Here is a 64,830-nt window from a genome sequence, read left to right on the forward strand (position 1 = left end):
GTTCGTTTGGACACCGTTCATTTGCCCACCGTTCGTTTGGACACCGTTCATTTGTACACAGAAACATGCGCACTGTTTGTTTGAATATGTAACAGATGGAGAGAAATAAAAATCATTTTGGGAAAATATAATCAGTATTCTTATAACACTTTATACTGGTAAATCTATGTAAAATATGAAATCGTGAAAAGGAGATAATTTGAAGGTTATAATATCTGTCAAAATAAAATATATTCATACTTATATATCTCTGATACTGTTGTCATTAATTTTACATTGCTTTTAGCACTTTGTTTAGCCTTTCGCATATTTGGATGTCATGCATGGATACAGTGGGTTCCGCCCCCACCTAACCTAACCTGCGGGGGGGCTCCACTTCCGGAAGATATAACCTAACCCAAACCTATTTCTTATTTAAAACAAAAATTTGGTGTGGATTACGTCGTATAATTTAAATCAAATTTTGGTGTCAAAACGAACGGTGTCCAAACGAACGGTGGGCAAATGAACGGTGTCCAAACGAACGGTGTCCAAATGAACGGTGCGCATCTTTCTGTGTCCAAACGAACGGTGTCCAAATGAACAGTGTCCAATTGAGCGGTGTCCAAGTAAACGATGCGTATTTTCTTATATGTCCAAAAGCTACTGTATCCAAAATTACTGTGTCCAAATGTACTGTGTCCAATTGAACCGTGTGCAAAATCTCGTGTCCATTTGTAACGTGTCCATTTGCACCGTGTCCAATTATACTGTGTCCAAGTGCACCACTCCCTATAAATATAAATGTATTGTTATATTTGTGCGTAGGTAGTGGGATTGCCTTTATTATTTCATACTCAGGGTATATGATTAGCGGAATCTTTATAATCGTAAATATATTTGTATTATCGTAATAAGCGCTAATTGTTAAGAACTTTTTGATTGTTCTCCAATTTTCTGCGGATATTTGAAATGGGAAGTGTGTTCCCTGCGGTATTTTTGATGCTGTTTCCTTGAGGTTCTCTATGATGCTTTCTATGGGTAGTAATCTTATGTCGATTACTCCTTCTTTCGCGTTGGTCAGATGCACGATAATGTCCGTAAGATCGTTTGTTAGGTCTTTTATTATGGCATTTAATATTATAAAGTGTTCGTCGAGATCTTCTCGTTGTCCATAGCCGGCTTCTGCTTGTATCCAGGCTTGTCGCATCTTCTCTGTTATATTTAGAAATTGTTCTTCATTTTCTTGCAGAATTTTCTCAACATTATCCACATGTGCAATTGTTGCGTTTAATATTTTAATCTGATTTTTCATCGCGTGTTGCAGCGTTTGCTGATTTCTTTGCATGAGATTTAATTGCTCTTTTATAATTTTTTCGTCGTCTGCGTCTATTGTGCCGAAGAGTGTTTTGGCTATTGTTCCTAGACCGTCGATTAACCCTCGTTTTGTCTTCCTGGGTGCTTGGTACGCGATTTTCAGACGTTTCAGCAGTTTTTCTGCTTGTTCTCTGTCCTTTTCTGCTATCTGTAGTTGGTGGCAGATTTCTTTCATTTTTATTTGCGATGGTTTATCGTAGCATCTTGTCTGTGCCATATAGTTTTTCAATTGTTCATGTCGATGGTCCATTGCGGCGATGTCTAGTTTTATCACCATTTTCCATGTGGATTCGATTTGGCTTATCTTGCCCAATTTTTCGAAATAGATACCCGGTTCATATTTAAATTTTATTTCTCCTTGGGTATCGGGTTTGGTTTCCTTGCAGGTGCTCCATGCAATAAGACTCCTGTAATAGAAACCTTTGTATTATATTATAATATTTTCTTAGAATCATGCGGTGCACTTCCTTTTTTCTCTGGATGCATATGCAGCTACTTTTGTTTTACCTAGCCCTCTCCAGGACCTATGTGAACTGAGCACCCGACTTTAATAAAAAAAATTTTTCGTACATGCATTCGATTACGCTCGGTTTGTACCCGTTTGTACCACTTTTTATTTTATTTGTATCTCAAAAAGGTAAAAGTTACGAGGGGTTAAAAAATCATCAGCACCTCACTTTGAGATACAGTAATCTTCCAAATGCCATTTGATTAAGCATTGTTTGTACCCGTTTGTACCGCTTTTCATTTCGTTTGTACCCCTACGGGGGTGGAAATACGGGATATTAAAAAATCGTCGAAGGAGTAACTCTGCCATTTTTAAAGATATTCGAAATCTGTAAACGGGTGCTGTTTTGTAATCGTTTGTACCCGTTTGTACCGCTTTCCGTTTCGTTTGTACCCCTACGGGGGTGAAAGTACCGCATTTTCAAAATAAGGGTAAGAGCTAACTCTGCCATTTTTAAAGATATTCGAAATCTGTAAACGGGTTCTGTTCCGTAATCGTTTGTACCCGTTTGTACCGCTTTCCGTTTCGTTTGTACCCCTACGGGGGTGAAAGTACCCAATTTTCAAAATAAGAGTAAGAGCTAACTCTGCCATTTTTAAAGATATTCGAAATCTGTAAACGGGCGCTGTTTCGTAATCGTTTGTACCCGTTTGTACCGCTTTTCATTTCGTTTGTACCTCTACGGGGGTGAAAGTACCGAATTTTCAAAATGAGGGTAAGAGCTAACTCTTTCCACCCCTGTAGGGGTACAAACGAAATTAAAAGCGGTACAAACGGGTACAAACGATCACGAAACAGCACCCGTTTACAGATTTCGAATATCTTTAAAAATGGCAGAGTTAGCTCTTACCCTCCTGTTGATCCACATACAGAAGTATGTGGATCAACAGGAGGAATACAAAGGAGCTAAAGTGAGGCGGTTAAAGAGAAAAAGAAAGAGAATATTATAATTATTAAACCCAAGATTCAACAAGAAAGAAAAGGTAGATATCAAAAACATGGCGAATAACGAAGCTAAAAAAAGGAAAACAGGGGAAGTGGTTATGGGTTGTGAAACTGTAGAGAAAATGAAAAAGTTGAAAGTCACAGTACAGGACAAACTAGGAGAAAATTTCAAAGTTACGGAATCACCGCAGATGAAGTGAAAAATAAAAATTATCAATGTCAGCAAGAAGAAATAAAGTTGGATGATGATTTAATAACTATAATCCAGAAGTAGAATAAAATTGATGCAATAAATAATGGAGTCCAAATGCGAATAGCGAAGAAAATAGTTAAAGAAAAAAGAAATGATAATAATCAACTTAGAAGAAGAGAAAAAGAAGATGGTTCTATAATAATTGAAGTAGATAAAGAAACGCATGAATTGATGTTGAAAAAAGAGAAACTAAATATAGGATGGAGAAAATGTCCTATATTCAATCACATTAATGTTAAAAGATGTTTTAAATGCTAGGGACGCAAAAAATTGTACGCGAGATGAAACATGCCACAAATGTACGGGAAATCATAAAGTGATTGAATGTACGGCGACAAAGAAAAAATGTGTAAATTGTATGTTTAAAATTCGAACATACAATCTGAAGATAAGTGATGAACACGACCCCCTTAGCCCGGAATGTCCAACATTTAAAAGGGTGATACAGGAAGAGAAGAGGAAAACCGGCTGGGAGGATGCGAAATAGCAACTACAAAAGAAAGCGGAAATAATATTATATACAAACGCGCAAAGTTTGATGGCGCATAAAGATAAGATACAGCATCAGATTATGAAGAAAATAAATCCGGCATTCATAGCATTATCAAAGACAAGATTGACTGCTGAAATTGAAGACAGTGAAGTGAAAATACCAGGTTATAGTATAATTAGATGTGATGCTGAAAATAGAAATACAAGAGGGGTTGTTTTATATATAAGGAATGATGTTAAATATGAAATAGTATTAATAAAAAAATTAAAATCAAATTGTTGGTGTACTGCAATTGAGGCGAAAGAAAAATTGCATAGAGGAATAATAACGGTAATATATCATTCACCGAGTGCTTCGCATGGTGATTTCGTGAGATTTCTGGAGGATATAATAGAAGAGTTAATAATACGGAGAGAATGTATGGTAACAGGAGACCTCAATATATAATAGATATGATGTTAGATTCATTTTATACGAGGAAGTTACAAACAATGTTGAGCTTAGACATGAAACAATATGTAAATAAACCGACAAGAATTACGAAAGATAGTAAGACAATTCTAGATTTAATTTTCGCCAATAATAAAATAGAAGTGCAGGTAATGCAAGAACCTAAAATAATGGACCATGCGTGGCTAAAAATTGAACTAAATGCGAATAAAATTGATAATAAATATAGAGAACTTAGTGTTAGGAATTATAAAAAGTTTAATATAGATGAATTTATTAAATTAGTGGAAAATAAATTAGAGAAAAATCAAGATATGGATGTCAGTGTGAGAGCGAAGAAATTTGTTCATAGTATAGTAAATGTGTTGGACACTACGGCACCTAGAAAAAATTTTAGAATCTCGAGAATATGGAAAGGGAAAAAGTGATTTTTAAATGAAATACGACAAGCAGCGGCAAAAAAGGATGAGGCATATAGGAAGGCATTGTATGCTGACACGGAACAAAATTGGTTGCAATTTAAAGTTGAAAGAAATACAGTAGTTAAATTAATTAGGACAAAGAAGAAAGAATATTATGGAAATAAGATAGATCTTAATAAAGATAATCCTACATCTATGTGAAAAACACTAAAAAAAATAATTAGAGGCGAACCAGGAGGTAAGAAAGAAGTATAAAATATAGATTTTGAAATATTAGACAGCACTGAAGGATGTAATATAGCAGATAAATTTAATTTATATTATATGCAAAGTATTGATAGTATAGTAAAATCTAAAAAGATTTAAATAAAATTATATACAATATATATATATATATACAATCAAAATATTTCAGGATGGTATTTGGCGCACAAAGGAATATTGAAAACTTTTGTTTTTGTAATATTTTTATGTAATTTTGCAGTTTGAGACAAAGTTAATTTTTTGTAAAAAAATTTTTGATCATCGATAACGTCAAAGCTTCGTGGATGTGTGGGAATATGATACGATGAAAGTAATTTTTGTGAATGTCGAAGCGGAGCGTACGTAACGAAAAAAAAAGTAAAATGTTATTGCAAGAAGTTTCGCTATCAGAGACAAGCGATTTATATCCGCAGTATTCAAGATCCAGAGACAGCAATCTAGGTGATGCAGGCAAATTTACAATACGGACATCTCAAATCTCATATCATTTGTATTGTACATATCCTTTTGTTGTTGTGAAATGGAATATAATAAATTACGGACATTTTCTTAAATTATAAATTAATATTTATCTTAATAATGCAATTATCTAATTGCACGACATATAGTTTACGTAACAAAAAATATTAATGTGGAGAGATTCTGGATTATTATATTATATATTGCAGATAATAAAAAATTAATAAATTAATTTTTAATTCTTGTTGAAGAGGGAAAGTTATTTTTGACTGACTTTCTAAAATTTATGGTATTTAAAATATGGTTATTGTAATTATGTTAATTAATTTATGATCAATTATGAGTTTATTTATTAAAAATGTTTCCGTTTTCTTAAACTTAATTTCTCTCTCTTTCTTTCTTTTTATCTGTTTCTATCTCTGATATTAATAGCAGTGAAATTCGTGAAATCTTTGGAAGTAATAAATGATTTCAAATCTTTATAAAATCCTGTGGCGCGATAAATCGTAAAATTGCGTTGAAGATTTCACATAACAAGTGAGCACATTTGTTTACTTTAATGTTTCTTTTATGTGTTTCACGTTTCAAAGAATTTCAGAGTTTTCCCTAGCAAGACAAAAATTTTGATAAATTTTTCACGTTTTCCAGGCAGCACAAGGATGTCCTTAGGACGTCCAAAGGGCATCCAGGACATACATGTAGGATATCCTCAGGATATCCCATTGTAATCCTCAGATCTCCTCTGGATGTCCTGAGGAAGAATAAATGATAACCATATATTAACCTCTGGAGAATCCAGGGAGATCCTGTGGAACATCCTAAGAATTTTGATAGGATATGTTAGGGATATTTTTCGTATGTTTCTAGGAGCAAATTTTAAAATTTCAATATAAATTAAAATTATGTTTTGTTATTTACTGCCAATATTAAAAACCTAATATTAAAAATAGTTCACCGTTCTTTAATATTTGAGGCTTTCGTGCTATACATGAATATTTTAGGTTTGGCTCGCGGGTTTGAGTTGTGTAATATTTTCTAAACAATCCAATATCTGAACTCCCCCTATGTTGGGATTGCATCAGAAATTGAACTGATAGAAAATAATTACATTTGTAATTTCCTGTCAGTTGCTCTTTGCAAGCTTTATATAATTCTCATGACCAAATCTCAAATACGAGTTCGCGTGTCGCATAGCGGTAAACAAACGAACTAGCGGTTGAATACTATTGTTTGTAAAGTTTTTGGAATGTTGCGAATAGTAACATTTCTCATGAAATATTAAATAAATAATAATTTTGGATATATGAAAATGTGCGCATCAAATTCAATTATTAATATTAAACGAAATTAATGTTAACAATTAATTGCACATGTATATGTCCTCTGGAAATCCAAAAGACGTCCAATATAATAGACAGGGTAGATATATCCAGGGGTTATCCAGTGGACATTTATAGGATATTAATACTTATTATAATACTTAAGATTTCTAAATTATATTAAATAGCCGACACAACTAAAAATAATTATGTATGCATATTAAATTTTTATAAATATATTTATAATAATATATCTTAAAACATCCTACAAATGTCCTGAACGGTCCTGGACATATTCAGGATGATCCTGAGGATGTTTTGTGCTGTCTGGGTTATCTTGTATTTTATTGTTTGTGTTGCACTTTGATCTTATGATTTCTTTAAATTGCTTCTATCATATCCTTGCGCGTGTTTAAAAGTTAATTTACGTAATTTAAAATGTATAAATATTCAAATACTATTTATTTTTTATTAATTTAATTTTAAAATTATTGAATACATAATTAATATTCTTAATATTATTTCTCTTTCAGGTATGTATTCAGCGAGCACTTTTAGCCGGCTATTGTTCAAATTTGTGTGTGAGTAAATCGTGAATTCGGCATCTTTTATACCGGAATTATATATAGGTCATTCTATCTCTTTTCATTGAGATAATCTACGTGGTATTCTTATTGTTTGGATTCTTTCAAATTTTGTCTATATTCTGTTATCTCTACATTGTCTTACCCTACGTACTTTATCCTTTATTCGACACCGTTCGATAAGAAGCTAAAGAGCAAATACAATATAACAAAATCTCACACACACGCACACACTTTCGCTAAAGCTCAGTCGCCGCGATGTCTGAAAGAAAGAGCTGTACTGTCATATTTTCTATATAGAATAAAAGGATAGCAACTCCATTGATGATTTGTGTTTCTATCTCGGTAAAAGCAGAACGGAACGTAATCTTTTCGTTATGAGAACGGTTCGATCCACGCGAAGAGTTTGTTATTACATGATTTCATTTTGTTTCAACTTTACAATAAAGTTTTCATTCTCCGTAAGGCGTATCGTGCTCGCGACAATCAGTCGCATTTTCGTCATTGGTAGTTTTATTGTAACGAATGAGGAAGTTTAATGACGACGCTATTACATCAAGTGCCTTAATAACGTTTCGCAGATATTATTTCCATCGTATTTCACGCTAATTCCGCATCAAACTATCTACTGGCGAGTTGTACTGAGAGTACTGAAGTTACCTCGACGCGATTACCTCCCAGGAACAAGGAAAAATACTTTTAAACGGAATAGTTCTCTGGTTATATTCGTCGCGAGCTGCGAAGTATACATTTTCCATGAAGTTCTATCTTTTTATTCGATAGAACTTAACTTATTGCACAATTTTCATATTTTCTATCATTTTGCACCGTTGCAATTTCCTCAAGTTGTCGTAAATTTCTATTGTCCTAGTATCTGTAAAGAGAAAATATCTTTTTTTTTATATTTAGTTTTTTATATATGTACACATAACATTAGTATATTTTTCATTTAAAGAATATAGTCACAGAATACAATACATCAAAAATATTGATTAAATATATCTGCGATTGAATTCTTCTTCGTAGTCTAATTTATCTAAAACGTTTGTTTGAAAATCGATGATAACACCTGACTATAGCTAGACAGTTTTATTGTATTTATTAGCTAAACTATCCGTTTTTGTTAGCAATAAAATAGATTGATCATGTTTCGCGAAATTTCGAAAAACAAAAAATATCTTTTACCGATTCTATTCTATTATTATTCAAAATAGTTTTTTTTGCCGAAAATATAGATATTTTTCCGCATGTTAATATTTTAAGTTTTAAGTGGAACGAGAATTTTTCCAACGATGCAATTTGCGATCGTAACAAATACACAATAAAAACAAACATTGAACAATTTAATGCAATAGCTTTCTAAATGCACGATTTGCTAAATCGATATTTATGCTAATACAATTAACTGGGATTTGCTGACGACGGTCCAAAAACATATTATTCATTTATTTGCTCCGAGCAATGTAATTTTGTGTGTGTATATGTTTGATTTTCTTTAAATATATTATCGTATATTCATTATATATCACAATATATTATCGCGCGTTTTTATTTATGCACCGCAACATATGAAAACTCAGATTATCGTATTATCGGATGCACGTGCTATTCGTAGCCAAAGTGATTATATGTGTGCTCAGATTTAATTAAATAATTAAATATTCTTTATCAACATTTAACTGGAACATCTCTATTCGCAATAGCTATTGTTTAACTGTTTATGCCTAATAGAATGAAGGATTTCTCTCTCGCAGCATAATATTAAAGTAATTAAAAGTAAACAAAAACTTTAATGTACGTTTATGGATATAATAAATGTATGCAGCTAGAGGTAGGAAAATTACTAATCTAATTTATATATTGCAGGATAAAAAGAAGATTATATATAAATTTGTGAATATGCTCTTAAATTATTATTGCGTATACAAGATAACTTGTATAATAACTCACTCTACAGTAGTCCCTGTTGAATAATTTTCATAGATTTCATACGTTATGGAGAACTTTGTATGATTATATATTAACAATACTGAAACATGCTTCATCTATTTTAAGCGATGCATTAGCATCGAAATAAGGAATTGAAAAATTCTTCTACTTCCTCTGAAAAATAAATGTATATTTATAAATTATTCATAGGACATGCATTAACCTTACAGATTGCGTTTTACCAATATCATTTATACTTATCTGTAGTTACATATGATGCATGACGAATAACTATATGATGACACTCCTTTAATAAATGCATTCAAATATACTAGATTCTTATATGTGTATGCCTATATTACTGTTCGCAGTTATTCATATTGGTTTTTGACAAGTATTTAACGTTAAATTTTCTAGAGTGCAACGTTATATAGCGTAGCACTCTTCCATTTATAAAAAAGTATGCAAAATCTTCCTGATACTTTTGGATAGTTGAATCTATAGAATACACACACATATCTTATAATAAACATTATAGAATACACACATTTCTTATAAACATATGTATTGCGATGTTTTGTTCTGTTTTTACACGTAGCATAAATTACTTTTGTGGTGTTTTATTTTTTTCTAATATAAATGAGATATATCTGATCCAACTATCCACAAATATTCACTTTTTTATAAATGAAAGCGTAAGAACACTACATTCTGAAATTTTGCACACTTAATTAACCTATACCTGTCAAAAGCAAGTATGGATGCGAGCAGTAACATTACGAAACGCCGTTAGCGCAATCTTTCGTCAAAGACGCCAACCGTACAAGAATACATTGCTATTATTACATGTGTGTTGTGTACGTGTATATATACGTGTAGCATTATACCACTATATTCTATGCATGTGTTGTATACATATATAGCGGTAAAGGGGACGACGACGACGACGATGATGATAATGATGATGGTGACGTTTCTTACATGAAAATTTCCACATTTCGACTTTGCTTCGTAATATCTTTGCTTTATAGAACATGCAGAGCGAAAATGAAGACACTTTCCTTATATAAATCGAACCCAAGCTATCGATTATGCTTATCAAGAATTCGATCGGTTCAGTCGTTATTCAGATCTGGTAATCTAAGGTACTCTCAACTATCCGACTCGCGTATAGATATCCGGGGTGCCTCGCTGTTACTACACGCGGTCTTTGCTTTGCGTGATTTGGCGCGAAATACTACCGTGTCTCTTGATAAATGGAAGTAAACCTGGGAGTGCGTGTAAAAGAATTATTTATGTTATTGAAAACGAGGGAATTATGAAAAATTTTGAAATGATTAGTAAAGAGCATTTACAGGAAATTGTTATAGGTCTACCAAAAAAGAAAGGTACAGAAGAGGGAATAACTAGCGATATATTAAAGGCAGTATTTTGCGTAATAAAAGAGGGATTTGTTGATATAATAAATAATTCTTTGAAGGAAGGTTGCTGTTCAAAAGGTTGAAAAATGTCTATGATAATACCGATTCCAAAATAGAGAAAGCTAGAAAAGCAAGTGAATTTAGGCCTATAAATATGTTACCAATATTTGAAAAAGTATTAGAATTAGTAGTTAAAAAGCAAATTGAAACGTATTTGGAAGATAATTGTACTATAACGGAACATCAGTCGGAATTTAGAAAACAATATTCGTGTGAAATAGCGATTCAAACAGTCATTGATGAATGGAAATTGAGTTAGTGAGGCAAAAATGGTAGGGGTAATTCTCATGGATCTTAAGCGAGCTTTTGAAACTATAGATAGAGAAAGATTATTAAAAAAATTATATCAATATGGAATTCGAGGAATGGTTATAGAATGGTTAAGATCATATTTAAAGGATAGAACACAGCAGGTTCAATTTAATAATAAATAGTCTAAATTAATGATCACAGAATATGGAGTACCACAAGGATCTATATTAGGACCTTTGTTATTTATAGTATATATAAATGATATAGTAAAAATCTGTCCAGAAGGATGTAGTATAAAAATGTTTGCAGATGATGGTTAATATATATAACTGGAGAAAGCAGCGCGGAATTAGAGGGCAAAATGAATATGGCATTTATCATAATAGAAGAGTGGATGAATATGAATAAGTTAAAAATGAATGCAGGAAAAATGAAATTATGATTTTCAGAAGTATAAGGAAAGAACTGCGAGGTAATATTACATTGAAATGTTTGGATGGAACTGAGATTAAACGTGTGGAAATAATGAAATACGTAGGCATAATTATTGATGATAGGCTACGATTTAAAGACCACTATGATTATATGCTAAAGAAAATAGGGAAAAAACGAGTTTTTTGAATAGAATAGGTAATTATATATCAGCATACACTAGATGTATTATATATAAGACAATCATAGCGCCTCACTTGAGTATTGTGCGACGCTGTTAATTGATATGGGAAAAACACAGCTGAGTAAATTGCAAAAAGCACAAAATCGGGCTATGAGGATCATATTGCAATGTGATAGACCTATCAAAGTGGAGCGTATGCTGCAAGCGCTGCAGTTTATGTCCATAAAACAGAGGTTATATTATAATGTATGTATATTTATTTTTAAGATTTTAAGGAACATGTTACCGGAGCAATTAAGAAATAGATTAGAAATAATGGGAAATGAAAGCGAAAGACAAACACGACAAGCTGGGGATATTGCAATAAAATATCGCAGAACAAGAATTGCGCAAAAGAGTATGTTTTATGAAGGATTGAAAATGTATAACGCCTTGCGAGCTGAAATAAAACAGAATAAAAGAATTATGCCGTTTAAGCGAATGTTAAAGGAGTATATTGTAATTAATGTAAACTAGATTTGTATTACAAATAGTTGAGAAAGCTAATAAAAATCAATCTCTCTCTCTCTTTCTCTCCTCCCTCCCCTGCCCTTCCCTCCCCAGACAGCACAAAACATCCTCAGGATTATCCTGAATATGTCCAGGACGGTTCAGGACATTTGTAGGATGTTTTAAGATATTATTATAAATATATTTATAAAAATTTAATATGTATACATAATTATTTTTAGTTGTGTTGGCTATTTAATATAATTTAGAAATCTTAAGTATTATAATAAGTATTAATATCCTATAAATGTCCAGTGGATAACCCCTGGATGTCCGTAGGATATATCTGCCCTGTCTATTATATTGGATGTCTTTTGGATTTCCAGAGGATATATACATGTGCAATTAATTGTTAATATTAATTTCGTTTAATATTAATAATTGAATTTGATGCGCACATTTTCATGTATCCAAAATTATTATTTATTTAATATTTCATGAGAAATATTACTGTTCGCAACATTCCAAAAACTTTACAAACAATAGTATTCAACCGCTAGTTCGTTTGTTTACCGCTATGCGACATGCGCACTCGTATTTGAGATTTGGTCATGAGAATTATATAAAGCGTGCAAAGAGCAACTGATAGGAAATTACAAATGTAATTATTTTCTATCAGTTCAATTTCTGATGCAATCCCAACATAGGGAAATCAGATATTCCTAATTCAGCCAAACCTAAAATATTCATGTACAGCACGAAAGCCTCAAATATTAAAGAACGGTGAACTATTTTTAATATATTTTTAATATTGGCAGTAAATAACAAAACATAATTTTAATTAATATTTAAATTTTAAAATTTGCTCCTTGAAACATACGAAAAATATCCCTAACATATCCTATAAAAATCCTTAGGATGTTCCACAGGATCTCCCTGGATTCTCCAGAGGTTAATATACGGCTATCATTTATTCTTCCTCAGGACATCCAGAGGAGATCTGAGGATTACAATGGGGTATCCTGAGGATATCCTACATGAGTGGCCTTCACTTGGACACAGTACAATTGGACACGGTGCAAATGGACACGTTACAAATGGACACGAGATTGTGCACACGGTTCAATTGGACACAGTGCATTTGGACACAGTAATTTTGGATACAGTAGCTTTTGGACACATAAAAAAATACGTCGTTTACTGGGACACCGCTCAATTGGACACTGTTCATTTGGACACCGTTCGTTTGGACACAGAAAGATGCGCACCGTTCATTTGGACACCGTTCGTTTGGACACCGTTATTTGCCCACCGTTCGTTTGGACATCGTTCATTTGCCCACCGTTCGTTTGGACACCGTTCATTTGCCCACTGTTCGTTTGGACACCGTTCATTTGCCCACCGTTCGTTTGGACACCGTTCATTTGCCCACCGTTCGTTTGGACACCGTTCATTTGTACACAGAAACATGCGCACTGTTTGTTTGAATATGTAACAGATGGAGAGAAATAAAAATCATTTTGGGAAAATATAATCAGTATTCTTATAACACTTTATACTGGTAAATCTATGTAAAATATGAAATCGTGAAAAGGAGATACACTTGAAGGTTATAATATCTGTCAAAATAAAATATATTCATACTTATATATCTCTGATACTAATGTCATTAATTTTACATTGCTTTTAGCACTTTGTTTAGCCTTTCGCATATTTGGATGTCATGCATGGATACAGTGGGTTCCGCCCCCCCTGCGGGGGGGCTCCACTTCCGGGAGATATAACCTAACCCAAACCTATTTCTTATTTAAAACAAAAATTTGGTGTGGATTACGTCGTATAATTTAAATCAAATTTTGGTGTCCAAACGAACGGTGTCCAAACGAACGGTGGGCAAATGAACGGTGTCCAAACGAACGGTGGGCAAATGAACGGTGTCCAAACGAACAGTGGGCAAATGAACGGTGTCCAAACGAACGGTGGGCAAATGAACGGTGTCCAAACGAACGGTGGGCAAATAACGGTGTCCAAACGAACGGTGTCCAAATGAACGGTGCGCATCTTTCTGTGTCCAAACGAACGGTGTCCAAATAAACAGTGTCCAATTGAGCGGTGTCCAAGTAAACGATGCGTATTTTTTTATGTGTCCAAAAGCAACTGTATCCAAAATTACTGTGTCCAAATGCACTGTGTCCAATTGAACCGTGTGCAAAATCTCGTGTCCATTTGTAACGTGTCCATTTGCACCGTGTCCAATTATACTGTGTCCAAGTGCACCACTCCCATCCTACATATATGTCCTGGATGCCCTTTGGACGTCCTAAGGACATCCTTGTGCTGTCTGGGTCCCTCCTCCCTCACTCTCTCTCTCTCTCTCTCTCTCTCTCTCTCTCTCTCTCTCTCTCTGTGAGTATAGACATACATGTTTTATATCGCTCTGTATCTTAAATATTTTGACTGCCGATTTTTGCCCCTCGGGGCCTTTACTTTCTGGTGCAGGTCAGTCAAAGCTGTTTTTACTTGCTTTTTTCGCATTTTTCGTGTGCCCATTTGGACAGTACAGTCAATCTTGGCTATTCTTTCAGATTGGGTTTTGGATCTAAACTCTCGTTCGAGATACAAACGATGATCAGCGGTGAGTTGCGAGGCGCTGAGGCGGGCCGGCGGTATAGGCGTCAAAACAAACAGGCCGCAATGTCATGTCAGGACAAGGATGACAACAACGCATCGCTCTGTCGCACCTAAGCAAACTCTCATATAACGGCATTCTAGTTCAAATCTGTCAGGTATGTTAGAAAAGTCTACGGGCAATGTAATGAACGTCTCTCGGATAAATTGAGAAATTCTATTAGCATGCACAACAATGCGGTAGCCAAAATACTTTTGTTTAGCAAGGAGTCTGCTGAGAAAAAAAATAACAGATTGAATCTGTCTTCCGTGTATGTGAAAAGGCCTTTTTCGATCTTTCATCTGCTTGTCTCTTTATGCTCGAAAACAACGAGCCAATGTCTTCTCCATCCTTAGGCGATATTAAAGACGCTGTTGCTGGGACTTTCATTCTGCGTTTTCTGTGCTCGTTTTGGTGCGTGTGCGGAGCGGGGAATTGCGAGGGATGGCCCTTCTTGTGCCCCCCGCACCTTCGCATCCGTTGTTGGGGCTGGCGGGCCCAGAGTGCACGTCGCACGCAGTCCGTCCCTTGAGGTACCTAGGACAACCAATCTGTTAATCGTACCAATGGATGACAAATCGGAAAAACTATGCAATTGCAAGGACACTAGAGATGCGCTCGTAAGCGCTGTAAAACCTTCCGACTTCGACCTTAGAATCAAGAGGATCTCTTCGGCTCGTGGGAACAAGGTGCGCATCGAGGCTCATTCTGTCAACCTGACCAAAATGATGGACTCTTCTGAGCTGGCCAAGGCTGGATTCAGAGTGGAGCACGAAACCAAACTCAAGCCAAGGTTAATTATACACGGAGTTCCATGTATAATTAACTACTACAAAGGAAACGGAGATAGTGTCTTTAAACCTGACTAACTACGACAAGGCGGAGGTGAAGGTCGTCTACAAGTATCCTCCGAAAAAAGATCGCTCGATCACGAGTTACATAATTGAAGTCTCGCCAGATGTTCGCAACCTTTTGCAAAAAGAGAACCACATCTATATTAATTATTTTGCGTGCCGTTTCTCCGACCACGTCAGAGTGCAATGTTTCAAATATCTGGCTTTTGGTCACTGTGCAAAGAACTGCAATTCGTCTGCGCTCTGTGGTCATTGCGCCGGTGAGCACGAATTGAAGGACTGCACTTGAAGAAGGGAGGTTGCCAGCTGCGGTAACTGCAAAAGATGGCACACGAACGAAGAGTGTTCTCATTCAGCGTTGGATGGCGATAAGTGTCCTATTCTACAAGCTTTTAGACAGGATCAAACTCATCAACTATGGATAGCTCTGCCTTCGATCTCCTACACGTATGCCATGTCAACTACCAGTCTCTATTCGCCCACCTGGATGAATTTCGTTCTTTTTTCTTGGCCTCAAATTATCATATCATCTGCTTATCTAAAACATGGATAAAACCATTGATATCTGATCATCTTGTAGAGCTCCAGAGATTGGTACCCCTGAAAAGCTGGTGTTTTTCAGATACGACAGGACTGGAAGAGAAGGGGTGGCGTTGCATTCTACGTTGTATCAAATGCGCTACAGGTCAAAATCATACAACAGTCAGAAGGTGAATACTGCAGAAAGCCTGAATTTCTTATAGCTAAGATATCTTTTAACACCGGCTTCAAGTTGCTCTTGGCGGTCGTATACCGACCACTTCAGTGCGGCTACCTCGCTGACTTTTTCAACATCTTCATGGAACTGTCAGTTTCGTATAGACACTCTATTATCTTCTGTAATTGTAACGCTGACATGAGTTCCAGCACCTTCGATTCTGAACAGATCTTATCATTCATAGAATCCTGTAGCTTGTTTCTCGTGGCGTATGGACCGACTCATCATTTACTTAATTCTTCTTAGATTTATTTATCTTCTTGGATATATAATTGATGATGATGATAAGCTAGTTTTTGTTGGACAACATGATGTATGCTTTCTTTCTAACCATGATCTGATCAGCATAAAATACAATATTAGGATAGAGCGCCACCAGGGTCGAGCTATTAGAGTGAGGGATTTTCGCTCCTTTAGCGTGGATGACTTTCGTAACGATCTCTCAACGTATGATTGGAACTCACTTCTGTGCGCTTAAGATATTAATCATAAGATCTGCATATTAAATAACTTCCTCTTGAAATGCTACGATAAGCACGCTCCACTTAAGAATATCAAACTCAGGTATCTACCAGCGCCCTGGCTAACTGAGGACATTAGAGTTGCGATGAAAGAGAGAGACAAGGCGAGAAAGACGAAGAATTACTGCCAATTATTTAGCGTATAGGATTCTGAGAAACTGCGTACAGGTGGCTGTGCGCAATGCCAAGCGCGATTGTTATCACAATGCCTTTCACAACATAAAAGATCCCAACGACTTCTAGAAAAAACTGCGCGATCTTGACCTCATCAAGCCCAAATCTTCGAATTTAAAGCTCCTCTTCTCAATTGAAGAATTGAATGATTACTTCTTAGACAATGCGAGAGCAGAGGAAGTTCTACATAATATTCACGTAAGTGACCAATCCTATGACGACTCCAAGTTCTACTGACACAACATCGAAACTCAAATGGTAGCCAAAGCGCTGGCACGAAACAAATCAGGAGCTGTGAGGATAGACGGGCTGACCTCGAAACTGATTTCACTCGCCTTGCCGTGCATACTGCCTTTTGTCACGCACATATATAATTACTGCATCACCAACTGTGTGTATCCGGATACTTGGAAATCCGCTCTAATCTGTCCGTTACCAAAGGTTAAATGCCCCACCAATCTCCAACATTACAGACCGATATCAATTTTGTTTGCTTTCTAAGGCGCTCGAGCGCATTGCGGCGGAGCTGATCACCCATCACCTCGAGACTTTCAATCTGTTTGATCCATATCAGACCGCATACAGGAGAGCCTTTTCAACACAGACTGCATTAATAAGAATAATAGACGAAATATGGCATGCTGCTGATCGAAGAAAAGTAACCATTGCAGTGTTTTTCGATTTCACGGAAACTGACAATGTCAATTATCGCATGCTCATCTACAAATTGAGACAGCTCAACTTTTCCTGTGAAGCATTAAAATGGCTGTGTACCTACTTGGACGGAAGACGGCAGCCCGTGCGTGATCCTATCACTGGCGACAAATCTTCTATGAGGATGGTTACGAGGGGTGTGCCTTAGGGATCTGTCTTGGGACCTCTGCTATTTGTCCTTTACTTATCTGATTTTGGCAGGATATTGGAGCATTGCAACTATAATTCTTACGCTGACGATCTGCTAATTTATCTGCAAGCAGAACCTTGTGACCTGCAGAATAGAATATGCAAAGTGAATGAAGATATAGAAAACGTTGTGAGATGGGCAGACAGTAATCAGCTCATGTTGAACAAAACAACTTCTATGATTCTTGGTACATTAACTATATTGTATTTGAAGATCTACCGGAATAATAGTGGATAATACTATCGTTCAATATAAGGATTCTGTTGTATATCTATATCCCAGACATTATTGTGAGATAAGCAAGTAGCCAAGACTGCTTCCAAAGTCAACACCGCGTTATATCAATTAAAACTGTGCGGGCATCTTTTTACTCAATCTTTACGCTCACGTCTAGTCACTGCTCTGATGTTTCCGTTAATTGATTATTGTTGCACGGTCCTTACGGATATCACGGGCGAGCTCAATTTATAGCTTCAACGGGCATTCAACGCGCGCGTCAGATACGTCTGTAGGGCTAAATGGGATGAGCATATCACTCCATTTAGATTGGCTCAAGACGAACGCTAGACGAAAGTATTTTGTTGGCTGTCTAACTTTCAATATCTTGCAATCGAAACGACCATATGAGTTTTTCAACACATTCACGTTTCGTAATGTCGTATCTGAGCGAAATACGAGGGCTTCTAGTGACCTGCTCGCCTTACCTGTCGCGTGTCGCACGGAACTCTTCAGGCAATCGTTCAGATGTTTTGTTTCGAGGCTGTGGGATAAAATCCCGAGCAAGGTACGATCTTGTTCCACGCGCAACGAATTTGAGACCAAGTTTTTCGATTACATGCTTTGCGGCGGCAACTGAACTCAGTTTTTTTACATGTTTCTGTACTGTAATCTTACTGAGTGAGTCTCGATTGCGCACATTATCGATTGGACACGACAATATTTCCCAATCGGACACAGACCCAATCGGACACAGGTTCGATCGGACACAATACCGATCGGACACCGGCTTGATCGGACACAGACCCAATCGGACACAATTCCGATCGGACACATATGGTTGCAATCGGACACAGGCCCGATCGGACACAGGCTCAATTGGACACAGTCCTCATCGCGAAGCTAGATCCATCCTACAATCATTGTGTGGATGGGAAAACGTATGCGTGGACACAGTGGGTTCCGCCCCCCCCCTGCGGGAGGGCTCCACTATTAAAAAACTAGACACATAAGTTTGCGTTGAACCTCGCTTCGCGTGGAAAGTTGTAAACCTATATGGAATCTTACTACGCATTAAAAAGTATATGCGTGCAGGGAATATGTTCCGCCCCCCCCCCTACGGGGGGGCTCCACTTCGGGAAGATATAACCCAACCCAAACCTATATACTGGGTGGCCCATTTTAATCCATCCAGTCGAATATCTCAAAAACCAAGCCCGGAAGAGAAAAATGTTTCAAACAAAAGTTGTGTGGCTTCAAGCGGGCCATAAGATGGTGACAATGATTTGACCTTGGAAAATCATGTGAAGGTCATGTGACGGTCAACTTTAAAATCTTAAATGAAAACTCCCATTTTTTATTTAGTATTCTTGTAGCTGACATCGAGAACTTTCCAAAACACTATAATAAAGTATTTTTTCATTAAGTACTTTTTGAGTTATTTTATATTTTAATCTTACATATTCTGATATAAAAAATAAAATATTTCGTAAAATATTCAGTTTTCAATCATTTTACCGTAATACTTTTATGTACAGAATAATGAGACAAATCAATTAGTGCAAAAAAAAAACAAATAATTGTTTAAAAAAATACATCGTAAATAATTTTTTTTAAAACTATTTTTTTTATATACTAATTGATTTGCCTTATTATTCTGTACATAAAAGTATTGCGATAAGATTATCAAAAACTAACTATTTTATGAGATATTTAATTTTTTATATCAAAAGATGTCAGATTAAAATATAAAATAACTCAAAAAGTACTGAATAAAAAAATACTTTATTATAGTGTTTTGGAAAGCTCTCGAGGCAAGCTACAAGAATACTAAATAAAAAATGGGGCTTTCCGTTTAAGATTTTAAAGTTGACCTTCACATGACCTTCAAATGATTTTCCAAGGTCAAATAATTGTCACCATCTTATGGCCCCCTTGAAGCCACACAACTTTTGTTTGAAACATTTTTCTCTTCCGGGCTTGGTTTTTGAGATATTCGACTGGATGGATTTAAATGGGCCACCTAGTATTTCTGATATACTGTGTCCGATCGGGATGGTGTCCGATTGGGTCTGTGTCCGATCGAGCCTGTGTCCGATTGGGTCTGTGTCCGATCGGGCCTGTGTCTGATTGGAACCATATGTGTCCGATCGGAATTGTGTCCGATTGGATCTGTGTCCAATCGATCCTATGTCCGATCGGGCATGTGTCCGATTGCGTCTGTGTCCGATCGGAAAATATTGTCGTGTCCGATCGGTAATGTGCGCAATCGAGACAATCTCATCTTACTCATGCTTTGTTCGCATTATCACCTCATGTACACATGCTTGAACATATTCACTAACCCTCACATACTCTCATACCCACTCACACGCGCACGCACGCACGCATGCACGCACGCCCGCACGCACGCACGCGCGCGCGCGCGCGCGCGCGCACACACACACACACACACTTGTACATACTCGTTTACTCACCTATTGTGACACATTTTTTCATATTGTATATAGTGCTGTGCGCTTGAGATTCTATCCCGAAGCGCTTAATAAATATTCTCTCTCTCTCTCTCTCTCTCTCTCTCTCTCTCTCTCTCTCTGTTTCTCTCTTTCTCTCTACCAAGTGCATGCGAACGCCATCTGCAATATCTTCGCGCCATCCTTTTCCAACGTGTATGCAAGCGCTATCCTTGTCTTATGCTCATATGGACGCCTCGCGCTATCCTTCTCCTACGCATTGCGGACGCCTCACACTATCTCTCTCGCACCTACTCGCGGACGCGTGCATTCCCTCTTCCCCGCGGACTCCTCGCCTATCGGTTTCGCCGCAGACCTCTCGCCTATCGGTTTCGTCGTGGTACCCCTCTCACTCTCTGCGGACCCCACGCCTATTGGTTAGGACGGTCGGACCCCTCGCCTACCGATTAAGACGCGGTTCCCGCGTAACGTCATACCCCCGCTGGATTCCCCTGGCCCCTCAACCACCCATAGAAGATCTGGGTTAGAATTCTCATAGTTACACTACTGAATGTATATTTTATTATAGAACAAAGGTTTAATCAAGAGACACGGTAATGTCTCGCACTAAGTCACGTGAAGCAAAGACCGCGTGTAGTAACAGCGAGGCACCCCGGGTACCTATATGCGAGTCGGATAGTTGAGAGTACTTTAGATTACTGAATAATGGCTAAACCGATCGAATTCTTGATAAGCTTAATCGATAGCTTGAATTCGATTTATATAAGGAAAGTGTTTTTATTTTTGCTCTGCGTATTCTATAAAGCAGAGATATTACGAAGAAAAGTCGAAATGCGGAAATTTTCATGTAAGAAACATTACCATCATCATCATCATCATCGTCGTCGTCGTCCTCTTTACCGCTATATACCCAGCAAACATAGATACATAAGTGTAACATTACCATAATGAAACGGAATGTAACAAGTAATATAACGTATTTGTTACATGTAACATTCACGTTAGTTATAATTTCCCACTCATACAAAATTGCAGTTATATAACATGAATATAACATTGTTACGTCCTGCCGACTCCACGATTCCTTTTTCCGCGAAATTGCGGCAAGGATCGTCAATCGGCAATAAAAATAAGTCTTTTGATAAATGGAACATCTTGCACCACATAACGTTTTAAACTTTAAACATTTCATCATTTATCAGTAAATATATCTATGAGTAACCGCGAAAAAAACAAGAAGAAATTATGCCAATCAATAGATATTCTATATATAGAAAAACTTTCCAGCAAAAGAACAAATAAACAGCGAAACGACCTTACGAAATATCTAACAAAATAACCACATCATCATCGATAGAAATCATAGAAAAATAAGACCTTTGCTATTCACCTCAGAATGACATGCGCAAAGCCCGCTGGAAAAAGGATTCAACCCTTGATCTATCAACGAACTATAAAAAGGGGGCTTGCGAGACCCACACGTACAGTTCAGTTCAGTTCAGTTCACTTCACTTCATTTCAGTTTTCATCTAGTTTTCGTTAGTAAAAAACGTTCATCACAGTTTTTCAAAGTCACCCGGTTAACGAGTCAGTCCGTCAGTAAGCAAATCATTCAGCCAGTCAATCTCTAAGTCAATTAGTTAGTCAGTTCTCAGTGCAATTATTAAAAATCGCTTACATCACAAACTGTGATCAGTGTCTTATTCAACGCTATCTCTCTTGACCACAAACGACAATCGCCGAGTTAAGGTGCCCGTCCATCTTCTGCTTAAAAAGGGTAACTCGCTATTAACCAATTGTTCTTTAGGCGAATCCCAACTAGAAATTGTTACTATTGTTATTCGCTTTCTATAATGAAAAGAATCACCCTGCGTATCTCCATTAAGCGACTTCATTCGCAATCTAAGCGCATACATCGAGTTTATCGCAGGACGTTGACTCGCGCTTCCGCGAATTCAATTCTCATCGTTAGTTTAGAGAATATTAAGAATAAGAGATTAACAACATAATTTAAAGACCTCTTTGTGTATTTACTCATTCAATAACCCATTTCCACACTGACCTACTTTTACACTTTGTTTTTATATTCTTTTTAAAAGATAATCAAAAATATTGTATTTACCAGCCAGAGTTCTAATCTTAACGATAGAGCCTTTCCCAAATCAGTCTGGCTGATGTCTTTCGAATCATTGTAACACCCGCGGAGCGATAAGCTTAACCACACAAACACACGCACACTCACATGATTAATGTTATCACCTTTTACAAATATGTAACATGTATTCGAACTTTCACTTTTCCTAATGAATAAAATTATATTTTTACTCAAATAATTAACTATTTCTTGACCTCTCTCTCATTCTCAGCGAAAAGATTGCACAAGGTCCCTTCCTGCGTAAAAGAGATTAAATACCCTTACCGAAAAGGGACTACCGAACGAAGGTCTGAATAACCAGCGTAATAGCGACTCAGTCGTTTACCTGCTTTTCAAACTTGTCAGTTCGTTCGATTCTAAACGCCACGAGACGTTTAACTTTGGGATAATAAAAGATAGTTGTTGCGCCTTTCCGTCGACTCATCTTTCCGCGCTCTCTCTCTCTCTCTCTCTCTCTCTCTCTCTCTCTCTCTCTCTCTCTCTCTCTCTCTCTCTCTCTCTCTCTCTCTCCCTCTCCCTCTCCCTCTCCCTCTCTCCGTCTCTCTCTCTCTCTTTTACACCCATCGTATGTAGCAAACAGCTGATCGCACACACGCACTCTTTTTCTCTCTCTCTCTATCTTCCTTTTTTACATCCATCGCGTGTAGCAAACAGCTGATCGCACACACGCACTCTCTTTCTCTCTCTCTCTCTGTCTTTCTCTTTTACACCCGTCACGTGTAGCAAACAGCTGATCGCACACACGCACTCTCTCTCTCTCTCTCACTGATTCTTACCTTTTATGTAATAATTCGTTACCCTCATACGACTCAATAAGTAATATTTTCTAAATATAACACAACGAGTAACTAGCAAACTTTTTTTCACTCACAAATTGTATCACTTATCGAACTTTTACGAATTAATCCACGCACTTTATCGATAAATTGAATTTATTAACGATTATAACAATCTACGGCTAATCACAATCTACCGATTACTACCGATTAATTATTAAAATAACTCGAAGAAAGAAACGCATTATTCGATGCGGAGACTGCGCGACGACAACAAGCAAGTTATGTCGGTACTAGCGTTGCCAGCTGCCGGCTGCCGAACGACTGAATGTATCACATTACGCGTGATCGACGCGGACGCTATCATGTGTCCTGTGATCGGCTAAAGCCTCCGACATTGTAAATTCGATAGTTTCGAAAACATGAAACTATAAAATATGAAAATATAATGACGTATAATAACATCGTTTTTTTTAATAAATTCAGTTTATCGATGCGTGTGTTATAGCCCGAACAGGCTATACACGAATTATTAAATATACTTGTTGTGCCTCCGGAGAGGCACGGTAGTTGGGATCGTTTGCTGGAAGAAATTTGGGAATTCGGGCTCCGCCTGAGAACTTCACTTGTTGTTGTTTGTTTAAAATGATACCTTTTCAGTTAAATAAATATATTAATATCTATTTTATTTGTGACTTGATTACAATGTTCCCGCACTTTCGCTCGCGTCGCGTATCACGATAACGGATATCTTAACGTGCGCGTGTCTAGAGTCGAGTTTCGGTCTCGAGACTCGCCTCTCGCTTCTTCGTATATATTTCTGCCGACTGCGTGGCTATTTAATTTTATAATAATTATTGATACTCGTTTTGACACTCGCGATTGTTAGAGATATTGCTCGCGTAAAGGAATAAAGATTGCCCGCGTAATATTAATTAATGATCAAGACTGCCCGCGTAATATTAATGGTAAAGACTGCCCGCCGTTCGTTAGCGGTGGGCCTTTTTATTAACTCCCTTTGGCTACCTGGGAGGGGGTCGTTTAGCGACAAGGCTGTGTGTCGTGTCGCTTGATTTTGGCAATATCCGGATGCAAGCTAAGAAGTTCTAAGTAGGACTTCTTTGCTTGCACTTTCGCAATTTCTTTATTCCTTTTTATTTCGCTTTTAAGTAGGACTTCTACGTTGCATTTTCGCAATGTCCTTCTTCCGCTTGCCCTGATTTCCGCGTTTTCGCAATGAAATGATTGCACGGTCGCTCGGGCTTAGCGCGTGGCTCGCGTTGTCAGCGCTTTGTTCGGTCAACGCTCGTAACGTGATCTGTATTCGCGTTACACGTTGAGCAATCATATAAAATAATATGTATTTAGAATAGTATATTTAATAATTCGTGTATAGCCTGTTCGGGCTATAACATCCCTCCCCCGTAAGAAAAAGAAAAACGGAGATGTAAAAGTGACGTTTTTCGCAAAACAAAATTTCTTCTTATTCTAATATACAATATTTTTCCCGTATATAATATGAATATAATCGTTTCTTATTCTAAAATCGTGTGCTTAAACTACGTTTTAGTATGGGTCTTGGGAATCCGTATGATATACGTTGTTCGTTTTCTTCGTATATCCTGACTGACGGTCGTCTCGTATATTTCTTTTTATTTTTCATAATTATATAAATTATTAATATTATTATAATTATTGTGATTATTCCGCTTGTCGCCATAGGATATACGAATTGTTTCTGTGTGAAGAATTTGTCGTTATTGTCTTGCAAATTGTTGTTCATTTCTTTTAATTTATTTTTTAATTCTGAATGCTGTACGATATTCTGTTGTTTCGTGTCTAGTATGTCTGTATTGTCTCGTATAAATGTAATATTAATTTCCGGTAAATACGTTTCTATTTCGCTACCTTGTATGACTCCTTTTGGTTGGATCGTCATTTCTGTTGTTATTAATTTACATTTATTTTGAAGAGTAATTTGCCCTGTTCCTTTAATTACTTTTCTAATCTCGTTATACTTTTCGCATTGAATTATTATTGATTGTTCGCGTACAGTTGAATATAACCAAGTAAATGGCTATTGTAACGGTATCCATATCGTTTCTGTCGCAATTACATGTTTACTTTTGCAAGCCTCATTCTGGTTTTGTGGTTGCAAGTACATTTGTATTTCGCACGGCGCGTTTGAATTAATACGGTGTATTGGTTGTGTTTTCTCGGATATGTATCTGGAATTTATTTGGATACACTTTTTTAAATCGTCCTCCGTTATTATAATATACATTAATCCTTCTCTATTAACTACTATTATTTCGTGGTTTATTTCCGCGTGCGTAAATATATTTTTATGATCGTAAGTAGGTAATGGGGTTACTTTTATTATATCATATACTGGTTGTGAGATTAGTGGGAATCGCAATACAGTAAATATGATTGATCCTTCACGGTATGCCGTTATTTTAATATATTCTTCTATTGCTAACCATTCATCGTTCCGGATTTCGAAAGGAAAATATAAACCGTGAGGTAATTGGATCGCTGCTTCTTTTAGCTGTGTCATAATATCGCTAATAGGTGTTAGTACGGGGTGCATCGTGCCCTTGTACATACGTAAGATATTCTATTACATCTTCCGCGTCTCGAATTAAATCTGTTATCATCGCGATGATTACCGTAAAATGTTCGGTTATTTCTTCGCGAGTACTGTATTCTCGAACATAATGGTTTAATAGTTTACCGTTATGATCTATATTTTCTAGTTTATCTAGATGTATTATAGTACTATTTAAAATTTTTATTTGATTTTCCGCGACATGTTGAATGGTTTGCTGATTATTTTGTAGGAGATTTAATTGTTCATTTATTAACTCTCTATCATTCGCATCCATTGTACCGAACAATGTTTTTGCTATTGTGCCTATTCCGTCGACGAGACCTCTACGTCCGTTCGTCCGTGTCTTGTATAGCGTATTTATTAGAGTCATTAATTTTGTTAATTGTTTCGATTCGTTTTTTACGATTTTCTCTAAATTGTCGCAAGTACGTTTATGGTGGAATTCCGATTTTATTTGTTCGCACATCTCGTTGGTTTGTTGGATGTATTGGTTTATTTGCCATGCTTTGTCGTTTAGCGTTGTTATATCTAATTTAATAACTAATTTCCACGTTTTTGTAACTTGCTGTAATTGTCCGATTTTCTCGAAATATATGCCGGGGTTGTGTAGGAATTCTTGGATTTGGTAAGGTGAATCCGTTTCATGTTGCCCCGTGCGACTCTCGGCCTGTCGGCTGTTCCAGCTGACGAGTATCCTGCAATTTTATATTAAAATGTTTCATATAACCGTCTTATCGGCTCTCATTTTATGAGTTTCAGCTTTCTTCTTGCTAGCTTTTAGCGTCGGTTAGTTTTTTATTCAGTCGCGTTTTATTGAGTATCCGACTAACATGGTGCGTGAATTTAGTCGATCGTTCGCGTTATCTGCCTTCCTTGGAGGGCGAGGTTGACGATACTGGTGATGGTGCGGTGTTGGTTATTGTGCCTCAGACTGACATGAATATGGTGGACGATGGATTCGACGATGCCTTTTGGGTTCCTAGTTATGAACCTCCTGATGGGTTCATTTCATTGTTGCGTCGACTTTGGCTGGATGTGCCGGTACGCCTTCGAGGGCGCGTTTTTCGCAACCATCTTCGTCCTATTGAGCAAATGCGTCGCGCTTTGGAGCGGATGCGGTCGTTCCAGTAACGAATAAGTAAGTTCTTATTCTAATTTTCTATAAATTGTTTTAATTTATTTGTATGCATGCGAACCGTTTTTTTTCCTTTCTTAATTGTATAATTCACGTCTGAATTTTTCTCGATTATTACGTACGGTCCGGTCCATAGGGATTCAAGTTTCTTGGATCGTCCGCGTCGGAGCGTCTCGTCGTATACTAATACTTTGTCGCCGACTTTAAATTTGATATCTCTAGTACCTTTGTCATACTGTTTTTTAGCTTTAATTTTTTCTTCTTTAATATGCTCCTTTGCGAGCTGACTCGTTACCCTTAATCTTTCTTTCAATTCTTGCGCGTAATCGTCGTAATTGTATGTCGGTTTAGGCGGTCTCGTCAGTGACGTAGGTAGATCCGCTTGGTGCCCGTACACTAATTCGAAGGGTGTATACCCCGTAGCTGTATGTGGCGTCGTGTTATACGTAAACATTGCGAACGGTATCCATTCGTCCCAGTCTGTCTGGTCTTCGTTTATGTAGTGTCTTAAATATTCCGCTAATGTTCGGTGCGATCGTTCTAACGCGCCATTACTTTCCGGATGATAGACAGTTGTCTGTATTTTATTTATTTTTAGTAGTTTACATGTATTTTCAAATATTTCGCTGAGGAAATTTGTGCCTTGATCCGTTAAAATTTTTTCCGGTATTCCGTGTTCAAGTACAATTTTTGTAACAAATTCCTTGCTAACCGTGTTCGCTTCTTGGTTTGGAATCGGTATCGCTTTGCTGAATTTCGTTAAATTGTCTTAGAATGTTAAGAGATATTTATTTCCGTTTGTAACTGTTAACGGTCCTACAATATCTAACGCGCATTTTTCGAAAGGTTTAGTAGGCGTATCCGTGATTATTAACGGTACTTTATTTTTTCGCGATAATTTATTTTTCTGGTACAATTCGCATTTTGCGATGTATTTTTCTACATCTTTCGTTATTCCTGGCCAATTATAATTTAGGCGGATTCTTTTTATCGTGCGTTCAACTCTTTGATGTCCTCCTGTGGGTGCATCATGATATTCATATAATATCTGTTTCTTGTCTTCCTCTGTGTATATTTTTTCTTCGTCGGAGTTTGTTTCTTCGTCTATTGCGAGGATTTCTCGTTCTTCCTCTTCTGTTTTATGCGCTTCTCTTGTTACATTGCGGCTCAGTGCATCGGCGTTCGCGTTCGCTCGTCCGGTCTTATGAATGATTTCATAATCATATTCTTCGAGTTTTAATCTCCATCGGATTAATCTTGATCCGGGATCATTCACATTAAATAACCAGATTAATGGTTTGTGGTCGGTTACGATTTTAAATTTCGTACCGTATATGTATGGCCTAAAATGTTTTACAGCCCATACAATTGCTAGTAATTCCTTCTCTGTTGTATTGTAATTCTGCTCCGCTCGCGATAAAACTCTGCTGGCGTAAGCAATTGGTCGGTCATTACCTACTTTTCCTTGTGACAATACTGCTCCGATTGCATAGTCGGAAGCATCGGTGGTCACTATGAATTCTTGATTGAAATCTGGATACGTTAGCACTGGCGCAGTCATTAATTTTTCTTTTAATATTTCGAAAGCATTTTGCTGTTCCATTGTCCACTCGAATTTTTCCGTTTTCTTTGTTAATTTCGTTAGTGGCTTGGCTATTTTTGAAAAATCTTCTATGAATTTTCTGTAGTATCCGGCTAGTCCTATGAAAGATTGTATATCTTTTACTTTCTTCGGCGTCGGAAATTCTTTTATCGCGGTTAGCTTTGACGGGTCCGGAGATATTCCATTCTCCGAAATAATGTGACCTAGATAAATTACTTCTTTGCGCAAAAACTCGCATTTATCTGGTTGCAATTTTAGATTATTTTCTCGGAGTCTCTGTAGTACTTCCTTGAGTCTTCTATTGTGGTCCTCTAGGCTCGATCCGTATATGACGATGTCGTCTAAATAAACTAGACATTTAAGTCCTTGCATTCCTGTTAGAATTGAATTCATCAATCTCTGGAATGTTGCTGGCGCATTTTTCAATCCAAACGGCATTCTATTAAATTCATAGTGTCCATAGGGCGTTGAAAAAGCTGTCTTTTGTTTATCTTGCTCAGCCATCGGTATCTGGTGATATCCTGACGCTAAGTCTAGTGTAGTAAAATATTTAGCGTTTCCTAGCTGGTCCAGTATATCGGTGATATTGGGCAGTGGAAATGAATCGCCTATTGTTAAATCGTTTAGCTTCCGAAAATCTACTACTACTCGGAGCTTAGGTTTTCCGGATGCGTCGGCCTTTTTTGGTACCACCAATAAGGGTGCGTTCCATTGACTCGCGCTTGTTCGGATTATGCCATTTTTTAGCATTTCTTGCACTTGTTTATTTACTTCCGTTTTGTGCTTCTCGGGAAGACGATACGGTCTCGTGTTCACCGGCGAGGTGTTTATCTCGTGCTCTACTGTCGCGGTGCACGTCAGTGGTTCTCCGTCCAACTGAAATGTATCGTAATATTCTTCGCATATCCGTAGGAGTGCCTGTTTTTCTTCCGTATTTAAATGTTGCGTGCGTAGTAGTTGTCATATTTGTCCGTGTCTCGAGTTAGTATACTTAAAATTTTTTCTTGTTTCCACCGTATGTATTTTAGACTCGATCTCGCGTTCTATGTTTTCGAGGGTGACGTTCGGCGTCTGTATCTCGACTTCCATATCGGTTGTATTTATAATACTAACGGGACACGTGTAATCTTTAGGTTCTACTAAGCAGTTTCCAAGGTAAATTCCTGGAGCTGTTTCTTCTGCTCGTACTATTCCTATTCGATTTTGATTTGTTGTCGCTTTTACGATGGTCTCGCTGCGCGGTTTTAGAATCGTTTTGTTAAGCGAATGGAATTTTAGTACGGCGTTTCCTATTTTTAATTGACTTTTATTATAATCGCAAGATACCGAATGTTGTCGAAGGAAATCAATTCCTAGTATTCCTTCATATTCGATCGGAATGTCGTCCTTTACCACGTAAAATGCATGTTTTACCTTATGGTTTCCTATCTTGATTGTGGCGTACATTTTTCCGATGGTATGTATTTTATGTCCGGTTATACCAGTGAGCGCGATTTTATCTTCGTGTATCAATGCGTCGTCTTTTAAATGTTTCAATTTTATTAGTGAGATGGTCGATCCTGAATCGTACAACATCTGTATTTTTTCGTTTTTCGCTTGTCGCATTGGTAATGTTATTAGCAATAAGTCCGTCTTTTTCTTTACGCGTGGCATATCTTTAATATGCGTAACGCGATACTCAGATGCAGGTCGCGGTTGTCTCTTTCTCGCTTCCTCCTGCTCGTCTTCGCTGCTGCTACTTGCGCTATCGGCGTTTCTGTTTTGTTGTCGCGGTTTCTTTCGAACGCGTATATTTTCGTCGCGCGTTTTTTGCTGATTTCCGACTTTTAGTTTATTTGTATTGTTTTTCGGTTTCCCTTTTAGACTCCAGCATTCGTCGCGGCTGTGTCCTGTTCTTTTGCAATGCGAGCAGTATTTACTTATCGCGTTTATTCGCGAGGGTTTTTCCGGCTTCGGGAGCGCGTATCGGCTGCTACGGCAATCGCGTCCGAAATGTCCGTTTTTCCGCATTTAAAGCATTGCGGTGTCGGATTTCGACTATTTCGCGAGTAACTAAATTCGGTTTTATTTTTATTAGCAAAACCACTTGTTCTCGCTGTTCCCGGTCTGAGTTTTTCTTCGGCGCTCGCGTCCGTTATCGCTTCTTGGAGCGTCGTATATCGCTGCGCGCGTACGAGCACTTGTAATTCGTCGTGTAACCCGATTTGGAAATTTATTAATGCCTGCGCTTGGATTGTCTGTTGAATCGTGCGTTTTGATAATGCGGAATGCGGAGGTTCCGTCGAACTCGGGGATCATCATTCTCGCTTCCTTTAACGGTAGATAATTCGGGGCGACGCTTCGTCGATTTCTGATATCGCGTCCCGTTCGCCCATATCCTTTACGCGAGCAATATCTCTAACAACCGCGAGTGTCAAAACGAGTATCAATAATTATTATAAAATTAAATAGCCACGCAGTCGGCAGAAATATATACGAAGAAGCGAGAGGCGAGTCTCGAGACCGAAACTCGACTCTAGACACGCGCACGTTAAGATATCCGTTATCGTGATACGCGACGCGAGCGAAAGTGCGGGAACATTGTAATCAAGTCACAAATAAAATAGATATTAATATATTTATTTAACTGAAAAGGTGTCATTTTAAACAAACAACAACAAGTGAAGTTCTCAGGTGGAGCCCGAATTCCCAAATTCCTTCCGGCAAACGATCCCAACTACCGTGCCTCTCCGGAGACACAACACGTGGATTTATTCGTAAAAGTTCGATAAGTAGTACAATTTGTGAGTAAAAAAAAGTTTGCTAGTTACTCGTTGTATCATACGGAAATATTATTTATTGAGTCGTATGAGGGCAACGAATCTCTACATACAAGGTAAAAGTCAGTGAGTGAGTGATTGAATGAGTGAGAGAGAGAGAGAGAGAGAGAGAGAGAGAGAGAGAGAGAGAGAATGTTTAGGTGAGTGTATACGCGTATACGTTCTCTCTCATACATACACTTCATCGCATGTAGCAAATAGTTGATCGCAGCGAGCGCCTTACGTAATCACCAGCATGGGACGGTGAGTTGCGCCACTCCTGCCTGCCTTGCGTACGCGGCCCGTAATTCGTTAACTATTTTGGCTTATAATTTAAAAACTAAGCCTCGGAAAAAATTTTAGCAAAGGAAAAATTGTCTTAGAATAGTGTCAAGTATATGACATTGCAAGGACAGAAGGTTGTTTTGAATCACCCTGTATACACTTATGACAAAAATTTGAATACGGGTATACATAGCGCATAACGCGCCGTATAGCAGTAAGCGAATGAACTATAATCTCAATATTAGTTACAAAAGGACTTTATTTGGAAGATCATAGGATGTCTTCAAAATTACGTCTTTGGCTAATCTTAGAAATGAGGTCTTTTAAACGTCAATTATTAGTCGCCGACATTATAGACCAAAAATAGATATCGTTATTACCTATGATGTTACTCTGTTACTTGGGCTGTTACATTACATATTACTCCCATGTTACATAGCAATTATATTCTGGTGTTATATTGCATAAATAAAAGACATTTATATAATCTCAATATAAATTAGGTATAACAAATGTTACATTACATGTTATACCCATGTTATATAGTAGTTATATTCGAGTGGCCTTCACTTGGACACAGTACAATTGGACACGGTGCAAATGGACATGTTACAAATGGACACGAGATTGTGCACACGGTTCAATTGGACACAGTGCATTTGGACACAGTAATTTTTGATACAGTAGCTTTTGGACACATAAGAAAATACGCATCGTTTACTTGGACACCGCTCAATTGGACACTGTTCATTTGGACACCGTTCGTTTGGACACAGAAAGATGCGCACCGTTCATTTGGACACCGTTCGTTTGGACACCGTTATTTGCCCACCGTTCGTTTGGACACCGTTCATTTGCCCACCGTTCGTTTGGACACCGTTCATTTGTACACAGAAACATGCGCACTGTTTGTTTGAATATGTAACAGATGGAGAGAAATAAAAATCATTTTGGGAAAATATAATCAGTATTCTTATAACACTTTATACTGGTAAATCTATGTAAAATATGAAATCGTGAAAAGGAGATACATTTGAAGATTATAATATCTGTCAAAATAAAATATATTCATACTTATATATCTCTGATACTGATGTCATTAATTTTACATTGCTTTTAACACTTTGTTTAGCCTTTCGCATATTTGGATGTCATGCATGGATACAGTGGGTTCCGCCCCCCCTGCGGGGGGGCTCCACTTCCGGAAGATATAACCTAACCCAAACCTATTTCTTATTTAAAACAAAAATTTGGTGTGGATTACGTCGTATAACTTAAATCAAATTTTGGTGTCCAAACGAACGGTGTCCAAACGAACGGTGGGCAAATGAACGGTGTCCAAACGAACGGTGGGCAAATGAACGGTGTCCAAACGAACGGTGGGCAAATGAACGGTGTCCAAACGAACGGTGGGCAAATGAACGGTGTCCAATTGAGCGGTGTCCAAGTAAACGATGCGTATTTTCTTATGTGTCCAAAAGCTACTGTATCCAAAATTACTGTGTCCAAATGCACTGTGTCCAATTGAACCGTGTGCACAATCTCGTGTCCATTTGTAACGTGTCCATTTGCACCGTGTCCAATTGTACTGTGTCCAAGTGCACCACTCCCGTTATATTCTATGTTTGCTGGGAACAAATTATTACATAATATTTTAAGAAAAAAATTGTAAAAAGAATTTAAATTTATTCATCGAATTGCATAAATATCGTTTATATTATTGTTGTAAAAAATAAGTATAATAGTCGTAAAAATAGGATTTTTAAAGATTTTATCATTAATCTTTCGAGAAAAAAATATATATATGTATAATTGATAATAAAATAGATCCAACAAACTATAGAGGAATAACTCTGCTAAGCTCAGTAATAAAATTACTAACGAAAATATTAATAGAAAAAATCAACGACATACTCATCTGTAAAGAGCAACATTAAGACTTTTGACCAAGCAGGTCAATAGTAGACGCCATTTTCATCCTACGGCAACTGATTGAAAAATCAATTGAATATAATAAGCCACTGTTCCTGTTTTGTTAACTTAAAATATTTAATAGGGTGCGCCTTGATGATGTAGTCAGTATTCTGCAAAGACGTAATTTTAATATCAAACTCTTAAAGATTATCAAAGAACTCAATCAGAATAATATAACCAAAATAAAGATCATAGTCAGCGGACTATACCAACGAGAATCCGTATTAGATAGGGAGATAGCTTAAACCCAACGCTTTTTAACATTATCATGGATGAAATTATCAAAAAGGTGAAGGAAATGAGCGCTGGATACGAGATGGGGAATCGACACATTAAAATACTATGCTATGCTGACGATATCACCTTAATAGCTGAAGATGAAGACTGACAGCCCAAAGCTTCAATATGATGGTTTCGATCGAAAAAACACAATCTATGGTCATCTCCAAAGAATTAGGTGTAAAGTAGTTGCTAACGACAAAACTATTGATCAAGTCATGAGATTTAAGTACTTGGGAGTAGAAATGTCAAGCGACAGGAATCTAATAGATAAAGCCAGAGGCAAATAAAGCAAGCCAAATAAAGCCCACGCAAATAAAGCAAATATTCGGTTATCTAAAAGATATCATATGGAGAAAAATATGAACATTGAAAGCAAAATTCGAATATGTAAGACTTGCATCAGACCAATACTAACTTATGCAGCGGAAACGCGAGCCAATATACATCCAAAACAAAAAGGATAATGAGGACTGCGAAGATGAAGATTGTCAGATTGATACAAGAAGTCATTGTCCTATCATAAGAAGAAGAAAAAGAAGAGGAAGAGAAAGAGGAAGAGGAGGAGGAGGAGAAAGAGGAGGAGGAAGAAGAGGAGGAAGAGGAGGAGGAAGAGGAGGAGGAAGAGGAGGAGGAGGAGGAAGAGGAAGAGAAGGAGGAGGGGAGGGGAGGGGAGGGGGGAGAGGAAGAGGAGGCGGATGATGAGGGGGTGAAGGGGGAAGGGGAGGAGGAAGGGGAAGAGGAGAAGGAGGAAGAAGAAGGGAGAGAAGCAGGAGGAAGGGGAAGAAGAGGAGGAGGATAAGGAGGGAGAGGATGAGGGAGAGGTGGAGGAGGAGGAGGAGGAGGAAAAGGGAAAGGAGGAGGAAGAGGAGGAGGAAGAGGAAAAGGTGGAAGAGGAAGAGGAAGAAGAGGAAAAGGAAGAAGAAGAAGAAGATAATAAAATACAATAAAAGTCATCTAGAGCAAATAAAGCTTGCAACATATAACTTTTCTAACATCTCTAACATTTCATATAATGATTATTAGAATCAATAATTATATCGATGAGTAACCGCGAGAAAAAAAGACGCAAAAAGATCAATAACGAATCTTTTTGATCAATCTTCTTTAAGCAAATAGGAATTGTAACGTAGAGAAACAATGTCAGCAAATATCAAATTAAATTTTTAGGAGGAAAACAAAAAGAAAAATCTATAATGAAACTGACGATGACAGTTCAGAGTTTAATTGCAGCAATATTAACAATAATAAAAATTCGGAAAACAAGAATTTCATAAATCAATCAATCAATTACGAAAGAATACACCGAAAAAGGTAAATTGTATAATGTTACATCCTGGCGATTCCACGATTCTTTCCTTCCGCGAAGTGTCGGCAATGATCGTCGATTGGTGAGGCAAACGAAACGCTCAGTAAACAGACCAACGTAAAGGCGAGAAAACCATGTCGGTCTCCTCGAAATAAAGAAAAATCAATAGAATCCGTTAGTAGAAATAGCAAACGAAAAAAAAAATAAAGAAACACCGTCAAGATAATATAAAATTTTCTAACGAAATACCCAACAAACACAGCTGCATCAATAACAACATAAAAAATTTCCAACAAATATTCAATAAACACAGCTGCACCAATAGCAATAAAAATTTTCACAGGAAAACTGGACCTTTTTCTAATCTGAACACGTGCAAGGAATCTTCGAATTAATATCGAACTCACCAATGGACGATTACCATGGGTAAAACGTGAAAAGTAGGAGAAACACCCCGCCTAACGAAGACACTGGCACATTTTTAATTTGCTAAGATTGAAGGATCCCCACTTCTGCGCAAATTCAATTCGTCAAAGTTTTGGAAGATTCCCATTCTTAGAATTAGAATACGCCCTAAAAAGAATAATATAAAAAGATAATTCGCGAACACATCTTTCTTCTTTTTAACTGCAACTCTCAATCCGAGTGTATTTTGCAATCCAAGTACTTCTGCTTTGTGTTGCGACTCGCGGGTTAGCTGAGAAAACCAGTGTTTTGCAGCAGCGTCTCACCACCATTTATCAACCGAAGTTCCGAGCGCAATACGAGACCTAGAGCCAAGGAAAATCGTCGTTTCTTCACTACCACATTAACAGCAAAAAATAAGCTTCAATTATTCAATTATTGTATACATACGCGACTGAAACCTTATTATTTACACTGGCTCCGTAGTGAGAACCAGATCTGTAAAAATATATATATATATCGGCCCATAAATCAAGACCACCGCAGGACCCTAAAGGCGTTGACGCGACCATTCGCGAATCTCACCTTAAGTTAAAAAAATTTAGGAGTAAAATTGACTCACTACACACAAATTCACAACCTAACAAAATTACAACCTCCCCCCTATCCCCTTACCATTTTTCTCCCAGCTATTCTCCAGTATGTTCCTCCGAACCCTTTTCTTCTGAAACTCCCCTAGATTATTCTCGTCATTATCTACAATCCTCTTGAATAATTCACCTCCGTCTTCCCCGTAGCTTTCGAAATCCGACGATTTCGAAAAGGCTATTCAGGAGTTCTGCGAAGAACTACCTGATTTAGAAGCAGATTCATCCTACCAGAACTAAATTGAACTAAACTTAAATCTCCTTTCTCTCTTTCTCCATATTCCTTCCTTCTTACCTCTTTCACATACACAAACATGTTTTATGTCCGTTTGTTTCGCTAATTTAAAACGTTATATATTATATCAACCAGTCAGAACCTAAATTAAACGATAAAATCTTTCCCTGAATGATGTCCTTCGTATTAATGTAACACCCGCGAATTAAAACTCACACACACACACACACACGTACACACTCCCATCCTCAGGAAACCAGTACTATATATATATATATATGTGTGTGTGTGTGTGTGTGTGTGTGTGTGTGTGTGTGTGCGCGCGTGTGTGTGTCAAAGGGCTATTTTGACGACGTTTAAAAAATGAATATTTTATTGCATACATAAGAGTACATTTACTTTCTAACGCATACATTACTTTTATTTTTAACATAAAATGTACTAGTACATATGTATAAGAAATAAATTACCAATTGGCTAGTACAACGACAGTACAAAACTATTTACAATAATATATCATATGATTAATATGACGACACTATTATTTTTTATGAAACGATTATTTTAACGACATTCTATATATCAACTATTTTAAAATACACAAGTAAATTTCAAACACAATAAACGAGTAAAAAAGAATTAATGAAAAAAATATAAAGAATTAACAACACAAAATTACTTTTGATGAAAATTACTTTTAAGTCGATTTTAATTTTAATTATTACAAAACCCAGACAGCACAAAACATCCTCAGGATCATCCTGGATATGTCCAGGACGGTTCAAGATATTTGTAGGATGTTTTAAGATATTATTATAAATATATTTATAAAAATTTAATATGCATATATAATTATTTTTAGTTGTGTGGGCTATTTAATATAATTTAGAAATCTTAAGTATTATAATAAGTATTAATGTCCTATAAATGTCCACTGGATAACCTCTGGATGTCTGTAAGATATATCTGCCCTGTGTATTATATTGGATGTCTTGGGTTTCCAGAGGACATATACATGTGCAATTAATTGTTAACATTAATTTCGTTTAATATTAATAATTGAATTTGATGCGCACATTTTCATATATCCAAAATTATTATTTATTTAATATTTCATGAAAAATGTTACTGTTCGCAACATTCCAAAAACTTTACAAACAATAGTATTCAACCGCTAGTTCGTTTGTTTACCGCTATGCGACACGCGAACTCGTATTTGAGATTTGGTCATGAGAATTATATAAAGCTTGCAAAGAGCAACTGACAGGAAATTACAAATGTAATTATTTTCTATCAGTTCAATTTCTGATGCAATCCCAACATAGGGAATTCAGATATTGGATTGTTTAGAAAATATTACACAACTCACACCCGGGAGCTAAACCTAAAATATTCATGTACAGCACGAAAGCCTTAAATATTAAAGAACGGTGAACTATTTTTAATATTAGATTTTTAATATTGGCAGTAAATAACAAAACATAATTTTAATTTATATTTAAATTTTAAAATTTGCTCCTTGAAACATACGAAAAATATCCCTAACATATCCTATAAAAATCCTTAGGATGTTCCACAGGATCTCCCTGGATTCTCCAGAGGTTAATATACGGCTATCATTTACTCTTCCCCAGGACATCCAGAGGAGATCTGAGGATTACAATGGGATATCCTGAGGATATCCTACATGTATGTTCTGGATGCCCTTTGGACATCCTAAGGACATCCTTGTGCTGTTTGGAAACTATATTATAAAAAACGACATCTGACGATTGGAAAGAGATAAATCCTGAACTAGTAAAGCCATTTCAGTTATAAAGGATAAACTTCATTATTGCTTCAACAAATATTGAATAATATAAGTTCATAGATAAATGATGATCATTCCATTATAGATTACATACAGTGCTCGGATTTAGTTGCACATTTCGGCCCGATTCCGTGGCTCACGCCTATTGCCCCCCACTCACCGCTCGTACGTTAGCGACGAGTCGCCAGATATGCGTAACTAAGGACCGCGACGCTTTGTCTCAGGAGCGTTCGTATATAAGAATGCCCAAATATAATAATAAAACAATACTTCTCTATAATTAAAAGTTTTTCTTTAATATTTTATATCAATGAAATATAAAATATTGAAGAAAACTTTTAGAATTTTGATAATTTTCGCGGTGCATTTAAAAAGATATTGTCTTATTTATTATATTTGGGCATTCTTACATATGAACGCTCCTGAGACAAAGCGTCGCGCTCCTTAGTTACGCGTATCTGGCGTCTCGTCGCTAACGCACGAACGGTGAGTGGGGGGCAATAGGCGTGAGCCACGGAATCGGGCCGAAATGTGCAACTAAATCCGAGCACTGGATTACAAAATTATATGTACAGAGACTTTAATATTGAACTCTAGTTTAAAAGATTTTTCGTGCTTTGTAATGGATTACTTATTTATGTGCAATAATATACATATATGAAAGAGAGATACACATATATAGTACATATAATAATATATAAAAACAACATGCTCTTTATAAAAGTGTGATATATTAAAGCACTGTCTTTCATGATTTATTCAATAACTGAAAATCAATATACAAATGTCATTTCAATATTCTAATACATCAACAATACAAAGTTATTATAATTTCAACTATTAGTGACAATTAATGAATTAGCATTCCATTACATATAACAAAATTCTGTTAGCGGAGACTATAATATTAAAGTCCCGTTCGAAAAATTCTCGTGCTTTGTAATGGATTTCTTCTTGGTATTTGACATACGCAGATCTGTGTGTGCTTTGCCAATTAATATTCATTTATTACTATTGCCTGTTGAAATCAAAATAAACATATATAATATTAATAGACAGCAAGACATTAAGATTTTCTTCTTTGTAAAGGAATCATACTTATATATGCAATTATCATCATCATGATTTTGTTTTTCCTTAAATTCAATTTAGTCTCTTCTTTTAAATTCAATAAGTAAAACATACAAAACTTAAACATACTTTTTCATAATGTAGTTACAAAATTATTTCAATAGTATTCACTCCATAGACAAATTTATTATTTCCAATGTACAAATTTCACTATAAATAAAAAAGATCAAATATATAAGCAATATGCAAATGTCATTTCAATCTTCTAATACTATCACCAATACAAAGTTCTTATTATTTCAATTATCAATATAAATGAGTGTTGATCACTCTACTACAGGTCACAAGATTCTATTAGCGGAGACTATAATATTGAACTCTCGCTTAAAAGATTCCCGTGCTTTGTAATAGATTCCTTTTTAACATTCGGTGCACGCTGGATCTGTGTGTGGTTTCCAAATTAATATCTGTTATTGTTACCTGCTAAAATAAAAATAAATGATAAGATATGATATTAATACATACGAATTTGAAACATTTTCCTTTGTATAATAATCTTACCTGTATAATTGTTATTACCACAATTCAATCCTTTTTCAATTTAATAGAAAACACACAATATTTATTGTGGTGGTTGCGTGGATTGTGTTCGAAGATAGGATGTCGATCGAAAGGTAGAATGCGTGGTCTATGTATCGACAATAAATATATTCTCCTGATTATATATGTACAAGTGTTAAATTTTGTGTGGCCCTGAAAAGGGCCGATTGCGTCGCGTTTAGCGACTCCTACGCGTGGCGAGGTTTTCTCGCCACGAGATGTGTGGTGTGGTTCGAGTCCACTTCAAGGGTCCTTGCCCGGTTGTGCCCCTGGGCTTCGCCGGTGTGGAAACCGCTCGCCGGATACTTGTGGATGCCCTGTGATACGCTGCCTCTGTTTGCGTGGCCGTCGTCCTGGTGGTGGCCTCCCAGTCGGAGTCGGAGGACTGCGTGGCCCGCTCCTGTTTGTGCGGTTGCCGGTGTTGCGTGCCGCGATGTACCAGGCTGCGACGATCCGTCTGGGTGGCCCGCTCCTGCTTGTCGCCTCTTTTTGCGTCGCTCCTGGGAGGTGTCAGCGGCGGTGGTGTCAGGAGTGCTGGCACCGTTGCTGGATAGGAGGGTGATGTATACCTCCTCAGTCGGATGTCCCAGGTAGCGAGCAGGCTTCTTGGAGGACGTGTGAAGTTGGCGGCCGGTATCTCCAGCGGCTCCAGCTTCCAGGGCAGTAATGACCACTGTACCCGCTTGGCTGGTGGTTCGCTAGTTCGCTGTGTGCCCTCCTGGTCCGCTCTCTGCCGTAGGTCGGCCCCTGGTGAACGGGGCGGCAGCGGTCGTGAAGGCGAACCTGTTAGGGCGCTGTTTAACAGCTTTTTTGACGCTCTAAGCGTATATCAAAAGAGTCGTGCTCACGTATCTGTTGCTTGCGCTCTCGAAAGCGTGAGCAGACTGTCTTGCCTTGTCGCTTCGCTACCTTATATACTGTTGTTGATGGTATTCTGATAGCGAGATTTTGGTTTGCCCAATTCGCCGCCTCGCGGTTAGGTATTTGACTACCTGCTCTGTTATGCACGTGCTTATCCCGTGCTCTTCGTCCTGTGCGCGGCACGTGCTCAGCGCGTGGTCTTCGTCCTGCGCGCGGCACGTGCTTAGCGCGCGGTTCTTGTTGTGCGCGTGGCACGTGATTAGCGCGTGGACCTTTATTTCCCGCGAGTATTTCGCGCGCCTTATATGGCATGCGTTTCTACCTGGTGGTGGATTATCCGCCACAGGACCCCCTTGGTTGTGGTGAAGTCCCTTTACTGGTCAATGTTGAATCTGACCGGTGGTCGTATTGGTCTTCCGGATCGGGTGTATCCCTTTTTTATTGGCTGTTTCTGTTCTTGCGTTGTTGGCGTTGCTGGCGATGTTGGCGTTGTTGGCGATGTTAGCGTTGTTGGCGATGTTAGCGTTGTTGGCGATGTTAGCGTTGTTGGCGATGTTGGCGTTGGTTCTTCTTCTAGGACGTATGCTGGTTTCAGTCTGTCTATTGATATGTTGACTGGTTTTCCGTTGACCTTGATCTTGTATGTCTTCTCATTTCTTTGCAGTACTTCGTACGGTCCGTCGTATGGCTGTTGTAGCGCTCCGGTTGGGGCGTCATGGCGTACGAAGACTTGTGGTGTCGTTGCCATGTCCTTGAATATGAATACTGCTTTCTGTCCGTGCCTTTTTATTACGGGTCTTAACTGTTGCATAGTTTTGCGTAGTTTCTCAACTACTGTGTCTGATTGTTGCTCTCTCTCCTGTCCCTGTTGTTCCCATAGGAATTGTCCAGGGAGCCGGATTGTTTCTCCGTAAACCATTTCGGCGGGGGTTGCCTGCAGGTCTTCCTTCCATGCGGCTCTAATGCCTAGTAGTATTGTTGGTAGTACCTCCGTCCATGAGGTGGTTTGATAGCATTTGATTGCGCCCTTCAATTGTCTGTGTAAGCGCTCGACCATTCCGTTGGCTGCCGGGTGGTATGCTGTTGTCCTTATGTGCGTCGTACCGGTTAGCTGTGTTAGTTGTTTGAATAAATCTGCTTCAAATTGTCGGCCCTGATCCGTTGTAATTTTTGCTGGTGTGCCGTAGCGTGTGATCCATTCTGTGTATAAGTGTTGTGCAACTGTTTCTGCGGTTATGTCTCGTATTGGGATGGCTTCTGGCCATCTCGAAAATCGGTCTATGATGGTTAGGCAATATCGGTATCCCTTCGAAATTGGTAGAGGTCCTACAATGTCCATATGTATATGTTGGAATCTCTGTGTGGGATTTAGGAAGTTTCCCAACGGTGTTTGATTATGCCTTGAGATTTTTGCTTTTTGGCATGGTATGCATGCTTGTGCCCATCTTGTGCAGTCTTTTTGTGCTTGTGGCCATACGTATCGTTGTGTGATGAGTTTTACTGTTGCCTTTCTTCCTGGGTGTGCCAGGTTATGTAGTGACAGGAAGATTTGTCGCCGTAGTGCTTCTGGTACGTATGGTCGTGTGATTGGCGTTTCCGTGTCACAATACAATCCGGTTATTGTTCCGGGAAGAGGTATCTTTGTTAGTTTTAATCCTTTCTTTGCTTTCAGGATCTTTTGTAACTCTGGGTCTTCCTCTTGTGCTCGAGCGAGTGCTTCGTAGTTTACTGCCTTTTCTACAGCTTCTACGCGAGAAAGAGAATCTGCCACGACGTTTTCTTTTCCGGAGACGTGTCGAATGTCGGTTGTAAATTGTCCGATCAATTCGAGGTGTCTGGCTTGTCGTGGTGAGCTGCGCAGTGGATCTTGTCTGAAGGCGAACGTAATCGGTTTATGGTCCGTGTATACTGTGAATGTTCGTCCTTCCAGCAAGTGTCTATAATGTTTTACAGCAACGTAGATCGCTAGTAGCTCTCGATCATACGGGCTATACTGCTTTTGTGCGTTGTTAAGTTTTTTACTTAGAAACGCGAGTGGCTGCCATTGTCCGTCTACTCGTTGTTGGACTACAGCTCCGATTGCGGTGTCTGAGGCGTCTGTTGTTACCGCTAATTCTGCTGCTGGATCTGGATGTGCTAGTAGTGTTGCTCGAGCTAAGCTGTTTTTACAGCTGGTGAATGCTTCTTCTAGTTCTGTCGTCCATGTGATAGGTGTTTTTCCTTTCTTCTTTGGACCTTTCAGCACGTCGTTGAGGGTTGCCTGTTCTTTAGCAGCCCCGGGGATAAAACGTCTATAAAAGTTTATTATCCCCAAGAACTGGCGCATTTGTTTAATGCTGCTAGGTTTTGGAAAGTTTCTTATGGCTTCTACTTTTTCAGGAAGTGGCCTAGTACCTTCTTGTGACACGAGGTATCCGAGAAACTTTACTTGTTTTGCCTCGAAAACACATTTGGCTGGATTTATTTTGATCCCGTATGTATCTAATCTGGTAAAAACTTCTCTCAAATGTTTACTGTGTTCCTCTTTTGTTTTTGAGGCTATCAGTATGTCGTCTATGTAGGCATAACAGTAATCCAGTCCGTGCAGGATTTCGTTTATAAAACGTTGGAATGTTTGTGCAGCGTTTCTCAATCCGAATGGCATGTATATAAATTCGTAGAGTCCGAATGGTGTTGCTATTGCCGTTTTTACGATATCGGCGGGGTGTACCGGGATCTGGTTGTATGCCCGTACTAGATCGATTGTTGTGAAGATCTGTTTCTGATGCAGCGTTTGCGCGAAGTCCTCTATGTGCGGAATTGGGTAGCTGTCTGGAATCGTTCTTGCGTTTAGTTTGCGGTAGTCTCCGCATGGTCTCCAGTTATTCTCTTTCTTTGGCACCATGTGTAGCGGTGATGCCCAAGGACTTTTTGATGGTCTTATAATTCCCTCTTGTAGCAAGAGGTCGAACTCCGCTTTTGCTGCCTGTAATTTATCGGGTGCCAATCTGCGTGGTCGGCTTGCTTCCGGCTGTCCTGGTGTTGTCGCTATATGGTGCTCTGTATTATGTTTTGCTATCTTCTGCGCTCCTGCGGGCTGTGTGATTCCCGGAAACTCTGCTATTATACGGTGGTAGAGTGTTTCCTCTTTCACAACTTTTATCGAGGTGACTTCGCTGTATTTTGCCGTTCCTGGCGTGGCCAGTCCGGTTTTCCCGTCTATTAATTTTCGGTTCTTGACGTCTGGTAATAGGTGATATTGAGCCAGAAAGTCTGAGCCGATGATTGGTTGTGCTACGTCTGCTACCGTGAAGCGCCATGGAAATGCTCGTCTCAATCCCAGGTTTGGTTGCAGGGTTATCATGCCGTACGTTATGATCCTCGTGCCGTTTGCTGCGAATAGATCGAATGGCTGTCTCTGCTGATTTCCCTGCCTAAACCTGCGTGGATAGACGCTTATGTCGGAGCCTGTATCTATCAGAAATGTTATTTTTGATTTCTGGTCTTTTATGTACAGGCGGCGAGGTTCTGTGTCGCCGTCATTGGCCGCCCTCAATGACTGCTTTCCTCGTTTTTTGGCTGTTTGTACGTGCATGGTTGAGTGCATTTGCGTGCCTCTGCTCCAAAGCGTTTGTGATAATAGCATATGCCCTCTTGTTTCGGTGTTCTTTGATAATTTCGGCTCCTGCTTCTTGAGCGTTCTCTCGTGCTGCCTCGGGTGTTCCTTTGCTTCATGAACCTTGTCATCTGTGTCGTGAGTGCTGCGACCTGCTTTGTCAGCATTTCTATCTGTGCTGTCCATGGGTTGGCTGCTTGTGTTGCTGCCGTTTGCTGTCCGATTGCCGCCACGAGTGTCCGGTTGCTGACCTCGTGTATTCGGTCTGCTTGCTCTGCTACGCTGCTCAGTTCGTCCTCCGTTCGTGTAGCTAGTATTGCTTGCATTTGTGGAGGCAATCGCCCTAGCCACAAGGTCCTTAGCAGCTCGTCTGATACCGTCGTTCCGGCCAAGGTAGTCAGATGTCGTAGAAACTGCGACGGTTTCCTGTCGCCTAGTTCTTCGTGCTCAAGGAGTTGCTTTATCTTTTGCGCCTGTGAATCTGTTAGGCGCTGTATGAGGGCCTTCTTGATGGCCTCGTATCTGCGAGTTGCTGGTGGTTCGCTAGTTCGCTGTGTGCCCTCCTGGTCCGCTCTCTGCCGTAGGTCGGCCCCTGGTGAACGGGGCGGCAGCGGTCGTGAAGGCGAACCTGTTAGGGCGCTGTTTAACAGCTTTTTTGACGCTCTAAGCGTATATCAAAAGAGTCGTGCTCACGTATCTGTTGCTTGCGCTCTCGAAAGCGTGAGCAGACTGTCTTGCCTTGTCGCTTCGCTACCTTATATACTGTTGTTGATGGTATTCTGATAGCGAGATTTTGGTTTGCCCAATTCGCCGCCTCGCGGTTAGGTATTTGACTACCTGCTCTGTTATGCACGTGCTTATCCCGTGCTCTTCGTCCTGTGCGCGGCACGTGCTCAGCGCGTGGTCTTCGTCCTGCGCGCGGCACGTGCTTAGCGCGCGGTTCTTGTTGTGCGCGTGGCACGTGATTAGCGCGTGGACCTTTATTTCCCGCGAGTATTTCGCGCGCCTTATATGGCATGCGTTTCTACCTGGTGGTGGATTATCCGCCACATTTATATTATTATTTCATAATGTAGTTGCACAATCCCAGTATCGCTGATGTACTTCATTATTGCTTCAACAGATATTGCAAGTTGATGAATAAGCGTTGATCATTCCATTACAGATCACAAGATTCTATTAGCGGAGACTATAATATTGAACTCTCGCTTAAAAGATTCTCGTGCTTTGTAATAGATTGCTTCTTGATATTCAATGCAAGCTGGATCTATGTGTCGTTTGCAAATTATTTTATACATTATTGTCGTCTGCTAAAATCAAAATAAACATGATGTAATATTAATAGATATGACTTTAAATCATTTTTCTTTGTACAACAATCTTACTCATATAACTGTCATCATCACAATTCAGTCTTTTTTTCAATTTAATAGAAAACACAATACTTAAAAATATTGTGAATTATGAAAATATAATAAAATTACTCACTTTTAATTATAATGTGCCTTGTTGCAAAATTTTTAGAATTTGTTGTACATTCCTATAATACCCAAACACTTTCACGAACAAAATGTTTATTCAATGACACTTCAGTAAGATTAGAAAATCTAAAATGCTTACAGATATATATTTTGAAAAACTATCAAAATGATAACTAGATATAAATTTAATAACAGAAAGAAACACGCGAGGTTAAAATAACTGTCATGTACCTTGTTGCAACATTTAAGAATTTGTTGTACATTCTTATGGTACCCAAACACTTCCACGCAAAAAATGCTTATTCAATGACGCTTCAGTAAGATCAGAAAATCTAAAAAACTTATAAATATATATTTTGAAACTATAAATGCGATCACACAAAATATAAATATAGAGAGAAACACGCGAGGTTAAGATAACTGTCATGTATGCAGTAGGTAATATAAGCTACTCTACGGTTGGAAAAAAACTACAGATATATGTTCTGAAACACTGCATTAATCAATTATGATAAGAAAACTTTATAATTTTTTAACCTCATTGACCAACCACCAAAATATTATTCAGCATCTATATCGACTAATTTCTTATCGACTGCAGTCATAGAAAAAAGCATTATTAGGATATTTTTATTATTTATATATAGATTTATTTTTTGCATAAATTAAAATACATTATTCAGAAAGAGCTCCGGCGATAATAGATAACTTCGGTTTAAAACACGGCAACCGCTAAAGAAACCAATGTCGTTCAATGACTGCATTTTTTCCATACTTTGTATTGTTGAAATTATGGCATTAAAGTGTTAAAAGTTGTATATTTATGATTCTTAAAACATGATAGCGCGACAAAATTTTTTACATTATAAATTTTTACATTTTACATTATATTTTTTACACACGCTTCTCGCTCATCTCTGAGCGTCTCTAACAAGTTTCGGGCGATCTCGTCGAGGTCGACTCCCGAACATATTGGTCCTTCGAGCCGGATAGAAGCGTGTGTGGAGGATAAGTTCGCTAGTTGACATTCAGTGCCATACACGATGTCGGAGCACGTTGCACATCAGCAGCAGCTGTAGCGCACGATTGAACGCGCTCTCGAGAACTTCAAAAAAATCGGTAGGAGCAATCTCACACCAGCTAAGGTGCGGTCCAGGATCTCAACACTCAAAGATTACTGGATTAAACTTTCCAATGGACACGCAGAGGTGTCACGGAAAGTCTCGGAAGCAATCCGGTCGTCTTTCAGCTACTTCAAGGACAATCATTACGACGCGATTCAAACAGCCTATGAGAACGCTCTGGACCACATGGCGGAAATCTTAGAGGAAATGGAGCCGATCGTGAGTCAAAATCCGTCTCTTTCCTCGACGAGGCTGCACGCGGAAACGTCCGCGTTCTCTCTCTGCATCTTCCCTCCATTAAATTGCCTCCGTTTAACGGCAATTTCGACAAATGGGAACAATTTCGCGATCGCTTTACGACGCTAATTCGTGAAAATTCTGATCTAAATGATTTTGCTCGCATGCATTTCTTATCATCTTGTCTAAAAGGTCGTGCGTTAGTATGTATAGCGAATATTTCTGTAACCGCCGCTAATTTTGAAATCGCATGGAAGGCTTTGACTTCGCGGTACAAAAGCAAACGACGGTCGATAAACACACATCTTTCGACATTGCTTAACTTATCAACGATAACACGCGAGTCGGCTTCCGAGTTGCTAACATTATGTGACAAAGTTAATATTGCGGTAGCGTCGTTAAAAAATCTGAATCGAAAGCCGGAGGAACTCTGGAACGATATTCTCGTTTACCTTATCGTGCAAAACTTAGATCCGGTAACGCGAAAATGGAACGTGAAAGCAAGCGATACCGACGCTCCACCGGCCTACGAAGATTTTCTTCGTTTTCTACAATTTCGTACTCGCGCGCTCGAAGAATATGTGACAACCGCAAGTCCCAAGAACACTACTAAACCCGTTGCAGCCTCGCGCGTACATTCCGCCACCGCATCCGCTAGCACCCAGACTCTGTGTCCGGTGTGCAAAGCTTGACATTTTCTTAACGTGTGCCCTGCGTTCGTGAGTAAGAATGCGAGTCAAAGGCAAGAATTCGTTAAGCAGCATAAACGTTGCTTCAATTGCTTAAGCGCGCCGCATTCAGCACAGGAATGTCGGAGTAAATATTCATGTCGGGTTTGCCACAAAAAACATCATTCGATGCTACACTTTGACTCGGATTCTGGCTCAAATTCCTCGAGAACTATTATGTCGGATTGCTCGTCGTCTCAACCGTCCGGTTTGACACCGGAAATAAATTCTCTGATCACCCGTCTTATTAGCGACGGCCTGGGTAACGGTGTGCTGTCCGTCTGGTCGCACCGCTGTCGTTCGAGCTCTCGATCAGGGCTCGGAAATGACATTCATATCGGAAAGTTTAGCGCAACTCTTGCGCGTGAAACGCATTCGCATGCCGATCTCCGTTTCCGCCGTCGGCGGGATTCACGCAGGGACATTTCAACACGCGACTCACATATTCATTTCTCCTCGCAATTCTCTCGTCCCGTCGCTTTCTACCACGGCGCTCATTATAAAATCGTTGACGTCTTATACTCCGAAACAGAACGTGGACATTTCGTCACTCTCTTATCTTTCTGATTTGCCGCGAGCAGACGCGGATCCGACGAGTCCCGATCCTATCAATATCATTATCGGAGCGGACCTCTACAACGATATAATTCTCGACGGTGTTCGCAAAGGAAGCGTCGGACAACCCATCGCTCAGAATTCCGTCCTCGGATGCATAATTTCGGGACCTATAGCGTTATCAACGACGAATAATTCCTTGTCGTCGACAATTCTCTCCGGAAACTGCGCTCTCAATCGCGTTTCGACTCATCATATTGTCGGTTCTCCTCTCGAAGAGGAACTTCGTCGCTTCTGGGAGGTCGAAGAACTCCCACGACAAATTCATCTCACACCGCAAGAACAGCAGTGTGAAGAGCATTTTAGCTTAACGCATTCTCGCGAGTCCGACGGACGGTATGTCGTGCGGCTACCATTCAAAAGGCGTCCTCCGATTGTAATCGGAAGTTCAAGACATTGCGCGGAAAAATTACTCATATCATCACTTCGCAGATTTCGCGATAAACCGGAAGTCGCGAAAGAATATGGCGAATTCATGTCCGATTATCAACGACTTGGGCATATGCAGCCCGCGCCGACAGCTCAAAGTCAAATCGAACAATCTGTTTATCTCCCACATCACGGGGTGATCCGGGAAAGCAGCTCAACCACGCGTCTTCGCGTAGTTTTCAACGCATCGAGCGTTACTTCTAACGGCATGTCGTTAAATAATCATTTAAACGTCGGGCCGAAATTACAAACCGACCTCATGTCGGTCATCCTACAATGGCGTAGATACAAATACGTCTATTCATCCGACATTGCAAAAATATATCGCCAAATTTTAATCGATCCTCGCGATATAGATTATCAACGGATCCTTTGAAAGTCATCGCTGTCGGAACCGCTCATCGATTATCAATTACTAACGGTTACGTATGGAATGTCATGTGCTCCGTTTTTGGCACTTCGCGTCTTAAAACAACTCGTCATCGATGAAGGTCAGCGCTTTCCGCTCGCAGTTCCTATCCTGAGCGATAATATTTATGTCGACGACTTACTCTTCGGAGCTGACGATCCCTTTCGAATTCGGCAAGCGCGTGATCAATTAAACTCTATGTTAAAGCGTGGCGGATTCGTATTACGGAAATGGGCGAGCAACTCGCCCTCTCTTCTCGAGGACATCGAAATCGCAGATCACGGTTTAGCCACGAACAAACCTCTGGCTGAAGACGAACAAATCAAAATCCTCGGAATCGGGTGGATCCGGCAAACGATATTTTCGAGTTTCGTGTGTCGCTAGCTGATCACGCCCCGGAAACAAAGCGTACGATCTTATCCGCGATCGCAAAACTCTACGATCCGCTTGGGTGGGTCACTCCGGTCACGATTACCGCAAAAATATTTATGCAGCAACTCTGGCGACTTAAAAGCGGTTGGGATGACGCGATTTCCGAGCTACACATCGTCAAATGGAGAGAAATCTATTCTCGGCTTTCATATCTCAATAATTTGCGAATAATACGCTGGATCGGCCGCGGATCGAATACCAGTCACGCCGAAATCCACGGATTTGCGGACGCATCTACACATGCATATGCCGCATGTGTTTATATCAAAATCATTTCGTCATCAGGTCAAATCACGACAACTTTGCTCGTCGGTAAATCAAAGGTCGCGCCATTAAAATCTCTGAGCATACCACGACTCGAATTATCCGCAGCATTATTACTCGCACGACTTGTCGAGTTCGTTCGCGGATCGAACGATTACAAAGATCTTCCGTGCCATTGCTGGACAGATTCCACGATCGTGCTTGCGTGGGTAGTCAGCCTCCTTCGCGATGGAAGACTTTTGTCGCCAATCGCGTTAATGACATTCAGACTCGTCTTCCAGACGTCGAATGGCGGCATGTGCCAACGGAGGACAACCCCGCGGATTGCGCTTCGCGCGGAATATTTGGCGATGAAATTATCAATCGCGAGCTATGGTGGCATGGACCTCCATGGCTGCTCTTCGATTCCGATAAATGGCCGCGTAACAATGAGCGTATTCCTGAGGAAGCGCCTCTCGAAGAAAAGGTTAATTCGCTACAATGTTCTCAACCGCTCTTTAAATGGGACCTCGCTTCTAAATATTCATCGTAGCCAAAGTTAATTCGCGTCACCGCGTATATCAATAAATTCGTAAATAACTGTCGTAGTAATCGCTCTTGTCGTGACACAAGCTCATTGTCGCTATCGCCTTTGTCCTTTCATTCTCCGGCATCACAAAATATTGCGCTTTCTGCATACGACTGTAACAATGCCAGAACTTTCTGGATTAAGAAGATTCAAGCCAACTTATTTCTGACGGAAATAAACGCATTGTCAAAAAATCAGAGCCTCTCGTCGAGAAGTTCACTTCTCTCTCTTAGACCGTTCCTTGACCGGGACGGAGTGGTGCGCGTAGGAGGATGGCTTAATAAAGCTCCTTTACCAGTGTCCGTTCGAAATCCGATCCTCCTTGCGTCACACCCGTTAGTCACACTTATCGTGAATCAAACGCATTTACGAGCGTTACATGCAGGACCGCAACTCACGCTAAATGTTCTGCGCCGCGATTTCTGGATCATTCGCGCTCGCAATATCGTAAAATCTGTCATTCATAAATGTGTTATATGTACTCGCGAACTCCCACACAAATCATGGGAGATCTTCCCGAATCCCGCGTGACAGCGACAGTACGTTGCTTTTTGCATTGCGGCCTAGATTACGCAGGACCCGTGCAAATTCGTGCCTCCGCTGGACGAGGTATTACTTCGCGTAAGGCATATATCGCGTTATTCATCTGCCTTGCGACAAAGGCAATACATTTGGAGTTAGTAAGCGACTACTCCACTCAAGCGTTCTTAAACGCTTACTCTCGATTCTGCGCTCGCTACGGTCTCCCGCAGTCCATGTATTCGGACAACGAGACTACATTCGTTGGGGCGGACCGAGAGTTGACCGTAGCGTATCGGTCTGCGTTACGAGATCCGAATTTTTTTAATCTGACTGCCTCCCATAACGTTTCGTGGAATTTTATTCCCCAGTCTGCTCCGCACTTCGGCGGATTGTGGGAGGCAGGCGTACGGAGCGTCAAAACTCATCTACGCCGAGTGTTAAGGAATCATATACTAACATTCGAAGAATTCTCGACTTTACTATGCAAAATCGAAGCATGTTTGAATTCTAGGCCGATTGCGCCCCTCTCCGATACGCTTGAGGATTACGAGAGTCTAACCCCCGGCCACTTTTTGATCGGATCCGCGCTTACTGTAAACCCGGAACCATCCTTGCTCAATCTTAACGAGAATCGCTTGTCGAGATGGCAACTCGTTCGACACGTTACTGAGCGGTTTTGGAAGTTATGGAGTAACGACTATATCAATACGTTACAGCAACGAGCAAAATGGCGAAAGGTAGAACCGCCGATTGATACCGGGCAACTCGTCCTCCTGCGTAATCCTATGTTACCTCCCTGCAAATGGGAGTTGGGCCGAGTGACACGCTGTCACCCCGGCTCCGACGGCTTCGTACGGGTCATCACCGTAAAGACGGCCACCTCCGAATTCAAAAGACCGATCGTAAAATTGTGCGTTTTACCGGTCAAGAGAGAGGCTACGAGCAATTAGGCACCTCTGCTGCGTTGCGTTTTATGTATTGTAATTCATTAGACTTAAGCACAAAATTGTTAAGAGGCGAGCGTCATTCCGCCAAGGCGGGCGGCAGATCCGCGGTGTTAAATCATATCGCGTTCAGGCCAATCACTCTTGCTTATGTCGTTAAATGGCATGCGCGCCTCTCTTTCAATGTAAATATAGTCTCAATTATTTCGGAACTATCGTTCCAAGGCGGGCGGTATGTTCAAGATTGAAACGTTGAATTTAATCAATAAACAAATCTGAACGGTAAGAGCCGAAATCAAAACACGAACGAGGGTAAACATCGATCAGCCGATCAGCGCGTGATCGCGTGATATTCGAATTGAAAAACTGTGACAAACAGCTGGATCTCGAAGGTTCGACGTCGAAAAAACCCTGTTCTTCCCAATGGCAGAGCGCGAGTTTCCGCGGTCTGTCGATTTAGTCTGCCTGTAACGACGTTTCGAGCCGGTCGACGTTCATCGAGCTCGATCAACTTTCTTTCTCTATTCGCGCTCGTATCGGAGTTACAGTGGCTTACTCGTCTCAGAATCGTTCCGAATTATCTCGCGTCCGATCGCGCACATATTCGCACGGCGGTCAATTCGGGAACATCTCACAAATTAGTCTGTCGCCGACGACGATTCGAGCTGGTCGATAGCAATCGATCATAATTTCTCGTGTCATTATCTCGTGTCGTATTCTCGCTCGTGTCTCGCGGTACTCATAGACCATTCGCGCGACTGTTGTGACTTTCGCTCGTGTAATTTATGCTTGTGTCGTTCGTTCGCGCATTTCTTATCGTTTAATTCGCTCGTGTCGTATGCGCTTTCGTCATTCTTGTTGTAAATTCTCAACCGACCTTCTAGTATACGATCGAGCATCAAACTCAGTGCGAAAGACGCCTCATTGCCTGTATTACTACCTCTATAATTATTGAGTTTGTGATTGTTAATTGTTTGGAGTCCGAGAATCGACGCTCGTTCCCCGCATCGCGAAAGTCCTCTGCCTCGCGCTAAATTCCATCCAGCGTCCGCGTGCAAGATTTCTGTTCTCGCGAGAGTTTCTAGCAAGAAGCTCTTAATCAAGATTTCCAAACTGCGAAATAGGGGCAGTAATTAACAGGACAATTTGAAGATTTCAGTCGGAATCGCGGAATACGTGCCGTCGCTCGCTCCTATTATTCTAAATAAAACGAATAGTTAAAACAATCTGCACTCGAGTCTTTTCTGAACTCTCCTTGTCCTCCAGCGGATGTACGGATTCGCGTTACACACCGCTTCTCGCTCATCTCTGAGCGTCTCTAACAAGTTTTGGGCGATCTCGTTGAGGTCGACTCCCGAACAGTTTGATAAGATTTATGTAATTAAATAATGGCATCAAACGCGATATAAATCGAATATATCGTACATTTAAATACATCATATATTTAAAAATATCATACGTTTAAATACTATACATTATTTTTTTAAATAACAAATAAATATTAATAAATAACGAAGGCTCTAAATATAAACATATTACAATGTGATTAAATAAAAGAGGCTAATAAGAGCCAGATGCAAAGAATTAATACACCATTAATTTATATGGAAAACCAAGTGATTCATATTAATCTTAGATGGACGTTTCGATTCTTTCTTTGGATCCTCTTCAAATATTAATAAATACAAGTAAATATTTAAAAAAAAAGAATAAATCTTAGAAAATTTGTACTTAAAATCTAGTTTTCAAAGTAATAATATGTTATATATATATTTTACATAGATGATATATACATAAAATAATTAGGACTTCCGTTTCCGGTACATAGAGTGTGACACGTGTGTATGTGGAAGGTGCTGTTTGACGGTCGTTGAGAGGAGAATTAGAGGGGCGACGAGAGAAGTAGTAGAACTAGGAGAGTTCTAACGCAGGTCCTCCGAGGGGAATGCGGGTCGAGGGGAAACCTTGCGGGCGAGGGGGCATGACGTCACGCGGGCGGAGGGGGATTTTGGTGCCGCGGGGGAATGATATCACGCGGGTGAAAGCCGATAAGGAACAATCATTCGTCCAAAGTCCTCCTTTTCCTTTACTTAATAAATATAGCATTTCTCTTGATTTGTGATAAATGCTTGTATCTATATTTATCACATTTTTCTATGCTATTTGATAAATATTATTTATCAGTATTAATGTTTGATTATTTAAAAAATATGACAGTATACATATATTATTATATTATATTTATATTATATTACAAACAAATAGTGTCTCGCAAGATTGCACGTGCGGCCGAATCGGCGCGGTGTATTACAAAAGCGGGTTATTATATTTATATTATATTATATTATGAACAAATAGCGTCTCGCAAGTTATAATGTTGCTTTCATGTATAGCACAATAATAAAAATCAAATAAGATTTGAATATGTTAAACATAAAAATATATTTGATATATACATGAAATTCATTACTTTTTTAACACTTTCTATACTCTCTTCTATATTTCTTTCCGATTCTCAATCGATCAACATATGTACATATCAATAGATATTAAAACTATCGCGTGATACGAACGCCAAAGCGCCCGAGTCCCTTTGGAAGAGAAAGTGGAATTTTTTGGTAGAAAACTAAAAGATACCGACTAGATAATAAAATTCTTCTAACGAAATACCCATATTATTATTAGATTTTAAAAATGTCGATTATTTCTGTGCTTCCTACTTTCCTTTCTCATAAGAAAATAGAATTTTCTCTAACATGATCACGTGCGAAGGAACCCTCGAACCGATATCCAAACTCACCAATCGACGATCACTACGAGTAAAATACGAAAAGTAGGAGAAACACTCCGTCTAATGAGAACACTGGCATGATTTTTAACTTATTAAAGTTGGAAGATCCCCACTTATGCACAAATCCAATTCGTTAAACCTTAGAAAGACCTTACTCCCACGCAATTTTTTTAAGAAGAGCCGTTTAAAGATGATAGATGAAATATATATAAATGAAGAACGAAGGGTGTCAAAATTATAGTAGTACACGATTTGAAAGTGTATACATCGGTTAAAAAAGTTTTGTGTTCCAAGTGTTCGACGGCGATCAGATTTTACGTTTAAAAAGTATAGTGGATTCTTTATAATTTTTGTGTGTGTCAAGTGTTCAACGGTGACCAGATTTTGACACTCTGCCAATCTGCGAAGGATGGAAATAAATAATTTTGAGGCAATACTAGACGAGTCGTCTGATGAAGATCACGCATTATCAGACGACAGTGATTACAACAGCGATCAAAGCGAGGACCTCACGGAAATTGTTCAGAAGACAGTGTTTCATTCAGAAATTATTGCGTTGAACGGACGTACAAAATTTTGTGCCATATACTTTTATTATTCTACGGGTAGTGATTATGCTGTATGTGCTTCGTGTATGATAGCTATAGCAGACACTGACTATGGATACATGTATGCTGTTCGGAAGCATGTAACTGAACTGTACGACGTAATAAGTGGTCGATCCTGCTCCAATTGCAGACAAGCATTATATCAGGTAATGCCGTGCAACATATGTCCGATTTGTACACAGTAAAACAAAAAAAACATGGAAAACTCCGAGCAGACTGAACGTGACTTGTTGGAGCTGTCGCATCAAGTCGCCACTTTGGGCGAGTATTTTGCATGGGCGCAGCGATGCGAAGAATTTATCAAACAGCTCGAGGAATCCAGTCGTATCAAGCGTCCGCGGCTCTCGATCGGAGTTCGGCAATCTTTGGTGGCCAGAATCGCGCGACTCGAGGGTGCGAGGACTCGATTAGAGAGACAATTTATATATAGTGGTGGTAATTACAGTGGTGATTGCAATACCGCGGAAAGACTCATTTGGCGGGAGATTGATACGGCGTTTGAGAGCCGTATATTGACTGGTGCGGTTATAAATTATAATCACATCGAGCCTCGTCAATTTCTCGAGAACGCCAAAGACATTGTGCTCGAACACGTGAAAAATGTGCTGAAAAAACACTTTAATGTGAAAGTGAACACTGTGTTCAATGGTGAATTCGTGTCGGGTGATAAACGGGCAAATAAAAGTGTAAATACGAGAAACTGTGAACTCTTTCGCACATCCGATTTACACGAGTGGTACGAGCGACGCGTCGTCGAGCCCACGCTTGCCTCGCTCGAAGAATTTCAAGAACGCGATAGCGGGTGGGCATTGTCGCGAATTCTCGATTTAACTGTAAATATAAATAAATATAATCCAATGCGCGCGGGGTGCCATATTAAATTACCGCGAGAAATAACAATGAAGAGAGCGGTAATAAACGTGCAATCCAAAGACAATGCATGTTTCGCGTGGGCAGTGGTCGCTGCTTTGTATCCAGCTGCACGAGACGTAGGTCGGGAGTCTTCGTATCCACATTATACGACAGTGCTAAATCTCCAGAACGTTGAATTTCCGATGACATTGAGTCAAATTAAAAAATTTGAACTTTATAACGACATTTCGATAAATGTATACTGCATCGAGAAAGAGAAAGAGAATAATATTATCCCGATACGTCTGAGCGAGCAAAAGAAGGATAGACACGTCAACTTGTTGTATATACAAGATTCGCAAGACCTCGGACATTTCGCGTGGATCAAGAATTTATCCCGCCTCGTGAGCTCGCAACTGAGCAAACGTAATGGCCAAAAATATATCTGCGATCGGTACGTATATTTAATAAAAATGTAATATATATATATATATATACGATAGAAAAATTAATTATTTCCATTTTTTTTTTTTTTTTTTTACAGATGTTTACACTATTTTGGATCGGACGATAAGTTGCAGTCGCACATTGTAGATTGTCGAGAAATGAACGAGTGCGCCATCCGGTTACCGAGCGATAAAGACAAGTGGCTCGCGTTCAACAACTACAACAGAAAGGAGCGACTTCCCTTCGTCGTATACGCCGACTTGGAGTGCGTGCTGAGGAAGACCGACGGTGATCCGAGGACGTCTACGTACACGTTTCAGCATCATCAAGAATTTAGCGTAGCTTATTATGTACATTGTTCGTACGACGAATCGTTATCCGCGTATCATTCTCGCCGTAGTACCGATTGCGTTTCGTGGTTCGTAGAAAAATTAAAAAATTTAGCGCAACGCGTAAAAACTATTTTAACCATGAATGTCCCTATGGTAAATTTAACGCGAGATGAGCGGGAAAAATTTCACAGCGCGACACACTGTCACATTTGCGAAAAACCGTTCGCGCAAGACGATACACGCGTACGCGATCATTGCCATCTTACCGGGCGGTATCGAGGTCCCGCGCATTCAAACTGCAATTTAAATTATAAAGACTCTTTTTGCATTCCCATAGTATTTCACAATTTATCCGGTTACGATTCACATTTTATCATCAAAGAAATAGCTACCGCGTTCGAAGGCTCGATCGACGTACTACCGATAACAAAAGAAAAGTATATTTCATTCACGAAACATGTTAAAGTTAAAGATACCGTTGAAAAATCAGATTGGCGAAACGATATAAAGTTACGGTTCATCGATTCATACAAATTTCTCAGTACTAGTCTCGAAAAATTGGCATCGTTTTTAAATAATGATAAACTTCAAATTTTAAAATCGGAATTTCAAAATTTATCAATTGAAGAGTTCAATTTATTGACGCGAAAAGGTATTTTCCCATACGAATACATTGACTGTGTCGATAGGTTGCACGATACATGTTTACCACCGCGCGAATCATTTTACAGTTCTTTGACCGGTGACACCGTTTCCGAGAGCGATTACGCGCACGCTGAAAACGTCTGGAGGCGGTTCTCCCTACGAACCTTGGGCGAATACAGCGATCTGTATTTAAAAACGGATGTCTTGTTATTGGCAGATATTTTTGAAAATTTCCGCGACAAATGTATCGAGAGTTATGGGCTCGACCCCGCGTATTATTATACTCTTCCCGGATATACGTGGGACGCCATGTTAAAACATACGAATATTACGTTCGAATTACTTACTGATATCGATATGGTTATGTTTATCGAACGGGGAATACGCGGTGGCCTGAGTCAATGTTCCGGCAGATACGCGCGAGCCAATAACAAGTACACGCAGTCTTACGATCCATCGAAACCGTCATCGTACATGATGTATTTCGATGTAAACAACTTGTACGGTTGGGCGATGTGTCAACCGCTACCCTATGCCGAATTTCGATGGGTCGACGATATCTCTGACTTTGACGTTAGCGCAATCGCTTCGGATTCGCCCATAGGTTATATTCTCGAGGTTGATCTAGAGTATCCACAACATCTTCACGATGCGCACGCTGACCTACCGTTCTGTCCGACGCGCGATAAGCCGCCCGGCAAGCGGCAAGACAAACTCCTCGCAACCTTATACGATAAGAAGCGTTATGTCATACACTATCGCAATCTGCAACAATGCACGCGTCACGGCCTTCGCGTCGCAAAGATACATCGCGTATTGCAATTCGTTCAATCCGCATAGCTCCGCGATTACATCGAACTCAACACCCGGTTTAGAACGCGCGCGACAAACGATTTCGAGAAAAATCTGTACAAGTTAATGAACAACGCGGTATTCGGTAAAACTATGGAAAACGTGCGCAATCACGTCGATGTAAAATTATTAACAAAGTGGGACGGACGATATGGCGCGGAGGCGATGATCGCGACACCAAATTTTCACAGCAGGAGCGTCTTTTCGGAAAATTTGATCGCTGTCGAATTGCGCAAATTCGAGATAAAATTCAATAAACCGATCTACGTCGGCATGTGCATCCTCGACATTTCTAAAACGTGTTTGTATGAATTTCATCACGAATACATGGTACCGTTATATCGAGAGAAATGTAAAATAATGTACACCGATACAGATAGTTTAATTTATCACATCGAGTGCGAGGATGTGTACAAGAACATGAAACGCGATATTGCTAAATTTGACACAAGCGATTATCCGGTTAACAATGCGTACGGTATACCGCTCGAGAACAAGAAAGTGCCGGGTTTGATGAAGGACGAGAATAATGGTGCGATCATGACTGAATTTGTCGGGCTTAGAGCAAAAATGTATGCATTGCGAGTAGATAATAAAAAAGATACAAAAAAGGTTAAAGGCGTCAAGAGTAACGTCGTAGCGAGAACGATAACGTTCGACGATTACACGCGGTGTCTGCGCGATGAAATTGAGATGACTCGACGACAGTCTTGCATAAGATCCAAATTGCACGAAGTGTATACAATCAGCGAGACAAAAATTGCTCTGAGTCCGTACGACGACAAGCGATATATCGTACCTGATTCGACCGACACGCTACCGTGGGGACATTTCCGAATACCCTTATAATATAATGTATATATATATATATATATATGTGTGTGTGTGTGTGTGTGTGTGTGTGTGTGTGTGTGTGTGTGTGTCGGGAAAACAAAATAAATATAATTCTATCTTTCTTTTATATTTTATATTTTACATGCTGAATATATCTTACATATATTTTATATGCTGTATATATTTTACATATTTCAGATACTTTATATGTATTTCATATTTTTATATGTTTAAAATAAAATACAATTTGTATGAATTAAATCACATTGTCCTTGTGTATCCAAGAGTTGTGCGATCCATCGAATCCCAACCATTTCACGTAAACCTCGTCACCTTTTCTGCGCAGTACTTTCTCCACGAGATACACGTCCGGATAAGTCGCGCGATGCAACTCGTATTCGTAGAATGCTCCAGCAATAGATTTTCCGCGATAGTCCTCGAGTAGATAGGTTACGGGATTAGTACGCTGCACTTTAATAATCTTAAACACCTCGGTGGTCCAATTTGGTGTGTAACCCTTCTCAAAGATCGTCTTATACTTGCTAACGCGTACCGGGTTACCTACTTTAAATCTTGCTGGTGCCGCAATCTTTACATTGCTGTATACTGTATTTAAAAGTTTATCGGCTATCGCGGGGGTAACATCGATAGGTCTCATACCGATAGTGCGATGCTTGCGCGCGTTGTAATCCGACACGAGTCGCGGCAACGCGTCAACCCACTTGTAAGTTCCGTTCAGCGTAAACATTTTCCACATGTCATTCTTTAACGTGCGATTAAATCGTTCGACAACCGATGCCTTCAACACCGAATACGTGGAATAATGATTGATGTCGTGTTTTCTTATGAGACGTTGTACGTCGATGTTATAAAATTCTTTTCCCATATCGGTTTGCATGTTTTTCGGGCATCTCTTACTATCTCGAATTATCTCAGCGATAGCATCAGCCGTCTCACTTCCACCTTTACTCTTGAGCGGTACAGCCCACGCGTACTTGCTCAGCACATCGATGACGGTGAGTATGTAGTGGTAACCTTTGTTGAAACGAGAGTACGGACGCATCTCGACGATGTCAGCTTGCCACAGGTCATCGTAACCCCGCACTATGACGCGTCTTCGGGGAAAATTTCTTCTCGCCGAAGCATGCAGTTCCTCGACGAGTCGTAGCTTCTCGATATTTTTACGTCCGTTGGATTTTAACGATGTCATGTTTTTAGTGGTACGGCTAGTCGGCGCGTAATAATATGTGCAAAGAAATTACATTATGATTTATATCTTTAACCTTTTTTTTTTTTAACCATATAATAGTCGTTTATTTCCGTTTATTGTCATTCAATAGTCGTTCTTTATCATCCGCTACCATTCGTTGCCGTTCGATAGCCGTTCGTAGCCGTTCCTGACCCGTCTGGTAGTCGTTCCTGATTCGTTCGTAGCCGTTCCTGACCCGTTCCTGAACTGTTAGATAACCGTCCAATAACCCTTCGTTGTCGTCCGCTGTCATTCGTCAGCCGTTCGTAGTCGTTCTTGATCCGTTTGTTGCTGTCCATTGTTGTTCGTTGACGTTTCGTTGTCGTTTGTTAGCGTTTCGTTGGCGTTTCGTCGTCGTTTCGTTGATGTTTGTTGATGTTTCGTCGTCGTTTCGTTAGCGTTCGTTGACGTTTCGTCGTCGTTTCGTTGACGTTTCGTTAGCGTTCGTTGACGTTTCGTCGTCGTTTCGTTGACGTTTCGTTAGCGTTCGTTGACGTTTCGTCGTCGTTCGTTGGCGTTTCTAATCTAGCGATATTCGCATGCCGAAGCTCGTTTATCAGAGTCTGTAACGCACGCACGTTTTTCTCGAACGCAGCAAGCTTCTCGTCTGACTCTTTCAGTTGATTTCTCAACGTTTTAACGCAATGATCCACGTACAGTTTGTTGACGACGTCGGTATCAGCCACAGGTTGCGCTACACGACGAATCTTGCGCGACCTCGCGTCAAAGTCCGTAACGGTGCGACACAGAGCGTTATCGCGCACGAAACTTTTCATTAATCCACTCCATCGACGGTACGAAATGACGTTCGTCACGTCGTTACTCTGCTCGGATATCCCAAATTTGTTGATATGCATCATCGATGCGAGCGATGTCGGTCGATCGATTGATTAGTTTTGTCGAGACACCGTTTAATTTATAATAATGCCGGCTTCGCGAAGTTCCTCGATGATCGACAAAATCTCGTTGTCGTGACCGTTGTGACCCGCTTGGTGCGAAGCATCCAGCAATCGTAGACGATCCACCAGCTCGTTGGGATCGTCCCAGTGCACGTAGTCAATCTTGTTATCGGTTAGCGTCATTTCGCGAGACGCGAATAATCCCTTTCCAGATTTTGTTCTTTTGGGTTCGATCGGTATCAACTTTGCGATTATTTCTTTGTACTTGTATCCCCTGTTACTCAGTAATCGACCGTGCGCATCGTGATTGCGTTTATGCGCGCTCGTCGTCAACAGCATGCTCTTGTACGTTTGCTTATCATCCACCGTATAGATGACGTCATCGGGAAATTTCTTAAAGATCAGCTCGTAAAGACCAGGTGTGCCGACGTATCGTATGCCATCGATAATTATGCTATCCGCGTTGTCCACGTCAAAACGTTTATTACCGAACATCATTCCATTCTTGCCGAGATAAACACCGTACACGTTGTCTATACCGCTCTCTTGATCGCCGCTCAAGATAGGCCAGATGTACCTTTGACCCAGTGGACCTAATTGATCTCGCAATGTTTCTTGACCTTCCGGTGTTTGCAACTGATTTCGAACGGATGTCATGAGCGAGTCGTCCGTGGTTTCAAAAACATCCTGGCTCGTGAATAATTCGGGCATCGTAGGTTGTATAGTTCTCATTGACGCGGACGGTGTAGAGGTTATCAGCGGTACATCCAGTGGAGCGTCCGATCGTTTCGATTTATGCGGTGTCGGTGAGCGATCCGACCTGACGTTTGATCGTTTTCTCTTTTGCGGTGGCACATCATCATCATCATCATCATCATCATCCTTCTCGCGCTTCGGGATGGACAACGCTTCGATCCCCGCGTTGGTGTTACTCGCAGGCTCGTTCTTCACCGCGATCGAGCTAGAGTTGTCGACGATCTTTTGTAACGGCTCGATGAGAGGTCTAAAGCGTCTATCCAACACGATATCCTCCTCGATCTTATCGGTCTTCAAAGCGCGATGTTTCTTGCGAATCGATTCGCTAGTTTTCACAATTGCCCTCGCAATCTTCTCGCGCTCGCGAATATCCTCGTTCTTATCGATCGCAGCCATCGCGGAAAAACAAAAATGTCAATCTCTCTTTCACGTTTCACCCCGACGAAGTATCGACAACGACTAATCGTTTTGCGGTATCGCGAACACGTTAAATCCTTTTCTGTATCGACCATCGTTGAGCGAACTGTCCTTGTCTATTACTACGAATCCGTACTTGCGCTGCCAACAATCGCAACACAACGCGCAAAATTCATCGTACGGCATATCGGTATTCACGTGATCGTTGTACACGTGTTTCAGGTTGGTACCATCCTGTTTGAACAAGATCAGCAGGTTCGCGTTGTCGCGTATCAGATGTTTAGGTATTCTCGCGTACGTCTGGCAGAGATAAAAGCAGTCGACGCTCGAGTGTCGACCCATTGAAAAGTACTCTCTCACCGCATTTTGCTTATCGCATGCCACGTCATCGAACACGAAGATCGAGTTTGGACGCGCCTCGCTCGGCGGAATGACGTCACTGTTGTTGGAGAATGTGAAGTAGCCGATTTCATCGATCGATGTCAACAAATTTTCCAGATATCGATATTTCGGTTGTTGCAACGATTTTGAGTACACGTACACGTTTTCGAAACGTACACCGTGCGGACTTTCCAGCAGGCTTATTAGAACGTTGGTTTTACCGCAATTCGAGGGGCCACAAACGATCGCGCGTATAGTAGTCGGTAGCATCGTACCATGCTTGCGCATCTCCGCGTTGTCCCCCATCGATCGTAATCTGTCGTCGCAATTCGTCACGCGTATCGCCAAAGGTTGTCGCACGAATTTCATTTTCACACTGCCGACTGAGGAATGCTGGATCGAACGCCTATTTATAGATGCGCGGAACCGCAAATCGCTCAGTAACAAAAATGTTCGTGCTGCTGTTGAGACCTTCCGATATTTACAATTTGAGCGCCGAACAGTTACAATTTGTGCCGAAAGTCGTTCTGCTGCGAATGTGCGGCGATCACGTCCACTACATGTGGGACAAGCTTCCCGAACATATAAAAGCTGACTCAGAGGTTCAACAATATCGGCACTGTTACGAACATTACAATCAACCGTGGCAGCGAACGCACATCGACGGTCCAGCACCGTTAATAAAAAATTGTGACAAATGCCAGCAAAAATTATAAGAGGTTGTGGTTTCTTAAATCGTGCGATAAACGCACTTCCTTTCGAGTTACATATTCCCGGCTATCAGTTTTGCGGTCCGGGCACTCATTTGGAAAAACGATTGGCGAGAGGTAATCGGGGTATAAATCCATTGGACGCGGCGTGCTGCGAGCACGATATAGCGTACTCCCGGAGCAACGATCTCACCGAGAGACACGCGGCTGACAAGATACTCGCCGAGAGAGCGCGAAAACGCATCGTTGCGAAAGATTCGACTCTCGGTGAGAGAGCCGCAGCCACAGCTGTTTGGGCAGCGATGAAAACCAAGACAAAAATCGGTATGGGTATGAAGACGAAGACGAATACGAAGACGAAGACGAAGATGAGGACTACGCGGAAAAGGTCGACGAAAAAACGGATACTTCCGACAGCGAAACGAGGCGGTGTATTGCCGATTCTACCAATGTTGGGCGCGCTCGGATCCTTGATCGGTGGAGCAGCCGGCGTGGCTAAGGCGGTGAACGACAGCAAAGCCGCGCGCCGTCAGCTGGAGGAGCTGCAACGTCACGATCGCGCGATGGAAGGCAGCGGACTTTATCTCGCTCCGTATAAATACGGACAGGGACTGTATCTCGGTCCGTACAAACGCGGACAAGGAGTGGCAACGAAGAAAAAAAAAAAACGTCGAAAAGACGCTAAAAATGCCCACGGGTGTGACAACAAACATACAATTAGAACAATTGGCGAAACGTATGCGTATACCGTACTTTAGAGGGGT

The 64,830-nt window shown here is 39.8% G+C and overlaps 3 protein-coding genes across 3 annotated transcripts; all 3 read left to right on the forward strand.

Moving 5' to 3' along the window:
• The first annotated feature begins 51,330 nt into the window (after positions 1–51,330).
• On the forward strand, positions 51,331–52,299 carry LOC138939143 (uncharacterized). The gene has a single exon (XM_070306719.1). It carries the CDS (start codon positions 51,331–51,333, stop codon positions 52,297–52,299), a length of 969 nt encoding a protein of 322 aa, XP_070162820.1.
• A 3,194-nt stretch (positions 52,300–55,493) lies between these two features.
• Positions 55,494–57,711, forward strand: LOC138939150 (uncharacterized). The gene is made up of 4 exons (XM_070306730.1): positions 55,494–55,838; positions 55,887–56,998; positions 57,089–57,476; positions 57,661–57,711. Exons 1-4 carry the CDS (start codon positions 55,494–55,496, stop codon positions 57,709–57,711), a joined length of 1,896 nt encoding a protein of 631 aa, XP_070162831.1.
• Positions 57,712–58,866: 1,155 nt separating this feature from the next.
• Positions 58,867–59,689, forward strand: LOC138938266 (uncharacterized). Its single transcript, XM_070305122.1, has one exon. It carries the CDS (start codon positions 58,887–58,889, stop codon positions 59,667–59,669), a length of 783 nt encoding a protein of 260 aa, XP_070161223.1. The 5' UTR covers positions 58,867–58,886; the 3' UTR covers positions 59,670–59,689.
• Positions 59,690–64,830: the final 5,141 nt, after the last annotated feature.

Source organism: Polyergus mexicanus, unplaced genomic scaffold (genome assembly GCF_030449975.1).
Source record: "Polyergus mexicanus isolate NDT 795.1 unplaced genomic scaffold, iyPolMexi1.0 SCAF_1, whole genome shotgun sequence".
In the NCBI taxonomy this organism is placed as follows: Eukaryota; Metazoa; Arthropoda; class Insecta; order Hymenoptera; family Formicidae; genus Polyergus; species Polyergus mexicanus.

Bases quoted from the DNA above. Each gene is read 5' to 3' on its own strand.
- LOC138939143 (XM_070306719.1), top strand. From the start codon at position 51,331: ATGGGAGATCTTCCCGAATCCCGCGTGACAGCGACAGTACGTTGCTTT.
- LOC138939150 (XM_070306730.1), top strand. From the start codon at position 55,494: ATGGAAATAAATAATTTTGAGGCAATACTAGACGAGTCGTCTGATGAA. The intron at 56,999-57,088 runs GTACGTATATTT...TTTTTTTTACAG, and splicing joins CAAAAATATATCTGCGATCG to ATGTTTACACTATTTTGGAT. The intron at 57,477-57,660 runs GTAAATTTAACG...GCATTCCCATAG, and splicing joins TAACCATGAATGTCCCTATG to TATTTCACAATTTATCCGGT.
- LOC138938266 (XM_070305122.1), top strand. From the start codon at position 58,887: ATGAACAACGCGGTATTCGGTAAAACTATGGAAAACGTGCGCAATCAC.